A 72,089-nucleotide genomic window follows, 5' to 3' on the forward strand; every position below is an offset into this window, starting at 1 on the left:
AATAATTGCACAGTATTAATATAGGGTTTAAACACACTCACCACTTCAAACTTTTTATTTATTTATTTATTTATTTATTCAGTCATAGGCTTAAGCATTCATACTTTATCCCTTTTTTCCTGGAAAATAGGGCTTATTCTTTACATACATGTCCCCTTTACTAATTGGGGCTCATTAATACACTCACACGTGTCCCTTTTATTGAGTGATGTTTAACTATTTAACTCTTTATTTAGTTATTAACTAATAAGGGCTCATACACACACACACGACTCCGGTCTGGCAACAAGCTGCCCCCCCTCTGAGGGTTGTACACACAATTCCCTCGGGAGGTCCAGGCCTGTTTACTCGACACGAAGCTTATGACTTCACTCAACCAGCCCCCCTCTCTCTCTCTCTCTCTCTCTCTCTCTCTCTCTCTCTCTCAGGCACACTCAGGCACACATAGAGCTCTCACACACTCAAACAGTAATAGACAGACACAACATCAATTAGACACAAACAATTGCAATTGCATTCAACTTAATGGCACAAAACAGTGCTCCTCATAGAAAGTTATGACACAATGCTTATGATGTACACCCGTACATTCCGCATAGGAAAAGATATCAATAAATGCCACAAAACCCCATACAATACAAATTTTAAGGTGGCTACAAAATGCTTACGACACCAAAGTGTTCCTCATACAAAAGGGTATTATTTTATTAATTGTTGCGTATCCTCACACAAACAATATTACTAATTAAGCGCAACTCCGTATTAACCTGCTTTTCCCTATTGCCATCCAATCAAGGCCCACTTGACAATAAGGACAAATTAATATCAAGACTATCTACCTTTTATATTGCCCTTTTAGCAACTTAAATAGATACTCAAATGCGCTCTCTCATACCACCTGTTATTGCTGCCATCAATCAATGCCCTCTTGACAACAAAACAGACAAATGCAATGCTTATTTTATCAATTTACTATCAGTACAACAGTTAGTAAGCTGATGCATGCATTTCTTTCTGGAACCAAAGCCCATGTAGAGACTACTTAATTTGGAGAGGTCTTTATCAGGTGTCCTTACCACCACGGGTTATCCCAGCAAACAACACAAACTAAGTATATAAGCAAAAGTTGCTTACCTTTTTAGGTGGCCACCTGTTTGTGCTGCCCGCCAAGGATGCCCACGGTGATCAGCCACACCTTTGCCCCTTCACCACCCTTGCTCGCAGCGCCAAGATGTTGTGGAAATTGATTGAAGACCCAGGCTTTGGTTTCAGAAGATCACGACCTTTATTTATCATGCAATAACGGCCGGGGGAGACTGCAGAATCGCAACACTGTCCCGTCGGCTCGCCACTTATATAGTCAACCAGGACAAAAGAATTCATTCTACATGCAACGATGTCATCCTAAACATCTGGGGTTCTTCAAGCTTCCCCAGTCTAGGGGCCTCAATGTATATATCAGACTGTTTATGCAAGCAGAATCTCAGGCCTATACGTGCAGCTTCGCACACACATTTCTGAGTACTTTCCTATGGGCTACCATTTATTCCTTAAAAGGAAGTAAAACCAAAGAAAATCAAATAAAATTTACTTCCATAGTACCTGACAGCGATTTCAGTGTGAGTTTGACACCAGTGTTATGAAAGACCTTCCCCCACCTGTGCGTAGATGATGCACAAAAAGTGTACATTGTCTGTAGCAGGTCAAAGAAATGTCTAGCTTCTGAGCTGCTGTCTACAGCATTGACATGAACCAAATTAATGAATGTGCTGCACAAGGGACATAACAAATCAGTGGGTTTCGTCATTTAAGATGAGCTTGGACTGCATTGTAGTTTCCCGACATGTTACTTGCATTATCATATGACTGCCCCTACAGTTAGACAAGTCTAGGCCCAGATTCTCCACCATAGAAATGACACACTCAGCCAAACTGTCCCCCCTATGGTTGTCAATAGGCTCAAATGCCAGAAAACGCTCGATTACATGTCCGTCCTGATTAACAAATCTGAAAAGTTAGTTGGTCGACATGAGCAAGGTCTGGAGTGGAGTCAACTATAACAAAGAAGTATTTTAAATCTTTTATTTCAATAACAATTGCTTGCTTTGTTCTTTCTCCCATTAGATGAATAAATTCTTCACAAACGGTTGATGACAAATAGGACACAGAGCCTTTTCCTTTGCCACCAAACCTTTGGAGGTGTTCAGCTAGGAATGGATCAAACGTGGCCAACAGTTCTATGATACCCAAAAAATGACCATTGTGAGCTGATCCCAGCAGCTCATCATCTCCCCTGAAAGCGAGTCATCTCCCCCCCCAAAAACTGGATGACGGCAACAACTCATTTTAAAACATCCCGCCAGTATTGTGTCTGCATCAATTTGTTTGATAATATCAGAATCAATTGTTGCTGTGCCTTTGGAGCGATTTTGTAATGATAGCATGCAAGCTCTATGCTCTGCACTCCTCTCATGCTCACCAATCCGCTCTGAATGTTTCCAGTCAGAAAATCCATGAACAAAAGTATTGTCCTTAATGCAAAACAGTTTGCTGTCATGCACACTCGGAACACGACCGGCACTAGGACCCGGAAGTGAAGCGGTCGCGAACCAGGAAGTATAAAAGGAGTAAACAAACCATAGCATCTTGCTCAGTCATTGAGTTCAGCCCATGTCGGTTCTGGCTTTCCATCCATCAATTCGTGAGTACTCACTTTATTGGGTTTTGCTTTCTGATTTTGAGTGTGTGTTTATAGGACGCGGGTTAAATTTGTGTTTTTCCCTTGCTCCCCTTTTGTGAGAGTCCTTAAACTAAATCGCGTGGTTATCCTGCCTATTCGCTTTCATCCGCGTTTGGGTTGACCATCCACGCTACATTGGGCTAATCGCTAAAGCTAAGTCATCTGGTCGCCCAGGTTAGTTCACCCTGACAGAATGACTGAGCCTAAAGCGGTGAACCCAGCGGATTACGCGCACCTCTGCGACGTGGTTGACCAGCATGCCGGGCTAATCAATAAGCTAACCGGGGAGATTGCTACTCTGCGCCAGGGCCTCCAAGACGTCGCGGCCTTGCGCCGCGAGGTGGCGGAGCTCAGGCAGGAGAACGCGGATCTCCGGGCGGCTGTTGCTAGCGCGGCGAGCCGGCCTCCCGCCGCGGCGGTCACGGTGCCGCATCACCCCGCCCCCCCCCTTCTTCTGATGTTTTTCTCTCACTACCAGAGAAATGGAATGGCACGGACGGGAAGTGTAGTGTGTTCCTAACAGCGCTCGATATGGTGTTTGAGTTTAATTCCACCAAATACTCCACCGATCGGCTACGCATTGCTCTCCTCGTCTCGTTGCTATCTGGGCAGGCAGCAGAGTGGGCCACGGCAGTACTGAAATCAGACTCGGACACCGCCCATTCATACAACAAGTTTACACGTCAACTCAGTCTCACCTTCGAACACCCTGCGGGCGAGGTGGAGACCGACACCAAGCTGTATCACCTGCGGCAGGGTGGATTGTCCGTGAGTCGCTACACCGCGGAGTTTAGGACCCTCGCCATGCAGACATCTTGGGGAGACGCCGCGCTCCGGACATCCTATTACGAGGGGCTGGCATCATGTATAAAAGACGAGCTTGCCGGACGAGAGCTTCCAGCCACATTGGAGGGACTGATACAACTGGCCCTCCGCATCGATCAACGTCTCCTCTCTCGTCCAAAGCCAGCCCCGAGGACCCTGCCACCTGCTCCCACCTATCACCGTTCTGCACCCTCACCGCCGACCACTTTCACCACCGCCACTACTGGACCTGTCGGATCTCCACCTCCTGCCGTGGTTGACACCAGAGCCGGGGAACCCATGCAATTAGGACGCGCCTCCCTGACCGCCACTGAATGTGAGCGCCGGTATCGAGAAGGGTTGTGTGCTTACTGTGGGTCTGCGGCACACCACCGGGCGATCTGTCCTGTTCGTCCGGGAAACGCCCAGCCCCGGTGAGGCCGAGGAGAGACTCACCGGGCCCCCTCCATATCTCCACCACGACCGACACCACCACCTCTCGACTTACGGTTCAGGTAATCCTCCAATTTGGCCACAAACGAGTCAGAAGTACTGCATTCATCGACTCCGGGGCAGCAGGTAACTTCATTGACTCTTCTTATGCCAAAAAATAGGGGGTAAAATTTGAGGCGTTATCCCAGCCCGTTCGGATCACATCTGTCGACAGTCGCCCCCTATCCACCAGTCCAATCACTTCCCAGACGGAACCTATCATTCTCTCCATTGATCAACACCAAGAACAACTCCGTTTCCACGTCACCTCCCTTTCCTCACCTCCCATCATCCTCGGACACCCCTGGCTGCAAAAACATGACCCTCTCATCTCCTGGAAACAACATCGGGTTCTACAGTGGGGCGCGACCTGCACCGAACTATGCCTAAGGGCGACGGCTGGGACGTGCTCTCGGGAGTCCGAGGCCCCCGATGTCGACACCAACGCCATCCCCAAGGCATATCGGGACTTAGCCGAGGTCTTCTGTAAGAAGAGAGCTACTCACCTTCCTCCACGACACCCGTACGACCTCGCCATTGACCTCCAACCTGGCACGATTCCACCCCGCGGCCATCTCTACTCGCTGACACCCACAGAGACGCAGGCGATGGAGGAGTATGTCACCAACGCTCTTCGCCAAGGTACCATCAGGCCCTCCTCCTCACCTGCCGCCGCGGGGTTTTTCTTCGTGAAGAAGAAGGGAGGCGAACTTCGCCCATGTGTCGACTATCGGGGGCTAAACAACATAACCATTAAAAACCGACATCCACTGCCTCTTACCAACTCAGCCCTGGACGCCCTCTCTGGTGCCACCATCTTTACCAAGTTGGACCTCCGGAGCGCCTACAACTTGGTGCGCATCAGAGAGGGCGATGAGTGGAAGACGGCCTTCATTACTCCAACTGGACACTACGAGAGTCTCGTTATCCCTTTCGGACTATGTAATCCCCCTGCCGCATTTCAACATCTGATTAACGACGTTCTCCGTGACATGCTTGGCCGGTGGGCATTCACCTATCTCGACGACATCCTCATTTACTCACGCACCGCTGAAGAACATATCCAGCACGTCAGGGCGGTTCTAAAGAGACTACTCGCCCACCAACTGTACTGTAAGTTGGAAAAGTGCGCCTTTCACGAGCGCTCCACCACGTTCCTGGGTTTTGTCATCTCTTCCCAGGGTGTGGCCATGGACCCGCAGAAGCTGGAGGTTGTGCGTCATTGGCCCCTACCCAAGACCCTTAAGCAACTCCAACGGTTTCTCGGGTTTGCAAATTTCTATCGTGGCTTTATCCAGGACTACAGTACAGTTGCTGCCCCCCTAACCGCTCTGACTCGGCCCTCATCTCTCCCTTTCCACTTCAACCCTACTGCCATCGCCGCCTTCAAGAATCTCTGCCACCGTTTCACCACCGTTCCTATTCTTCTTCACCCTGATGTCAGTAAACCATTCGTTGTGGAGGTGGACGCTTCAGATGTGGGCGCTGGAGCAGTTCTCTCCCAACGGGGTTAAAGATCAGAAACTACACCCATGTAGTTTCTGACTACATGGGTGTAGTTTCCAAAAAAGTTGACTCCACTCAGCAGCGATACGGGGTAGGGGACCGCGAGCTGCTGGCCATAAAGTGGGCTTTGAGGGAATGGCGTCACTGGCTCCAGGGCGCCAGGGAGCCATTCATTATCTGGACAGACCATCAAAACCTCATCTCCATCAGAAATCTAAAACAGTTGAACCCACGACAGGCGCGGTGGGCATTGTTTTTCGAGAACTATGACTTCCACCTCTCCTACCGCCCGGGGTCCAAGAACACCAAGGCGGACGCTCTCTCCCGGCAATTGGAGCTGGATTTTCCCCGGGCGGACCCCGCGCCTGTCCTCCCACCTTCCAAGATAATTGCTCCACTTCAATTGGACTTGGAAACGAGAGTTCGCCAGGCGCAGACCACAGAGACCGAACCGGCAGGTTCCCCGGAGGCCCTGGACGCACATTGCCGTCGACTTTGTCGTGGGCCTGCCGGTCTCCGAAGGAAAAGACATCATAATGACCATCGTCGATCGGTTCTCTAAGGCCGTGCACCTGGTGGCTCTCGCTGGACTCCCGTCAGCCAAAAGGACAGCTGAGCTGATACTAGAGCATGTAGTCCGCCTGCATGGGTTCCCCAAGGACATCGTCTCGGACAGAGGGCCCCAGTTTACTGCCAAATTCTGGAAAGCCTTCTGCCGTCTGATCAACTCCACCTGCAGCCTTTCATCCGAATATCACCCACAAACTAACGGTCAGACGGAGCGGACCAACCAACAACTGGAGCGCTACCTGAGATGCTTCGTCGCCGATCGTCAGCGCTCCTGGGCTCGCTACCTCATCTGGGAAGAACTATCCCACAATCTTCACACCTCCTCAGCCACGAAGTTCAGCCCATTTGAGGTATGCTACGGCTTTCAACCCTCTATGTTCAACCACCCCGAACCGAAGGTTGATGTGCCGTCAGCCCAACAGTTGGTCCGCCGGTGTCGGCGGCTGTGGAACCAGGCCAACAGATCCATCCGGCAGGCCAACACCCGCTACATCACCCAGCATCGCCGTCGACACCCCCCGGGACGATTGTACCACGTAAGTGACAGGGTATGGCTTTCTACAAAAAATCTTCATCTTCGCCCCGAATCACGCAAACTCTCACCTAGGTTCATTGGTCCATACCGCATCAATCTACGGATAAACCCCGTCACCTACCAGCTCCAGCTGCCTGCGGCGCTCCGGATCCATCCAGTATTCCACATCTCTCAGCTGAAACACTTCACCACATCTCCTATGATTCCACCCACCCCCCCTGCTCCTCCTCCCCGGATCATCAACGGTGGTCCCGCCTACACGGTATGCCGGATCCTTGACTCGCGTCCTCGGGGCAGAGGTATCCAATACCTGGTCGACTGGGAGGGCTACGGCCCCGAGGAGCGGTCTTGGATTCCGTCCCGTTTCATTCTCGACCAGGAACTAATCCGAGACTACCGTCGTCGGGTATCCTCCACCTCAGGACCGTCTAGAGCCGGTCCTGGACAGGGGGGTACTGTCATGCACACTCGGAACGCGACCGGCACTAGGACCCGGAAGTGAAGCGGTCGCGAACCAGGAAGTATAAAAGGAGTAAACAAACCATAGCATCTTGCTCAGTCATTGAGTTCAGCCCATGTCGGTTCTGGCTTTCCATCCATCAATTCGTGAGTACTCACTTTATTGGGTTTTGCTTTCTGATTTTAAGTGTGTGTTTATAGGACGCGGGTTAAATTTGTGTTTTTCCCTTGCTCCCCTTTTGTGAGAGTCCTTAAACTAAATCGCGTGGTTATCCTGCCTATTTGCTTTCATCTGCGTTTGACGATATATGCGCATATATGAAACCTATATGCAGTATATATGCACATATATCCTCACCTATATGAGGATATATGCGCATATATGAAACCTATATGCAGTATATATGCACATATATCCTGACCTATATGAGGATATATGCGCATATATCCTCACCTATATGCAGTATATATGCACATATATCCTGACCTATATGAGGATATATGCGCATATATGAAGGCCTATATGCAGTATATATGCGCATTTATTCTCACCTATATGGGGATATATTTGCATATATGAAGCCTATATGCAGTATATATGCATATATGTGATAATATATATCCTGCATATAGGCAAAATTGAGGTGCATATATGTGCATATACAGGCCATATAGGTCTCCTGTATTGCTTCTTTATATCCACATATAAGCCCTATATGTACATACAAGATATGTCTCCTATATAGCTCATGGCAGGATCTGGTCATTTTAGCTCATATCTCACTTTGGCAACTGTCATACATGATGCGCTCATATTTTCTATTATCAAGGCAATAACTAAGAACTAACTAAATAAAAAACACATTTTAGAATTTCTGTCGCATTATCTGCTAATGACCCGAGGCAGGACACGCCCACACGCCAATCACACGGAAATTAGTCCGGCTAATTTACATACTAGGCCACGCCCCCGGACAAGGAAACTCTTCAGAATGTTCTGGAAAGTGGGAGAAGTTTACATTTACCTCAGAAGAAGACTGTGTGGCCCTGACGACGAACGGGAGCATTTTGAAGAGAGAATCCAGGAGGACACACTGGGTAAGTTATTAAGTCTTATATAACTCTTATTCTGATAATATTAAACTAATATTAGTAAATATTTTCCTCACTTCAGCTAGCTCTTGTCAGCTTGTGTGACACATTGGCTTTCAATGCCATTTACATAGTTTAGGTAAATCATGCTAACATGCTGCCTTTCTGTATGTAGCACAAACATGATATTTCCCGGTGGCTAAGCTAATGCCTTATGGAGTTTACAGATGTTTATAAACGTTTTAATAAATAATCATTTATTATTATTATACTGTCTTATTATTTTTGTCTTTTCTAGATGCTACATTGAAGAAGTGGCCGGCAGCCACCCGAGGGCAGACAGGCACATCTATCAATTCAAAGCTCACGAAGCTGAGAAGGTCCTCAAAATATATATATGTTTTCTTCCTGAGTTTTTTTGTCTTATTTTTGTTCTTTTACTATTTGATTGTTCTTAAAAAAATTAAAAAATTAAATTTCTACATTTTGGGCTTTTATTTATGTTGTCTAACAGCTATGGATTTTAATAATTTTACTAATATCTGGGTAAAAATATAGGTGCATATATATGCACATAGGTACATATATGCACGTATATATGTACACATATATGTACATATAATATAGGAAAACGGCCAATTTTATATATGTCACATATATGTCTATAGGTACATATATGCACGCACGCATATATGTACATATATGTACATATAATATAGGAAAACGGCCAATTTTATATATGTCACATATATTAAAAACCTATATCAAACCTATATTAAAACATATATGTTTTATATAGGTTTTTTCCGTGTGGGCAATGTTTCTATCCCTGACTGAGGCAGGATACTTAGCACTTCTGTTTTAAAATGCAAAATTGACTTGGCTGGGTCGGTAATGGTACTGGGCCATAAAGCAGGGTCATTGACAGTTTCACACCAGGAGTTGGGGTCTGTGCTCTCCTCATTTGAAAACTGTACCTCAGGCAATGCAGCTGACTGGTCTAATTGTGGCTCTGACACACCTGCGACTTTAATTTGATTATCTTTTTGTTGCTGGTGGTCTGTGGTAGCCTGGCAGGGCTGGCATCTGTGTCCTGTACCTGACTGGGTCTGCAAGGGTTCATAGACACTGTCAGATAACAATAATCCAGTGGTGAGCTCATCTTCATTGCTACTGTACATGCTTCATTGCTACATAACTCTGGTGACTTCTAACATTAGCAATACTTATCTCACTTTAATCCAGCGGCTTATCAAAAAAGTTTGATATTAAAGGAACGTCTTTTAGGAAAACTGCCTGCTTTGCCTACTTCATTTTTTTTTTTGCTTTTCTTTTTGAAGCACCACTTTTTTGTTTGGGATCCATGTTATTTATGGAAATTTTATCTTTATAAGGTGATCTAGAATCTCGTTATAGAATACTATAGCTAAAATATAAAAGAACATCAACCTTTTAAAAAGGCAACTGCTACTTAGACTAGCCTTTAAAAAGGCCTGGATCTTTGGTGTACAGTACTGTTATTACAACTATGAAATAAAATACAGTATAAAATAATATGCTAAGACTTTCAGCCTGTTATAATGCTAGAAAATCCTATACTTCTGGTCATGAATACAGTGATATGAATGAGTACAGAATATAATATGCAATATATAATATAGTATAATATAATTACAAATAATATATTATACAATTATATAGAATAAGAGAGAGAGAGAGGTTTAGAGAGAGAGAGGTGGAAAGAGAGAGTGAGAGAAAGTCAAGGAGATAGAGGGAGAGAGATGCAATATAAAAGGTAATGGGCCTTTAAAAAGGCTTTTGGTTGTTAATCTTGTGATAACAAAGAAGTATAGAAGACTGTATAGAGAGTACAAAGCAAGTTCTTAAACTGAACTGTCTGAATGAGGAGTTTTGATACTGGCAGGGGGTTTAATATCTGCAGTGAATTTTCAGTTGGATTTTGAAAAGTGCTCACAACACCTGATTGGCTGACTGAAGGAAATGTAACAATTTTGCAACACTCTGAGTGAGAGAGAGGGGGAGGGGTAGCAACTGTCTACTACAGCTGAAGAGACCAGAGCGACGAACGTCATTATTTCTCTATGAAAAGTCGGCGAATTGGCCGAACAAAGCTAATTCATTGGCAGTGAAGCGAATTAGACGACCAGAGCGAAAAAGAGAGGTTAAAAGTCAGTTAACCTTACTGTATGTAATGAGTTATGATGCGGTTCGGTGAAAACCAACTCTAATATATAGATTTACCAATGCCCCATGGTAACAGGCTAAATCAAACATTCCAATGAGCGAACAAAGTAAATAAAGCAAATTTAACAACGAAGCTTCTTCAACGACCTTGGCGACGTGTTCGCTTTGGTCTCTCCTGGTGTGAATGTACAGTGAGAGCCATGTTGGGGCACAGTTAGTAATCACACTACATGTGTACCGTCTCTAGCTGAACCATGCCAGAATCCACCTGTGTACCATATCCCCGTACAGAACAGAGTGATCAGGGGTGTAGTGGCAAAATAAGAGGTGGGTGAACTACGAATTCTGTGATCACATTTTGTGCATCAACTATACTATGATGTGCATTCAGATCAATTGAGAAGTGGGTAAACTCTAATTCTAAAATTTTAAAGGTGGGTAAACCGTGTTTACTTGCGTTTAGCCTCCACTACAGCCTGGGAGTGATTACACTGGTCAAACTCTTACACTGCTACACTGGTCTGGGGGCCACTCAGCGGGCAGGTTAACCGGCTCCATCCCACCATGCTACCGCTCCCTAGTCAGAGGGCCTTCTGTAAGGCTGTTAACACGCCCCCCGCCCCCAGAAGCCAGGTGCCCTTGTAATCAGATGGCCCTCTGAACGTACACTACACCCTCCTCCCTAGGGCCTCCTAGTAGGGCCCTCATAATCAGAGGGCCCTCTAAAAGCCCCCATCCTTCCTAGGACCCCCTGGTAGCCAGAAGCCAGGACCATAATAGGAGGGCCTAAGAGGGCCTTCTAAAAGTAGAAAGGGCCTGGAGGGCCTTCAGTGCTTTGCCTCTCTGATTGCCCAGGAAAGTTTGGCCCTTGCTGTTCTTAGGGCCACTTTGCCCCCTGCTCTGAAGGCAGACTTTTGGGTCTTCAGAAGTGCACGCACCTCTGCAGTACTCCACGGTTTCTGATTGGGTCATGAGATTCTTAGAGACTCTCCTGCTGGTCAGGTTTTTACCTGCTTCAGAACCGGTTTTAAATGCCTGTCGAGTGGTCTGTATGCTGAAATTAGCATAACAGAGATGTAGTCTGAGTAGCTAAGGTGGGGACGGGGCTCTGCCCGATATGTGCTGAGGATGTTTGTGTAAACAAGATCCAGCATGTTTTTCCCTCTTGGTGCAAAGTCCACACACGTATGGAATTTAGGGAGCACTGACTTGAGATTTCAATGGTTGAAATCTTCAGTGACAATAAACAGTCCATCCAGGTGTGTGTTCTGTAGTTCATTGATTTTTGCATACAGTTCCCATAGTGCTTTTTTAGCATTAGCGCTAGGTGGAATGTACATTCCATTAATGAAAAGGGTGGTGAATTCCCGCGGTAAATAAAAAGGTATACATCTAACAGTTACAAACTCCTGCAGCAAAGCAATAACTAGAAACTAGCACAGAGTTCTTGCAACATTTCATGTTGATGTAAACACAGAAGTCACCACACTGAGTATTACTGCAGAGAGCTGCATCTCTGTTAGCACAAAACGAGTCTAGCTAAATGGCGGCGTCCGGTACTTTGTCGCTGAACCATATCTTTGAGAAAACAAAGACACAGCAGTCTCTAAACTCACGCTGTGTAGTCGGATGTAGTTCAGTTTATTTTCCAGAGTGCAGACATTGGATAACATGATGGATGGGAGAGCTGTCCGGCTAGGTTTTGTTTTTAGCCTAGCACAGACAACTGCCCACTTCCGCTTTCTCGTGCATCGCTTCCAATGTCCCCTTCTCCTGGTCCAGCATGAGGCAATGCAGAGGGCTTGAGGCCTGGTTCTCGCAGCAAGCCGAGGTCGCGTAACTTTTCCTGCGGTTCACTGTGGATGTCGTTAACTGGGTTATTTATTTCCAAAAGTGTCTGGTGGTGGTTTGTATGGACAGCAGTTACACCGATGTCCATATACAGTGTAAAACAAATGCACTACAACACAAAGCAAACAAAGTAGCACCATTTTGGCGGAGCGTCCGCCGCGTGCTACTGCCGTGCCGCCATCTTGGATCCATCCTATAGATGATCCATCATCCCTCCACCACCATGCTTGACCTAAAGATTTTTCCTGTGCAATTTTGCAGGTAGAATGTGTGTGACATTTCTGGATTAAAAGTTAAACAATCTTCATTTTCTTATTGTATTTCAACCAATAATTTCTTATTGTCTTTTCAACTTTTTTTTTTCAAAGTTCCAAAGAAGCACTAATGGTACAGCCATTAGTACAATTGTACAGGGTGAGAAAGGGTTGGGTTTCATCCTACAACCATTATGTAATTTCAGACTCAAGAGGTTCCACCGAATGCTCGACCAGTGTTTGAAAAGTATTTGCACTATCATTATTTTGCTTAACTGTCTTGATTCAAACAATAATAATGTGAAATTCCAAGTATTAAATCTTTTTGAGTGTTGGTACAAAAATTGGTGTATGATTCTAGAAGCATATAACCTGTAAAATTGCTGCTTAAATAATTTCTGATAAAAGCTTCAAAAGCAGAAATAAAATTGTAGTGTCCGTAACTATGCCAAATTCATGTTGATATCTTAACAATTTTGTATTTTAGAATAAAACACAATTTTAGGTTTATGTCTTTTCATGTAATATTTAAATTGGCCAAGTTAAATGTGAATGAAAATTAAAATCATTGAAAGATTTTAATTCCAATAAATTATGGACACCACATAAAAGGGCATGAAATTGTACTTAGCATATATCGTTTTATTTATCTTATAAATATAAATGTGTATATGCATATTTACAAAAATGAAGCCTGGACTGGGAGAAGTGTTATGAAAAGTTAATTATTATGAAAAATGGTTTTATATGATCCTATTTGAAAATTCACTTTTTAAACCTAGATGAGACACTTTTTAGAACCAATACCATGTTTTGGCAGTAAGTGATCAGAATTAGAGAGCGGTAATCTGCTTGCTTTGACCGACTTTAGCAGGCTTTCGGCCACTTCTCTTACAATGGCTGAAAGGGTCAGTCCTTTGGCTTTTATCTGGATAACCTGCTGTTGAAGGGTTGCAAACACTTTACAGTCTGCTAAAGAGCGTATCATCTGGTAAACATTGCGGTCGTTTTTTTATGGTCGTATTTTATGATTGCCCGTTTGAGCTGTTAAATGAAACATCGTCTTTACATCTATACGACGTCTATGCGACGTATGTTTATCATCCGAAATTAGCTGGTATGTGGACGGGATAATCTGGAAATATAGTGGAAAAACACCAAAGGAGAATCAACCAAAAGGTGGCGGTAGTGCAACACTTACGGATGCAAGCCGTCATTAAACTCCAAAGAAGAAGAAGAACAGTTTGTTGAGAAGACAAATGTTTGGCGGGCGTGTGGAAAAGGTAAGCAGGAATTTATTCCCATATTTCCAAATAGAAACGAAATACTGAACATACATGTCACCTGCTGTTTAGTGATGTTCAGTTACGTTATTTTGGTTTAAGCTATTTCTTATATTTTTAATCACACATAAAATACCGACGGTTATATGCGCGTGCCTAATCTGTGGTTCTGGTTTCGGTCTGTTCTCATGAGTTGTGAAGCGAGAGGAACAAAGTATAAATATTGTTCATTTGCTATATTAAGTATCATGAATTTTAATTAAATATCTATCTCTGTATTTTTTTTTACAGCAGTTTGTGACTGAAAAGTTTCCTGTCTGCATCTGACTTCCAGAGTTTCCTGACCAACCGTATCTAAGGGTCATATTTAAAAGTCATAACGAAGTACAAAACGTTCTGTTGGTGTTTAATTTTTTTTCTATGATTAATTATTAATTGTGGTGTTTTAATTGTAATTTTTTTTTATATTTCCAATTTTCTTCCCTAATTTAGTCGTAGCCAATTCCTCCCTGTCACTAGGGGGCTCCCACATTAAGGCTACTACTACCATTCAGCCGGGAGGGCCGAAGACTACAAGCGCTAGCCGCTCCTTCCGCGTGCGTGAGCTCACAGACGCCCTTGATTGGCTGTAGAGCCGTGATTAATGTGGGAGCACAAAATATCTCTCATCCCTCCCCCCTGAGAAAGCTTGGCCAATCAGCTCTCTCTGTGCCTCCGGCTGTGAGAGGAAAACAGCATCACCCGGGGTTCGAACCAGCGATCTCCGGATGATAGGGCGAGCGCTTTATTCAAATTGAGACCTCATTTGTAAGTTGCTGCTGGTGTAAAACATTAAATATAAAATAAAAATCTTAGTTTTATTTTGTTTGTCTTATGCTTCCTTCCTTCACAGAATTCTGTTGACCATAGTTAATTATAATTAACAGAGGGTATTTAATTAAAATAATGGAAGGGGGGTGTTTGAATAAAACAATTTTTATCCGACATGAATCAGACATTTGGCAGAAGTATTAACACTGATTACCATAGTCTAAAGAGCGGATCAGGGTCGTTTTAATTCATTTACGCTAAGCTAAGCGTCGTTCACGGACGTCTTGGCGACATCTGCCAGATGAGCAAGTGCCCTCTGCCAGACATCTGAAACATATTTCATCTGATGCCAGATGAAAAAGATGACGTCGCATAGACGTCTCCGCAACGTGTGTGCGCTATCTGGGAGGTCAATAGGATTTATCATTTTTAAAATATCTTATTTAAGATATTAATTGTGCGTTTATAATATATTTCACTTTGAATGTATGCTTACCTATACTTTCATATAACCTGCCCCACTACTCTCATTAGAAGAAATTCAAATAGGTTAGCAGTGACCTAAAAATCTAGGAAATTGTGGATTGTTCTTTAATTTTGTTCTCTGCTATAAATTAGACTAAATTCTTGTAACCAATTACAATGCTCAATGTAGGATTTGTTGCAAAAGATATGAAACCTATCCTAATCTCAGAGACATTTTTTGGATTAAGAATAAATGATTTGAACACGTAAATGCACATTTTATCAAATTAGCATCCATGTATTGTAGGAAAGGGACAGCTCAGTGGTTATATGGTGTTGGACTATTGTATAGAAGGTCCCAGGTTTAAACCCCACCACCAAGTTGTCCCTGTTGTACCCTTAAGCAGGGCGCTTAACCCTCAACTGCTCTTATGTATAATGAGATAAACAAACAAATGTAAATTGGTCTGGATAAGGGCGTCTGCCAAATGCTGAAATGTAAATGTATTTAGTGAAGCTGGAATCTCTATTTAGAATTAATTCAGTTGGATTAAAGAAATATTTTTATGTAAACTAGCTACTGTTTTGGGATCATCTCTAAGTAAAAAATTTAAATTACCCACAAAAAAACACTGTAAATGGTCGTTTTGGTTTTTAAAGTAAAAAAATATATAAAATAGTGTGTTGATTCGAAAATAGTGTGTTTGATTTTATAAAAATATATACACCAAATAATCCAGTAACATGTAGGACCACTCTTAATGGTCCTGTTTAAACATAAGTTAAATTTAACATTTTCTGTTGGAGTCTTTATAATTATAGGGGACTTTAGCTCTTCTTTTATTGCCTTTAATCTTCTTTTATCGCTTCAATTGATTGAGGTTTAAAGCCATATGTTTACTAATTTAACTAATCAACATTTTTTAAAAGAAGGAAGTGTTCAAGTACACAAGCGCCATCTAGTGAAAATGAAACAAACCTTTGTGTCAGCAAATATATACACAGCTCTCCCAAGATGCCACCACAGCAACTCATCACCTCTCCACAACTATGCTTGAGTGCTTTTTACTGTTTAAATTGAATGTGTGAGATGTTTCTGGGCAGGGACGTGCACAGACATTTTGAGGGGTAGGGGCTCAAGTGAAATAAAGGGCACTTCTCATAATTACGTTTTTTTTTCTTTTTTTAAACAAAAAAATATATATATTAACGCAACACTGACTTCATTTAAAAAAATTTTTAAAAAAAGTTAATTTTATCTTCCTCAAACTCATGCAATTGTTCAATTTTCAAAAGATGTCTACAAAATAATCAGTTCACACAGAAACCATGGTCTCCTTAGTATTCACTAGGTTTATAGAGCAGCAAAGGAAACCATTCCACAATGTGCATGTTTTGAAAACATTTTCTATGCTACTAGTTTCAAGTATATATTTAGATTAGAATAACCAAAATAACTGCATCAAGCAGAGGGGTGTGTTTTACTAATAATTTGTTTATTTTTTGCACAAGGCACTACATCATTTTAATTATTTTGCCATTGTCATGTATGTATTTGTGGTTGTATGGACTACTATTTTATAAAGGTTTAGAGGAAATTTTTTTTTTAAAAGTTACATTACTCATAAATAAAAAGTTAATTTATAAATGTTATTTTTAATGTTTAATGTTAACTTATTTCTACCTAGTTTTATTGATTAATGTACCAGATGCAGTTACTTAGATTTACTACATTTTTTAGAGTGTATCTATCCTCCATCTGTTTGCATCTGTAGATTTCTTCTAAATTCACCAATTTATGCGATGATATATGCTTATTAGTAACTTTATTAAGCTTATTTAGTAAGCTTATTACTAACTTATTTTATTACATGATGGCTTGGTTGAATTCCAATGTAGAATGCGGTCTGTTATTTCTTGATAAAAGACCGCTGTGCGGAGTATAACAGAACATGAAGAACAGAGCGTTGCTATGAACTCACAGGATTCTAACCGTAGAGACGGAGTGGACTATTTTCTTTAGCGGAAGCAATACAATCAGGCTTAAATCAATAAACTTCCTTTTAATATTTTTTCTCAAAATAATTATTTATTTGGTAGGTAGCCATGTAATAAGCGGGATAATATATAGCGATTATCCCTTACACATTAGCTAGTCTAGTAGCTCATGAGGCATGCATGCTAGCAAAACACAGGTTAACTATATATTTGTCTTTGGCTAATCAGCAGTAAATTCGAGCCTTATTCGAGGCACTGGTACACTCAGCAACCCCCCCCCCAAAAAAAGGCTATAAGGACTGTAGCAGTGCGGGAGATGAATCTGTTTAGAGGAGTGATTTCGGTAGTGTGTGTGTGTGTGTGCGTGTTGTGTGTGAAAGTCGTCCTACACAGAAGCCTACCTCCTCCTGATTCTGTTCTTATGTTCTGATTCTGTTCTTACTTAATACCAGTTACGATTTTTTTCTTAAAGGTGCAGGTTAATTTTTAATTTTTTTTCCTTTTTATTTGTTATTAATTATTTTTATATGAATATTTTTGGCCTATAGAAAGAATCATCAAAATTTCTATTATATCCTATGAGAAAATTCACTTTGATATACAAGCATGCTTCCAGAACAAATTATGCTTGCAATACAAGGTTTCACTGTACTTTCCTAATGGGTATCGAGGTGGGGCTGTGCTAGTTTTTGCTACCTGCTTTCTGATTGTTGGTTTACTTTTTTTTTTCAATAACTGTGTATTAAAATCTGTTGTGTTTTATATGTTCTCTCCTGAAGTTATTTGTTTGTAGTTTATATATATGTGGGTGAGGGCAACACCATTGTTATGCAGGCAAGAAAAAAAATACTACATTGTCTTAAATTCCCTTGCCACTGTAGGGAATAACAGGCCACCTCAAAGAGAGCTGTGAATCAGTCACCTTCCATCAAACAGCGCAATGCTGACAATGTTATCTTTCTCAGTGATACAAAGCAGCTAGTCAAAAGAGGAAACCATATGGCTTTTACCAACCCCAACCTCAAATGGTAAAAATCAGCAAACAAATGAACAAGAAAGAGACAGTTTCACAACATCAGCAAAAAAAGAAAGAAGCAGTTTCATGTCTCTAACTTAGATGGTATAAATCTGCAAGATTGGACAAGAAAGTAGCAGTTTTAAGTTTGTATAAAATGCGAACGTGTATGAATCAAAATGATAAGATTGATGAGCAAGCTGACAGTAACAAGGAAAAACTCCCTGAGATGGCCGTAGAAAGAAACCTTGAGAGGAACCAGACTTAACAGGGAACCCATCCTCATTTCGGTGATAACAGATAGCAGGGATTGATCCACTGTACAGTCATACTGTTCAGTATAACAGGAGATGTGTTTATTTAATGTGTTAATATGGAGTAATGTTTATTTGTAGTGTTAATATGGAGTTCAGTTCCTTATTGGAGGCTTTTTATTAAGACAATCACTATGTCATTACTAAGACCAGGCTGCCAGTTACAGTGTAACCTTGAATTGCGAGCATTTTGCAAGATGAACAAAATTTTGAAATAAATTTTGACTTGTTAAAATTTTACGAGCAAGGTCTTTGTAACCAGGTTACCGCAAGTAACGGGGAAAAAAAAAAAGACAAGATGTAACAAAAAATAAATAAACTAATTCTTTGGAAGGAGTTAAATTATAAATGAACAGTAATTGAATATATAATAACTGTATTGTATATATTCTTAAGTCGCAAATTAATGTGATTAATAATAATTAATTTTGAAATTGAGGCGGACCTGACCGAGTGCGGAAATGCAGCGGGTTCCGGTTTTTCCCACAAGGTGTGCGCGTGCAGCAAAAAAAAAAAAACATAAAATAAAATCTTGTGCGCGCATGCACACTCCTAATGAGTGAGGTCTTTCGTGACATGTTGCTTACGGTGAGAGAAAAGCGTTGCCGGAGAAGCAAAGCATCCAAACCTCTCTGAAGTGTTTTAAAAGTTAGCGGCTGCCTTGGTCAGGTTTTTTTCTTGTTTGGAAATTTCAATTTGAGGTTGATTGGCGTTTCCCTTGGGACGGGACGTTCTGTTGCCGGTGTTCTGGATCTGTCCCGACCTTCCGGCGGTTCTGAGGAGGGTTTGGACTGGCGAGCCTCCCTTGAGTCTTTCTTGGATGATTCTTTTTTTTTTTTTCTTCACCTGAAAGATAAACAAGTAATTCTGAACTCTGCGAACGGTAGGGAATCGAACAACTCTTCTTGTTCTCAAATTTTTTCTGCTGGAGAGACAGTTTATGTTCTTTTATTCATCGACAGCTCAGAGACAATAAAATCTCTCATCCATAATTGAGCTAAAGACTGTTGCCAAGAGAGATTCAGATCATTCAATTAAGAGGTGTCTTTTTGTCGTTAAACCTAATGTGTGTGTAAATGCTAGTGGTTTCAAAGAAAAGTAAGGGTGAACCAAGGATGATAAGAATGTTTGTTTATTGATATGATTTGATTTACATGTTGGAAAAACAGTATATTAACTCACCTTGTTGAGAAACCAGTCTGACGAAGAATTTGTGAAACCTGCTAAAAACCAAACATGTTACAGCAAAATTGAGAACGGGCATATATAAATGTGAATTTATTTTATTTGAAATTTTTTTTTGTTTGTTTTGTTACCCTATATCAAGAAACCCTACTCACTTGAGTTGTTGCAAATACATGTGTGGTCAGACAAACGACTCTTGAGTCATTTCACAGTTGTTGTTGCATCCTTCTCTGCAGCGAATCTATTCTTCTGAGATGCTGGTCCACAAATTGCCATTATATTTATATTATACTAAATTATTAGCTGAGACTAAACGCTACAAAAAGTTGGCGAGCCAGCCAGGGGATTGATTGCTTAACAACAACAGTGAATTCTCAGTTTGACAAAAGAGTATCTTTATTGTGAAACAAGCTATCCTAGTTTTAACAGTATGGATATAGTGGAACGAGAAAACGTGAATGTTTTTAATGCTGTCATAGTAAGTGGCATAACACTGAGTGAATCTGATCAAAACTTAGAAACATGGCTTGTGCGGTATGGCAGTATCAATCGTACTCTGCTTATTGATGACCCAAGATCTCAATTTCATCGGCAGGCTATAATAGAGTTTGTGCATGCCTCTGCCATGAAAAACCTGAAGCCTTTGTTGCCCTTAAGTATTGTTAGCACCACAGATGCAGATGTTGTGTTCACAGTACGTGCTCTAAGCAGTGTATACTCGCCGGTAGCTAAAGATGATGCTACTAAGGGCTATTTGGCAGAATTGAAAGCCATTGCTAAGGCTACAGGCAAATCATTTCAAGAAGTGCTTCAAACGGAGTTGGTAAAGATGAGGTCAGTTGGCTCTACCACTGAACAGTCACTCACCTTGGGTGAGAAGCGAGAACATCATGTAGCAGACTCCCAAGCTCGGGGTCTTAGCACTGACAGTCCATTAAATGACTGTGGGTCATTCACCACATCACAAGAAATGGGAGAAAATAGAGAAATACCACGATCATCAACTGCTTCTCCATTTCTTGGTGTTGAATGTCAGAGAACTCAAAACCTGTCCAAGGAAAATGAGATGAGCAATGTATCCAATACAAGTGGAAATAATGCTCCTTCAGCCAGGAAGATGCCATGCCCTGCTCTAACCATGGATATTATTGATCCTCCTGATGTACAAAGAGTCGTTGTCGAGCATGTTGTAAGAACAACTGATGTAATGGCTCAGAATACTTCCCTACGTCTCAGACCTTTCTCCGGGAAATTTCCACGTCCACCAAATGAGCCAGACTTTGAAACATGGCGAGCGAATGTGGAATTCTTACTTAACGACCCATCTGTTTCAGACTTGTCTCGTACAAGAAAAATCCTAGACAGATTGCTTCCACCTGCTGCTGACGTGATCAAACATGTTAGTCCACAGTCATTGCCCTCAGTATATTTAGAGTTACTGGAATCAGTGTATGGATCAGTAGAGGATGGGGATGAATTGCTAGCAAGGTTCATGACGATGCTGCAGAATCAAGGAGAAAAGCCCTCCAGCTACCTTCATCGATTACAAGTGATGTTGAGTTCAGCAGTGAGAAGGGGTGGTATTGCAGAGAGTGAACATGATCGCTGTTTATTAAAGCAATTCTGTCGCGGGTGCTGGGATAACGGCTTAATTGCCAATCTTCAGTTGGAAAGGAGAAAGATTAACCCACCATCCTTTGCAGAACTAGTAGTGTCCGTTAGAACGGAAGAAGACAGGCAAGCCTCAAAAGAGGATAAAATGAAAAGTCACTTTGGGATGACTAAACAAGGTCTAGGCCCTTCCAAGTCAAGAGCTGCGGCTCATCAGTTGTCTGCTCACTCACCTGAGGTAGCTAATGTGGCGGCCCCTGAAACAGACTCAATGCAAAAGCAGTTATCACACATCCATGCATCCATGCAGCCACCAACTTACCAGAAATGTCAGCCCGCTTGTTCCAAAGCAGTGGATGTAACGTCACTGAAGAGGGAGCTAACAGAATTACGGGCTCAAGTTCAAGTCATGGAAGCTGAAGTTTCTCGAAGAGTTCCGAACAGAAGCTCGGGAGCTGAGGAAATTGTGGAACTAACAAGACAAGTTGCAGAGTTAAGAGCTCAATTAGCCATCTCAGATTCTCAGAAACCTCCGTCGGGAAAAACATCCGGGTTCAGAAGTTCTTCTGTGGCATTGCAGCCCAGGCAGACTAGACAGGAAGAGAGTAGGCCAGTCAGTGGTAGTGCATTGATATCAACCCGACCTCGTCCAGGTTACTGTTTCCACTGTGGAGAAGATGGGCATATTGCTGTGACTTGTGGAAATGATCCAAACCCTGCGAAAGTAGAAAGCAAACGACAGCAGTTGAAGGAGAAACAGGCTCAGTGGGACCTGAAAAACAGAGGTGCATCCCCACAGTTAAACTCCAAGCAGCCTCTGTAACAGGGCGTACAGAGACTGAAGAAAGACTCACATGCCCTAACAAACCCAAACGAGTGTTCAATAAACATTGTGATGCAGTGATACAGAAAAAATTACCGAAGGGATTAGTTGGGATGAAATGTACTGCTCAGCTGGTTGTTGACGGAACCCCTGTAAATTGTCTTTTAGATACAGGCTCCCAAGTGACCACTATTCCCTTCTCCTTTTATCACAATCATCTATCGAATCGCCCTATGAAATCACTTGAGTCTTTATTGGAAGTAGAGGGAGCTAATGGGCAATTAGTTCCCTATTTGGGCTATGTAGAACTCGCCCTAACATTTCCAAAGGAGTTCTTGGGAGTAAAAGCAAAGGTTACCACATTAGCCCTAGTGGTTCCTGATGTGATGCATGCGCCACAAGTTCTTGTGGGAACCAATTCCCTTGATGCTCTTTATGCTAATCATGCTCAAGAGAATCCAGTAAAGCTAAATCCAGCCTATAATGGATATCGAGCAGTACTTAAAATTCTGGATGTCAGACATAAGCAAATGAGCACTGAACTTCTGGGAAGTGTCATGTTGGAAGGAAATACTCCTGCAGTTGTGTCAGCAGGAAGTGTAGATGTCCTTGATGGAGTTGTTCATCTAAGTCATTGTCCTCCAGGAACATTGACAACTTTAGGACAGCCAGAGATGTCATATGTGCCAGGTGGATTATTGGTGGCTAGTGGATTGTACACTTTGCCAGCTAAACGCTCCTTTAGTTTACCTGTAGTGGTGAGAAATGACACTCAGAATGATATTACGGTTCCCCCAAAAGCAGTGATTGCTGAAATGCATGCTGTTCAGCGCATAATTGAAACTCCTCCAAGACATGATTTTCTTCAGACTCAAATGAACTCTAACTGCCCGCAAATTAAAGTTCATTTTGGTGATTCCCCTTTATCAACAGAATGGAGGAACCGGATATTGACCTTGTTGAACACGATGCCTGAGGTGTTTGCATTACATGAAAAGGACTATGGGCATACAGATAAAGTAAAACATCGCATCAAGCTTAGTGATGAAACTCCCTTTAAGCATCGCGCACGGCCCATTCACCCACAGGATGTCGATGCTGTTCGCAAACACCTGCAAGAACTGCTGGCTGCTGGAATTATTAGAGAATCTGAGTCTCCTTTCGCCTCCCCGATAGTGGTGGTGAAAAAGAAAGATAATTCTGTACGCCTTTGCATAGACTTTAGGAAGCTTAACTCCCAAACGATAAAGGACGCGTATGCGCTCCCCAACTTGGAGGAGGTTTTTTCCGTATTAAATGGCTCAAAATGGTTCTCAGTTTTGGATTTGAAATCAGGGTACTACCAAATTGAGATGGAGGAAGCGGATAAACACAAGACGGCATTTGTGTGCCCTCAAGGATTCTGGGAATTTAACAGAATGCCACAAGGAATCACAAATGCTCCCAGTACTTTTCAGTGGCTCATGGAGAGCTGTATGGGTGATCTAAATCGAAAGGAGGTGCTGGTTTTCATCGATGACCTTATAGTTTTTTCTGAGACACTCGAAGAGCATGAACGCCGATTGGTTCAGGTCCTTTCCCGTCTGAAAGAATACGGCTTGAAACCATCACCTGAGAAATGTAAATTTTTTTAGTCATCAGTTCGATATTTGGGGCATATTGTTTCAGAACACGGCGTAGAAACTGACCCAGAAAAGATTAAGGCTATTAAAACCTGGCCAAGGCCACAGACTCTCAAGGAGCTGAAATCGTTCCTGGGATTTGCTGGGTATTATAGGAGGTTTGTTCAAGACTTCTCTAAGATACTGTAGTCAAGCCACTGAACAACCTTACAGCAGGATATCCCCCAATTCGAAAAAGGAGGAAGTGTAAGAACATAGGCCAGCAGTACTATGATCCAAAAGAAAAGCTGGGAGACAGATGGGATGCTTCCTGTCAACAGGCCTTTGAGATGATTGTGGAGAAACTAACAACTGCTCCAGTTTTGGGATACGCTGACCCTAGATTGCCCTATATATTACATACTGATGCCAGTACTACAGGCTAAGGTGCCGCGTTGTATTAAGAGCAAGACGGCCAGTTGAGGGTCCTCGCTTATGCTAGTAGAGGGTTAACTAAAAGTGAAGCCAGATACCCTGCTCATAAACTTGAGTTTCTTGCACTAAAGTGGGCGGTTACCTCAAAGTTTAGTGACTATTTGTATGGGGCTGAATTTACAGTTGTAACTGACAGTAACCCTTTAACTTATATTTTGACTTCTGCCAAACTGGACTCCACCAGTTACAGATGGCTATCTGGGTTGTCAGCGTATAATTTTAAAATCCAATATAGAGCAGGAGCCCAAAACCAAGATGCCGATGGGTTGTCTAGACGCCCGAATGGACAACTAATGAATGATCTAGAGTCTCAAAAAGAGCAGGAGAGAATTAGACAGTTTACTTTGAACCATCTAGCTGAAGCCAATGATCACCTGTCGGTGGTTCTGCCAGAAGCAGTGAAAGCAGTGTGTGAGAAACATCAGGTTAGCCGGTCCCAGGAAGACCACCATGTTTTCATAACTTTAGCAGAGTCCTTGACAATGAATGCGGGTGCATTGCCTCAAGAATTCCAAGAGGAAGGTGATCATGGCTTACCTGTGATCCCGCACCTAACTGAAAAAGAATTAGCAGACGAACAACTAGCCGACCCCGAGTTAAGAGAAGTCATTGAGTGCCTAGAGTCTGGTGAGAAGCCTCATGCTAGGATGTCGCAGTCACCTACCATGTGTGTATGGATAAGGGAGTGGAATAAACTCGAAGTTAAGAATGGAGTGTTGTATCGGAAAAAAAATGATGAAGGTAGAGCGATAGGTCAACTAGTATTACCCAAGGATCTTAGAGATACGGTGCTCACCAGCTTACATGACAATATGGGTCATCTCGGGCTAAGCCGAACTCTTGATCTCCTCCGTTCAAGGTTTTATTGGCCTAAAATGGCTGATGCTGTGGAGAGGAAAGTTAAAAACTGTGAGCGTTGCATTCGAAGGAAAGCTCTTCCACAAAAAGCAGCTCCCTTAATGAACATAAGGACCAGTCCGCCCTTAGAGCTGGTGTGTATGGACTTCTTAACAGTAGAACCAGACAATAGCAACACAAAAGATATACTCGTCATCACCGACCATTTTACAAGGTATGCTATTGCAGTGCCTACCAAAGATCAAAAGGCTCGAACTGTAGCCAGATGTCTCTGGGATCATTTTCTATTACATTATGGTTTCCCAGAAAAGTTGCACAGTGATCAGGGCCCAGACTTCGAATCCCGAACTATTCAAGAGTTGTGCAAAGTCGCAGGTATTAGAAAGGTGAGAACGACTCCCTATCACCCAAGAGGAAACCCAGTGGAGCGCTTTAACAGGACCTTGCTGCAAATGTTAGGAACATTGGAAAATGATAAGAAAGCCCACTGGAAAGAATTTGTTAAGCCACTTGTGCATGCATACAACTGTACAAAAAACGATGCTACTGGGTACTCGCCTTATGAAATGATGTTCGGACGACAGCCTCGTTTGCCCGTAGACCTTGCTTTTGGACTTCCAGTACATGGTTCTTCTTCATCTCACTCGCAGTATGTAAAAACTCTCAAGGACAGACTAGAAGAGAGTTACCAGCTAGCAACTCGTAACGCTTTGAAAGTGGCAGGAAGAAACAAGAGAAGGTTTGATAGCAAAGTAGTTGCCTCTGCTCTGGATATAGGTGATCGAGTCCTTGTAAGGAATGTTCGGTTAAGGGGGAAACACAAAATAGCCGACAGATGGGAGCCAGATGTCTATATTGTGCTAAAGAAAAGCAAAGATATCCCTGTGTATACAGTCCATCCAGAAGGAAAGGAAAGCCCAGTGCGTACTTTGCATCACGATTTACTTCTGCCTTGCGGGTTTTTGCCCAACACTGAGGTTAAAAGACCTGCTCAGCAGAAACAACACAGTAGGCCTAAGACAAGAGCTCAGTGCAGAGACAGGGATGCTGTTGAGTCAGGAGCAGAGCATAGCCACTCTGAATCTGAAAGTGAACACGGTTACTTCGGTATACCAGGAGGGTTTTTGGAGTTCGCTACTAAAGTCATTCCTGAGGGAACCCCACTGCATTACTCAGAGAGTTCATTGGTTACAAAGAACTTACCTGCAGTTGAGTCCGCGAATCCAACATCTATTGCCTTAGATCAGTCAGGAGGTGATTCACTTGCTGAACCGAACCCAATCAGTTATGAAGTCGAACGACACTCACCTGTTATGTTCGTTCAGAACCGAACATTTCTAGAGCAGAACTTGAAAGGAATATCGAAGAGGGATTAGGAAAAGAAACCTCAGAGAAAAAAAGTAGTGAATCAAGTGAGCTACTGGATGAGTCATATGAAGTGGTGAATGAAATCGAACCCGATGCACATGGAGAGAATGTCACTTCTTACCCTGAGTCACCCCCTGTCAGACATCTTCCAGATGCTTCAACTGTGTCAGAGGATACAGGAAAGATGGGTCTAAGACGTTCAAAAAGGCAGAGCAGACCCCCAGACAAGCTGCAGTATGCGCGACTGGGAAACCCCTTGGTCTCAGTTATTTAGTCCCTATTGCAAGGATTGAGCACTGCACTTTCGGAAGCAGCAGATGAGTCTGACTACATTACATGTCGTCACAATGCTGCATTTAATGCAATTTCACCTATCTGTCTTAACTACCCACAAGCACAGGGACGTGCTTTAATTCAGGGAGGGAAAGTGTAACCAGGTTACCGCAAGTAACGGGAAAAAAAAAAAAGACAAGATGTAACAAAAAATAAATAAACTAATTCTTTGGAAGGAGTTAAATTATAAATGAACAGTAATTGAATATATAATAACTGTATTGTATATATTCTTAAGTCGCAAATTAATGTGATTAATAATAATTAATTTTGAAATTGAGGCGGACCTGACCGAGTGCGGAAATGCAGCGGGTTCCGGTTTTTCCCACAAGGTGTGCGCGTGCAGCAAAAAAAAAAAAAAACATAAAATAAAATCTTGTGCGCGCATGCATACTCCTAATGAGTGAGGTCTTTCGTGACATGTTGCTTACGGTGAGAGAAAAGCGTTGCCGGAGAAGCAAAGCATCCAAACCTCTCTGAAGTGTTTTAAAAGTTAGCGGCTGCCTTGGTCAGGTTTTTTTCTTGTTTGGAAATTTCAATTTGAGGTTGATTGGCGATTCTCTTGGGACGGGACGTTCTGTTGCCTGTGTTCTGGATCTGTCCCGACCTTCCGGCGGTTCTGAGGAGGGTTTGGGCTGGCGAGCCTCCCTTGAGTCTTTCTTGGATAATTCTTTTTTTTTTTTCTTCACCTGAAAGATAAACAAGTAATTCTGAACTCTGCGAACGGTAGGGAATCGAACAACTCTTCTTGTTCTCAAATTTTTCTGCTGGAGAGACAGTTTATGTTCTTTTATTCATCGACAGCTCAGAGACAATAAAATCTCTCATCCATAATTGAGCTAAAGACTGTTGCCAAGAGAGATTCAGATCATTCAATTAAGAGGTGTCTTTTTGTCGTTAAACCTAATGTGTGTGTAAATGCTAGTGGTTTCAAAGAAAAGTAAGGGTGAACCAAGGATGATAAGAATGTTTGTTTATTGATATGATTTGATTTACATGTTGGAAAAACAGTATATTAACTCAACTTGTTGAGAAACCAGTCTGACGAAGAATTTGTGAAACCTGCTAAAAACCAAACATGTTACAGCAAAATTGAGAACGGGCATATATAAATGTGAATTTATTTTATTTGAATTTTTATTTTTTTTTGTTTTGTTACCCTATATCAAGAAACCCTACTCACCTGAGTTGTTGCAAATACATGTGTGGTCAGACAAACGACTCTTGAGTCATTTCACAGTTGTTGTTGCATCCTTCTCTGCAGCGAATCTATTCTTCTGAGACGCTGGTCCACAAATTGCCATTATATTTATATTATACTAAATTATTAGCTGAGACTAAACGCTACATCTTGCTTTCTCTCACGCTGTGGGATTGTGGGTAATCATGATTTAGATGATACTTCTTTGACTTCTTTGACTTCTCCATTCAGTATTATGTATGTGTAATAAGTGTATTACACATTACAATCACTCAGAAAAATGAATGGATGCGGGATTTGAAACTCCCAAGTTTATTTTCTCATTTAACTAAATAAAATTTCATAAAATAAAACGTGTCTAAAGAAAAGCCCATCCAGTTAGGGATAATAGCTAATGATCAATGAAACATATTTTTAAAAAAAGCAGCGAGGACATCGCTGGACGTGGAGTGTAAGTCTGACGCGTTGGCCTGGCAAGTGCAGGTCTGAGCAGGTCAAGAAGCTCCATAATCTGTTGCCTTGGAAGGCAAAACCTTATTTTTTAAATAGCGACCTCAGGGAAAATATGAAATAAGCTGAAGTTTTGTCTAAAGGCAAAATTTACATGAACCACACGGCTCTGCGAACGGCGCCGTCTTCAGTTTAACACAACAACACGCTGCATCGCTGCCAAATTGTTTGCCACCTGTTTAATATTAAAAGTGCTTGCCAATTTTAATGCATTAGTCACATTATAAAATAGGGTCATTAAAAGGGTAATCACTCTATTAGTTCTGATATCAAAAAAATTAAATTCATAAACAAGCTTACAGTATATTCCATTATTAATACTTTGACTTTGATAACGTGCCATAATGTGCTTCCGTACACCGATTTATAAAGACTGCTGCTCAGTGGTGGCGACAAGCATCCTGAGCTGAAACTACGCTAAGAATGAGTTAAGGTTGGTCCAGACCAACCTTACGAACGTGTGACTTAGCTAAGAGATACTTAGCGTAAGAACGTTTCGGGAAATGCGCCATAACGTTAAGAGAAAGGTTAAGGTACAACTTAAGAACTACTTAGCGATAAGAAGCTTTCGAAAAAACGGGCCCTGGCCATTAAGAACGCCCATTTCGAGAAAAGGAATCTTGCGAGCTGTGAAAATGCCATTTATTACCTGTAGGGGGCAGTCGTGTTTCAATCTGAAGTATTGTGTGTCTACCTAAGCTGAAAATGTGGCTTCAGTAGACACACAATCTTAGGCGCCCATTGACAGCAAGCGACAGAACTCATAAATGTGTCGAGCTCAAACTGCAAATACCAATATATTTATTCTTAATTTTCTTCTCTCCTTTAATGACGATACTTCTTTACTGCGCTTTCTCCATTCAGTATTATTATTATTGTTATTATTAGTAGTGCTCCAAATGTATTATTATTGTTATTATTCTTATTATTATTGTAACGCACCTGCACGTGTGTGCAAAAAGACAAAGTACAACAAAGAATACAAAAATGTATGATAAGTTGGCCTAAAACAATATTGTTTTATTGTGTACATGCGCTTTAAATATACACTAAACAATAAACACTGCCTTTTGCAAAGTGAAAGTAAGCTGAGCATGTGCGCTTTTTGACCGAAAGGCTGATAAACACATGCGCAGATATGAGCAGATTTATCAGTAAAACTACAGGGATACTTCCCCATACAGTAAATAAAAGAAAAGTATCAAATTCAACTATTAAGTCTGATTTAACTGCTATCATTTATTAATCATTCATCTATTTAATGTTTTGCTGGGGAAATAAAATTTAGACAGAGACGACCGCCCTGTCTTGTTTATTCATCTAAAATCCCCCTACAGTATTTGCCAACAGCACAAACAGTTTGATAAATTCACACCTATCGTGAATGAAAGGTGAGAAGAGGTTCTGCAGAATCTTCTGACACAAAAAGGACTATATTTGACAAGAATATAGAGAATAAGAATCATATTATAATAAGCTAATTAATTAAATAATAAAATTATATCAAATAAGGACTTAAGGATCTAAAAGCCAGACCAAATTTCTCATTCACTGCTAAAGTAGTTAAATATGCTTATACTGTTGGTACGTAGGTTACATTTTAAAAGTACAATTGCAAGTAAATTACAAACTGCATGTAATGTAAAATATGAATAAAACAGTATTAGACACAAATATATGATATGGTAGTATATACAATGAAAAAGATATTTACACGAGTGCTCAAATGTAAAGCAAACGCAATTATTAATTTATAGTGTATATTTAACTTCATTCAGCCATTTAAGTTATAGCAGCCACTTACGGGAATAAGCTGGACCTAGATGAATACACTTCTTCCGTCCTCGGCTTTATATCTAAATGTGCTGATGATGTAACCACCACCAAGACAATTACCTGTTTTTCTAATCAGAAGCCCTGGCTGAATGCTGAAGTAAAGGCTCTGCTGAAAGCTAGGGATGCTGCATTTAGGGCAGGTGATGCATCAGCGCTAAAGTTGGCGAGAAAACAACTGACAGCAGGCATTGTGAGGGCTAAATCCACATACGCCCAAAAAATCCAGGGTCACCTTTCTTCCAATGATCCGCGAAGCATGTGGAAGGGCATTAAGTGCATCACAGACTACAACAACAAAGATGCACAATGCCTTAGGGACCACTCCCTGCCTGATATACGAAACTCATTCTATGCCCGTTTCGAGGAACATGACCACCCTCCTCCCTGTACCAAGCTCCCATCACTTCCTTAACTGACATATTTAACACCTTTTTGTCAACTGCGACTGTTCCTACCTGCCTAAAGACTGCCACCATTGTTCCAGTCCCAAAGTGTTCAACAGTGACTTGTCTGAATGATTACCGCCCCATAGCTCTAACCCCGGTAGTCATGAAGTGCTTTGAGAGGCTGGTCATGACTCACATCAAAGCCTCCATCGATGCCACTGTGGACCCCCATCAGTATGCGTAAAAGACAAATCGCTCTGCAGATGATGCCATCTCATCAGTGATCCACACAGCCCTTACACACCTGGAGAATAAGAATTCCTACGTCCGCCTGCTTTTCCTGGACTTTTCCTCTGCCTTCAACACCATCTCTCCACAGACATTAATTCTAAAGCTTTCCTCTCTTGGCTTAAGCCCTTCAGTAGGGAACTGGGTCCTAGACCTCCTGACCAACAGATCTCAAACTGTCAGGATCCATGACACCATCTCCTCCACCATCACCATCAGCACAGGCTCGCCTCAAGGTTGTGTGCGGGCCCCCTTCTGTTCACTCTGTTGACGTATGACTGCATAGCGAGACACTCCAGCTGTCATATAGTCAAATTTGCAGATGACACAGCAGTGGTGGGACGCATCACTGACAACGATGAATTCTATTACAGAGAGGAGGTAGAGCAACTGGTACAGTGGTGTAAGGGAAATAACTTCTGCATCAATGTAAAAAAAAAAGACCAAAGAGATGGTGGTGGACTTCAGAAAGGACAAGCAAACTCCTCTCCCCCTACACATTGATGGAGCAGCTGTGGAAGTGGTCTCCAGCTTTAAGTATCTAGGCATCCATATAGCTAAGGACTGAAACTGGAGCGTCAACACCTCGGGCCTGATTAAAAAGGCCCACCAGCGCCTCTACTTCCTCAGGAAGCTAAAACGAGCTGGGCTTGGAAGCCTGGTTCTGAAGAGTTTCTATCGAGGAGCAGTTGAAAGCATCATCAGCTCCTACATCACTGTGTGGCATGGCAATAGCACTGTAGCTGAGAGGAAAGCCCTGCAGAGAGTAGTTAAGGCTGCACAGAGTACAGTGGGGAGCAGGCTCCCCTCTATCACCGAACTGTACACTGCAAGATGCAGAGGAAGAGCCCTCCGCATTATTAAGGACTCCACCCACCCTGCACATGCTCTATTTCAACCTCTTCCCTCGGGCAGAAGGCTGAGGAGCCTTCAGTGCAAGACCACCAGGCTCAAAAACAGCTTTTACCCTGAAGCAATTAGGCTGCTAAACTCTAGATGTGCTTTGTAGGTCCTCTCCAATTAAACACAATCAAACTTTTAGTGTAATATATAACTCTTGGGTGCAATTATGGTGCAATACATATATATAACCCTATAAGTCAAATATACAATGTGTGCAATACAGCCTCTGAAAATGTGCAATACACTATGTATAGTTTATGTCTAAATTCCTGCATAATATATCTCTTACTGCTCTTATTTATATTCATGTATATACATATTTACACCCTCATATTTACAGTATACTACTATGCTATCTCTGTGGCTTAAACGGGACCTGGGTCCTAATTTCGTACCAGAACATGGAAGTGTGCTGGTATGACAATAAAGCTCCTTGAATCCTTAAAGTTATATGGAAAAATAACGTGCCTACCAGCACTCTATTTTTTTGTTCAAATTACATTTTGTGTGTGCAAAAAGAAAAAGTACAACAAAGATGACAAAAGTTTATAATCTTTAATAAAGTTAGCCTAAAACAATATTGTTTCCAATGCTGAAGCAAACATGATTTTGTTTTTGTTTTAGTCCATTTGCTGAATACAACACGACAGCGCGCTCCTAGGTAAACACCCACAGAACCCCCAGTTACTGTAATCCCTCTTTTCATTTATGATAGGTGTAAAGTTATCAAACCTGCTTTGCAGACGTCTCTGTCTAAAATGTATTTTGCCAGCAAAACATTAACATACAGTGGTGTGAAAAACTATTTGCCCCTTTCCTGATTTCTTATTCTTTTGCATGTTTGTCACACAAAATGTTTCTGATCATCAAACACATTTAACTATTAGTCAAAGATAACACAAGTAAACACAAAATGCAGTTTTTAAATGATGGTTTTTATTATTTAGGGAGAAAATCCAAACCTATATGGCCCTGTGTGAAAAAGTAATTGCCCCCTGAACCTAATAACTGGTTGGGCCACCCTTAGCAGCAATAACTCAAATTCAAATTTTATTTGTCACATACACAGTCATACACAGTACTATATGCAGTGAAATGCTTAGACAACTGCTCGTGACCTAAGAATATGAATAGGAAATAAATATGAAAATTAAAATAAAGGGTAAGTTTAACTAGGGAAGAATAAAATAAAAATATACAAATAAAAGTTAAAAATAAAATATCTGTACACAAAATACACAATATAGAAAATATATGGAAAATATATGAAAAAATGTAAAACAATAAGAGCAGCTGAATAAATGGTAATAAAAGAATGGTTATGTCCATGGTTGTGCAATCCACATATTAAAAGTGACTTGTGCAGTGCAAATATGCTTAAAGTGATTTGTGCTGGAGTGATTTGATGTGATTTGATTTGATGACCACCAAGTTTAGTTGTGCAGTGGCCAATAGTGTAAACAACATACAGCTGCAATCAAGCGTTTGCGATAACTTGCAACGGGTCTTTTACAGCACTCTGGAGCAATTTTGGCCCACTCATCTTTGCAGAATTGTTGTAATTCAGCTTTATTTGAGGGTTTTCTAGCATGAACCGACTTTTTAAGGTCATGCCACAACATCTCAATAGGATTCAGGTAAGGACTTTGACTAGGCCACTCCAAAGTCTTCATTTTGTTTTTCTTCAGCCATTCAGAGGTGGATTTGCTGGTGTGTTTTGGGTCATTGTCCTGCTGCAGCACCCAAGATCGCTTCAGCTTGAGTTGACGAACAGATGGCCGGACATTCTCCTTCAGGATTTTTTGGTAGACAGTAGAATTCATGGTTCCATCTATCACAGCAAGCCTTCCAGGTCCTGAAGCAGCAAAACAACCCCAGACCATCACACTACCACCACCATATTTTACTGTTGGTATGATGTTCTTTTTCTGAAATGCTGTGTTACTTTTACGCCAGATGTAACGGGACACGCACCTTCCAAAAAGTTAAACTTTTACCACAAGGTATTTTCCCAAAAGTCTTGGCAATAATTGAGATGTTTTTTAGCAAAATTGAGATGAGCCTTAATGTTCTTTTTGCTTAAAAGTGGTTTGCGCCTTGGAAATCTGCCATGCAGGCCGTTTTTGCCCAGTCTTTTTCTTATGATGGAGTCGTGAACACTGACCTTAATTGAGGCAAGTGAGGCCTGCAGTTCTTTAGATGTTGTCCTGGGGTCTTTTGTGGCCTCTCGGATGAGTTGTCACTGCGCTCTTGGGGTAATTTTGGTTGGCCGGCCACTCCTGGGAAGGTTCACCACTGTTCCATGTTTTTGCCATTTGTCAATAATGGCTCTCACTGTGGTTCGTTGGAGTCCCAAAGCTTTAGAAATGGCTTTATAACATTTACCAGACAGATAGATCTCAATTACTTTTGTTCTCATTTGTTCCTGAATTTCTTTGGATCTTGGCATGATGTCTAGCTTTTGAGGTGCTTTTGGTCTACTTCTCTGTGTCAGGTAGCTCCTATTTAAGTGATTTCCTGATTGAAACAGGTGTGGCAGTAATCAGGCCTGGGGGTGACTACAGAAATTGGACTCAGGTGTGATAAACCACAGTTAAGTTATCTTTAACAAGGGGGCAATCACTTTTTCACACAGCGCCATGTGGATTTGGATTTATTTTTCTCCTTTAATAACGTAAACCTTCATTTAAAAACTGCATTTTGTGTTCAATTATGTTATCTTTGACTAATAGTTAACGGTTTTTGATGAGCAGAAACATTTAAGTGTGACAAACATGCAAAAGAATAAGAAATCAGGAAGGGGGCAAATAGTTTTTCACACCACTGTAAATAGAAACATAAACATAAATAGAAAAAAAATGTTTAACACAATTATCAAATAATTGTATCAAATCCAACTATGAAGTCTGACTTAATTGGTACTATTAAACATTTTATTTCTATTTATCCTATGTTTTGCTGGCGAAATACATTTTAGGCAGAGACGTCTGTTCAGTCTTGTTAATTTATTTTAAACCTCTCAATTCTTCCAATTTGCCCATCCGCAAAACCGGTTTGATAACTTCACACTTACATAAAAGATATATATAAGCGTTTATCTAGCGAGTAGCCTATATTTTTTATTTTTATCGATAAATCATATGCGTTTATCAGCCTTTTAAGCAAAACGCTGCCTTTTGTAAAGTGTAAGTAAGAGCCACGGGTTTCCGCATGGCGGAGAACAGCTTTATTTCAGTCATAAATTCACAATCACATTCCAGGTATTATTTTCAGCTGTGGTCAAATAATGGATTAAATAATTATTTAATGCTGGACACAAACAGCAAAAAACCTGATTATTATTATAAAAAGCCTGAAGCACCTTATGTTCATATAAAAATATTTACTTTTATATATATTTATTTATTCATGTCTTCCAATGGTGCTTAATGTCAATACATTTTTATGTTGTAAATAAGATATATTGTCATGTTCACAAATCAGGACATTCTCATAGTAGCACTATCAGATGGCCTACTATTGGGAAATAAATTTTTAATACCCTTTAAACCGAGGCATTGCCATGTCTTTCATTGTTTTGTCCCTGTTAAGACATTACATAAATGATATAAGAAACTTATTATGAATTTTAAAGAATGATTTTGGGCATCTTATTTCATCATTATGGAAATAATATGAAGCACATATACACACATTTATCATGAAAGATCTGTTGTAAAACAGAATAAAATTCATGTTTGCTTCAGCATTGAAAACAATATTGTTTTAGGCTAACTAACTGTACACAATTTTTCGTTGTACTTGGTCTGGCTTTTAGATAAATTCATTCCATGCGCTATCTGGTGGATACAGTAGTCAGTGAAGCACAAATTCCCGAATGTTGCTTGTGGGATTTCACGGCACAGCACATGCTGAATTGCAGCATTTCATGGGAAAATTAGGACATGAATGAATAATAATGACAACAACAATAAAAATAATAATAATAACAATAATAATAATTATAATAATAATTATTATTATACTTTTTGTGCCAGTCCCAAGTCTGGATAAATGCAGAGGGTTGTGTCAGGAAGGGCATCCGACGTAAAACATTTGCCAAATCAATGATGCGAATCACAAATATAATTCCCATACCATTAACAACGATCGCAACTGGTGCTGTTGACCTACAGGGTGCTGGTGGAAATTGGGCTACTGTTGGTCGAAGAAGGAGAGGAGGAAGGCGTGTTAGAAAGCAGAGAGAGAGAGAAGAGACAAGTCAAGAGTTTAGGAGTGATAGTAGGGACTTTGAATGTTGGGACCATGACAAGGAAGGAAAGAGAGTTGGTTGATATGATGCAGAAGGTAGATATACTGTGTGTCCATGAGACCAGGTGGAAAGGTAGCAAGGCCAGAAGCTTAGGAGCAGGGTTTAAATTGTTTTACCATAGTGTGGATAGGAAAGGAAATGGAGTAGGAGTTATTCTGAAAGAGGAGTTTGTAAGGAATGTTCTAGAGGTGAAAAGAGTATCAGATAGGGTGATAAGTCTGGAAATTTAAGGGGGTGATGTTCAATGTTGTTAATGGTTATGCCCCACAGGTAGGATGTGAGTTAGAAGAAAAGTATACATTCTGGAGTGAAGTGATGCAGAGCATCCCCAGGGGTAAGAAAGTGGTGATTGGTGCAGACTTCAATGGACATGTTGGGGAAGGGAACAGAGGTGATGAAAATGTGATGGGCAGGTTTGGTCTTCAGGACAGGAATGTAGAAGGACAGATGGTGGTGGACTTTGCAAAGAGGATGTAAATGGCAGTAGTAAATACTTTCTTCCAGAAGAGGCAGGAACATAGGGTGACATATAAGAGTGGAGGCAGAAGCACTCAGGTGGACTACATCTTGTGTTGACATTGTAATTTAAAAGAGATCAGTGACTGCAAAGTGTTGGTAGCGGAGAGTGTAGCCAGACAACACAGAATGGTGGTGTGTAAAATAACCCTGGTGGTGAGGAAGGTGAAGAGGACAAAGGCAGAGCAGAGGACAAAGTAGTGGAAGCTGAGAAAGGAAGAATGTTGTGTAGTCTTTAGAGAGGAGTTGAGACAGGCTATGGGTGGTCAGGAGGTGCTTTCAGTTGACTGGACAACTACAGCCAATGTGATCAGGGAGACAGGTAGGAGGGTACTTGGTGTATCATCAGGTAAGGGAAAAGTGGACAAGGAGATTCAGTGGTAAAATGAGGTCCAGGAGTGTATACAGGAAAGGAGGCTAGCTAAGAAGAAGTGGGACTGAAGAGAGTAGGAGTACAAGGAGATGCAAAGTAAGGTAAAGGAAGAGGTGGCAAAGGCCAAACAAAGAGCATATGAAGACTTGTATGCTAGGCAGGACAGTAAGGAGGGAGAGGTGGATCTGTACAGGTTGGCTAGGTAGAGAGAAAGAGATGGGAAGGATGTGCAGCAGCTTATAGTGATTAAAGATAGAGATGTAAATGTACTGACAGATTCCAGGAGGGTGACAAATATTAGTAAAAGTGAGGTGAGAAGGACGTTGAAGAGGATGAAGAGTGGAAAGGCTGTTGGTCCTGATGACATACCTGTGGAGGTATGGAAATGCTTAGGAGAGGTGGCAGTAGAGTTTCTGACTAGTTTGTTTAACAAGATCTTGGAGAGTGAGAGGATTCCAGAGGAATGGAGGAGAAGTGTATTGGTGCCGATTTTTAAGAACAAGGGAGATGTGCAGAGCTGTGGCAATTACAGAGGTATAAAGCTAATGAGCCATACAAAGAAGCTGTGGGAAAGAGTAGTGGAAGCTAGGTTAAGGGCAGAGGTGAGAGCACTTGTGAGCAGCAATATGGTTTTATGCCTTGAAAGAGTACATCAGATGCAGTATTTGCTTTGAGGATGCTGGTGGAGAAGTACAGGGAAGGTAATAAAGAGTTGCATTGTGTCTTTGTAGATGAAATAGAGAAAAGTGTACGACAGGGTGCCAAGAGAGGAGCTGTGGTGTTGTATGAGGAAGTCTGGAGTGGCAGAGAAGTATGTTAGAGTAGTGCAGGAGATGTATGAGAGCACTAAGACAGTGGTAAGATGTGCTGTAGGTGTGACAGAAGAGTTCAAGGTGGAGGTGGGTCTGCATCAGCGATCGGCTCTGAGCCCCTTTTTGTTTGCTCTGGTGATGGACAGGATGACAAATGAGGTAAGACAGGAGTCTCCATGGACTATGATGTTTGCAGATGACATTGTGCTTTGTAGCGAGAGCAGGGAACAGGTGGAGGAAAATTTGGAGAGGTGGAGGTATGCTCTGGAAAGCAGAGGAATGAAAGTTAGCCGCAGCCAGGCGGAATACATGTGTGTAAATGAGAGGGACTCAAGAGGAACGGTGAGGCTACAGGGAGCAAAGGTAAAGAAGGTGCAGGATTTTAAGTACTTAGGGTCAACTGTCCAGAGGAACAGAGAGTGTTCAAAGGAGGTGAAGAGGCGGGTACAGGCAGGTTGGAATGGGTGGAGAAAAGTGTCAGCGAGAATGAAAGTAAAGGTGTACAGGACAGTGGTGAGACCAGCAATGCTCTACGGCTTAGAGACAGTGGCACTGAAGAAAAGACAGGAGGCAGAGTTGGAGGTAGCAGAGCTGAAGATGTTGAGGTTCTCTTTGGGAGATACAAGGATGGATAGGATCAAGAATGAGTTTATCAGAGGGACAACCCACATTAGATGTTGTGACGACCCTGAGATTTCTTCATATCCTACTGGGAAGAGAGTAGCTGATCCTGATTGGCCTATCCTATAATTAGTCGCTAATTGGCATCCTATATAAGACTCTGTGGGGGTTAATTGAGGCGAGGCTCTGTGGGGAGGGAGTCTCAGGAGTGGGTCTGTTGTGTAATGTCACCTTTTTGCTGACTCTTTAATTTTGTGTTTTCTCTTGTGCATTTCTTTTTTTTTGTAACATGTAGATTAAGTTCTGTTTATGATTGTTTGCTTATTTATCCCTAGACTTTATGTTGATTATTTTTACTTGGATTCATATCAATAAATAAATAGTCTTTATTGATTATATATTTTGGTGTGATCCCCTTTTATGTTGCAACCTTAAACGAGCGGGTCGTGACATAAAATTGGGGGCTCGTCCGCGATACTACATGTGTACGCAAATGCATAGAGATTTTGTGTGTTTACCTGTGTAAATGAGACTTCAGTAGTTAGAGTGTCTTCAGCTGGATTTATAATCCTTCCATCGAGACACTGTTTGTTATTTTTGTTTGTTATTTTTCTTTTGTTATTTTTGAAGGTTATTCTGGATGGAGGTTTTAAATCTCTGTCGGGGGTACGCTTCGGGCTTTTGGTTTGAAATGCCAATTGTCTTCGAGTTCAGCGTTTAAATGCCGCCTCGAGTCCGGTACGCCTTTGAAGACTAGGTAGATTTTAGTTTTGTTTGTAGTCATTGGAGTCTTTCATTTTTCATAAGGTAACACTTTGTTGTTTTTCCGTATATGTGTAGGTTGTGATGCCTACTGAGATCAAGATAATTTGACAAATGACTTGTGATAAGTCTTTATTTATCTTGTAATAGTAAGGTTTCTTTTGAGCGTGTTTGTGGTGATGGTCCCGGGTGAAGTGTCTGATGGGATTTGTATTTTTTACGCTCTAGTTACACATGTGATTACGCTGATGTGTTTGTTCTGCTGTCCCTTCTAGTAGGTATGTCGTCGTCCTCAGTAGTCGAGGATTTCTTTGCATTTCCTTCAGAAATATTATTGGAGAGGTGCACGAAGGAAGAGCTTTTGCAGATTGCCGAACAATTCAATGTGGAGGTAACCAGCAGTGATAAGAAGCTCAAGGAAACGCTGTTTAAAGTTGTGAAGAGCGCACTTTCTGAGCGAGGCGTTTTAGAGGTAAGAGCTCGACCTATTAATCCTGAGGAGTGTTTATCCTCCCCTCCTGGTGATGACGATCAAAATGCAAAGTTTAACGAGATGTCTTTACAAGAGAAGCAGTTGTGTATTGATGCGGAGAAACTTCGTGCCGAACGTGATGTTTGTGCTTTAAAAGAAAAAGAGTTAGAGAATGATTTTGAAATAAAGAGGTTACAACAGCAGTTAGAGTTACGTAAACTAGAATTACAGTTTGAAAAGGAAAGAGAGGAGAGAGAGTTTCAGCTGCGAAAACTTGAGCTAGAGCTGAAGGTAAAGACCGATCCAACTGCTGTTCAACTGCCATCTGGTGAGTCTGTGTTTGCTGCGCCTGTGTTTGATGTTTATAAAAACATTAGGCTTGTACCGCCGTTTTTGGAGAAAGAGGTAGAGAAGTATTTCCAACACTTTGAACGAGTAGCAGAGTCCTTAAAATGGCCAAAAGAATTTTGGACTTTATTATTACAATGCGTGTTAGTAGGGAGAGCACAAGAGGTGTACTCCGCGTTGACAACTGAGCAAAGCGCTGATTATGAGGTCGTAAAGCCTGCTATTTTACATGCTTATGAATTAGCACCGGAGGCATACCGCCAGAAGTTTAGGACTTATATTAAGTCTGAGAAGAGTTCTTATCTTGAGTTTGCTAGAGAGAAAGAGAATTTGTTTGATCGTTGGTGTTCTTCTGTAAAAATTACCACTAAGGAACAGCTTAGGGAGCTTATTCTTTTAGAGGAGTTTAAAGGTTGTGTTCCAAATGCTGTTGCTATGTATCTTAATGAACATAAGGTGACTAAATTGTCTGATGCTGCTCTTATGGCGGATGAATTTGTTCTTACTCATCAAGGAACTGCTCATTTAAATGAACTGAGCAGATCGAAGCCGAGTGTTAAAAATAAAAAGATGGTTGCACGTCAGAGTGTTTTGTCTACTTTTGCTGATAATGCTTCGTTTACACGTACAAAAGGAGAGTTGGTTTGCTTTTATTGTAGGAAGCCAGGACATAAAATATCAGATTGTAGTGTTCTTAAAAAAAAAGACAAAGCTGTTAAACCTGTTGGGTTAATTTCTATTTCGAATGTGAATTTTATTCCTGATAAGAAAATTGAGCAAAGGAACCTCCCTGAAATGGAGAATGTTAAAAATGGTGTTGATTTTGGGCCATTTCTTACTGATGGAAGTGTTTCTTTACCAGGCAGTGATGAAAGAGTACCAGTTCGTATCCTTAGAGATACTGGGGCTGGGCAGTCATTTTTGATGGAAGGACTCTTGCCTTTATCTGAATATACTGCCATTGGATCTCATGTGCTGGTTAGAGGGCTTGAAATGGGCTACATAAAGGTTCCTTTACACCGTATTCACCTTAACTCCAAACTTGTGACCGGTGATGTGGTAGTAGGAATTCGTGAAATGTTTCCTATTCCTGGGGTTACTTTTATACTTGGCAATGACTTGGCTGGAGGTGATGTTTGGGAGAAGCCGGATGGTGAAGTTTCACCTATAGTTACTCCTATTATAGAGCAATCGATTAGATATGACTGTTCTAACTTGTTTCCAGCTTGTGCAATAACTCGAGCGATGGCCAAGAGGAAGGTGCAAGATGAAATGGATGTTCTAAGTGACACTTTTATTTCATCTATAAATTCTCAATCAGAGCCTGATACTGTGCGCACTGCAGGAAAAGATGAGATTTCTGTACACAAGTTATGTGCTGGTGACCAGGTTGACAAGTCTGCTTTTATGTCTGAAAGACCATTCATATGTGATCAAGCTAATATTTGTTCTTTGTCTCCACTTTATAGTGTGACTCGAGCTGAATTGATTAACGCACAGCATGCAGATAAAGCTCTTCAAGAATTGTATTCCTTAGCTGCTGCTGGACAAGAAAATAAAACTTTGTCTTCTTTCTACTATCTCCAAGATGGAATGCTTTGCAGACAACCACCTATGAGCTCTGATTTTCCACATCCTAGGAGTCAAATTGTTGTTCCTCTAGTTTTTCGTCAGGCTGTCTTACAACTAGCACACCAGGGCCTTGTTGGTCATATGGGGGTACGGAAGACATATGATAGAATTCTGAGGAAATTTTATTGGCCTAGAATTAAGAAAGATGTAATTAATTTTATACGATCTTGCCACATTTGTCAAACGACTGGGAAACCAAATCAAAGGGTCCCACCGGCCCCTTTACAACCTATTCCGGTGGTCGGCACTCCATTTGAACATTTGATTTTAGATTGTGTTGGTCCTTTACCTCGATCAAAGGCAGGACATGTGTTCTTGCTTACTGTAATGTGTCAGTCTACACGTTATCCTGCAGCTTATCCACTGAGATCGATAACCACTAAATCAATATTAAAGGCTTTAACGAGTTTCATCTCTGTTTTTGGCATTCCAAAAACCATTCAGTCTGATCAGGGCTCAAATTTTATGTCTCGACAGTTTTCAAAGATCATGCAACAACTCAAGGTTAAACATAACATCTCAAGTGCTTACCATCCTCAGAGCCAAGGAGCATTGGAAAGATTCCACCAGACTCTTAAGTCACTTTTGAGGTCATATTGTGTTGAACTTGATTGTGACTGGGAAGAGGGACTTCCTTGGATGCTGTTAGCTATTCGTGAGGTTGTGCAAGAGAGCACAGGTTTTAGCCCTAATGAGTTAGTCTTTGGGCATACTGTCAGAGGCCCTATTGCCATTTTGGCAGATGAATGGAAGATGTCTGATCCACCTGAGAATGTCTTGGACTATGTGAGTAGTTTTCGGTATCGGCTATATGAAGCCAGAGCTATTGCTCTACGAAAACTGGGTAAGTCTCAGGAAAAGATGCGGAGGTTATATGATCGTAAGGTTGAGTCCAGAAGTTTTCAGGTAGGTGATCAAGTCCTTGCTTTATTACCTGTAGTAAGTAGCCCATTCCAGGCTAGGTTTACGGGACCTTATACGATAGCAAAATGCTATCCTAATAACAATTACCTTTTAAATACGCCTGATCGTCGAAAGAAAGTACAGGTTTGTCATATTAATTTATTGAAGGCTTATGTAACTCCTGTACTATCTCTGCCTGTTAAGGTTGTAGCTGATATGGTAAATTCAAGTGTCTCAGCAACATCTGTAGAGATGTCTGGTGTTCTGGAGGTGGAAAATGGACCTTCTCGTAATATGGTGGAAGGGCGACTTAACAACTCTGACGTTCTTGAAAATTTGCCTGATTATTTGCCTCATTTGTGTGAGCCAGAGAAGACTGATATAATTAACTTGATAAGTTCTTTCTCCTGTCTTTTTTCTGATGTTCCTACTCGAACTCATGTCATCGAACATGACATCGATGTTGGTATAGCTCAACCAGTAAAGCAACATCCATATCGAGTAAACCCTATAAAAAGGAAGTTGCTTCAAAAAGATTACAGATTATAGGAAACTTAACTCTCTCACAAAACCTGATTGTTTCCCTTTACCCAGAATTGATGATTGCGTCGATCATGTGGGTTCTGCACAGTTTGTCAGCAAGTTCGATCTCCTGAAAGGATATTGGCAAGTGCCTTTAACATCTCGTGCTAAGGAACTATCTGCTTTTGTTACACCTGATAGTTTCTTACAGTATACTGTTATGCCCTTTGGAGTTCGAAACGCTCCAGCTACATTTCAGCGGTTAGTAAATCGAGTGTTGTCTGGGTTGACGGGATGTGAAGCTTACCTGGATGATATTGTTTTGTACAGTTCTTCTTGGTCTGAACATCTTGCACAAATTAATGAACTTTTTAAGCGTCTGGTTAAGGCAAATTTAACCATAAATCTGGCCAAGTGTGAATTTGGTAAGGCTACAGTGATGTATTTAGGGAAGGTGGTTGGTGGAGGATGTGTAAAACCGAACAACGCAAAAGTGGAAGCCGTTTGTAATTTTCCTGCTCCCACTACTCGACGTGAGTTACGACGTTTTCTTGGGATGGTAGGATACTATAGGGGGTTTTGTAAAAACTTTGCAGGTGTAGTTGCCCCTTTAACAGATTTATTAAGTCCAAAGAAGCCATTTGAATGGTCACAGCAGTGTCGGTGTGCCTTTGATAATGCTAAAGCTCTTTTAGCAAATGCTCCTGTGTTGATGGCACCAAATTTTGAAAAACCATTTTTGCTTGCCATTGATGCTAGTGCCTATGGTGCTGGTGCAGTTCTTTTGCAAGAAGATGCTAAGGGAATTGAACATCCGGTGAGCTATTTTTCCAAAAAATGTAATCGTTACCAACAAGTGTATTCTACGGTTGAAAAAGAGGCATTAGCCCTGGTTTTAGCCATTCAACATTTTGAGGTTTACTTAACTTCAATCTGTGGTCCTATCATTGTTTATACCGACCATAATCCCTTGACTTTTCTAAATCGAATGCGTGGTAAGAATCAACGACTCATGAGATGGAGTCTTATTTTACAGCCATTCAACTTACTCCTTAAACATATTCGTGGCAAAGACAACATGGTTGCTGATGCTCTTTCCCGGCGGTAAAGGTATCCCAGTAGTGTTGGGTATATATATATTTTTTTCTCTCTCTCCTTTAGTTTTTTTGTTTTGTTTTTCTCTCTCTCCTTTAGTTTTTTTTCTTTCGTTTTTGTTTTCAATCTCCCTCTTTTTCTCTCTAGTTTCCTCTCTGATATCCTAGGGCCCAGGGGTCTGAGAGTGAAGTGGAGTGGAATTTATGGAGATGAGTATTAGTTTTCTAAATTATAAAATGTTATCTATTAAATTAGTGTTTTGGTTGGTGTATATTTTTATTGTTTTTGTCGGTTCTTTAGATAACCTCCTTTTGGATTGGGAGGTGTGACGACCCTGAGATTTCTTCATATCCTACTGGGAAGAGAGTAGCTGATCCTGATTGGCCTATCCTATAATTAGTCGCTAATTGGCATCCTATATAAGACTCTGTGGGGGTTAATTGAGGCGAGGCTCTGTGGGGAGGGAGTCTCAGGAGTGGGTCTGTTGTGTAATGTCACCTTTTTGCTGACTCTTTAATTTTGTGTTTTCTCTTGTGCATTTCTTTTTTTTTGTAACATGTAGATTAAGTTCTGTTTATGATTGTTTGCTTATTTATCCCTAGACTTTATGTTGATTATTTTTACTTGGATTCATATCAATAAATAAATAGTCTTTATTAATTATATATTTTGGTGTGATCCCCTTTTATGTTGCAACCTTAAACGAGCGGGTCGTGACAGATGTTTTGGAGATAAAGTCAGAGAGGCCAGACTGAGGTGGTTTGGACATGTTCAGAGGAGAGATTGTGAATATATCGGTAGAAGGATGCTGAGGTTGGAACTGCCAGGCAGGAGGTCTAGAGGAAGACCAAAGAGGAGATTTATGGATGCAGTAAGAGAGGACATGAAGTTAGTTGGTGTAAGAGAAGAGGATGCAGAGGATAGGGTTAAATGGAGGCAGATGATTCGCTGTGGCGACCCCTGAAAGGGAACAGCCGAAAGACAAAGAAGATTCTCTCTCTATGTTTGTCTGTTCTCTTCTCGGGCATGTGTGAATGGTTTTCTCTCTTAATCATGTTTGTTAACTTTTGAGCCTTCTTATGCATATAAACAGTGCTACAGTACTTGATTATTCTTGTAGCAAATATTTACTGCCACTGTAAATCTTCACATATATTTTGCTCTTTGGATAATAATATGTCATTACCCTCACTCAAACTTTTAATGGTCCAGCTGGTGTGTAAGTTTGCTTCAGTCAGTAAAAACATTTAAATTTCAATTTATTTTATTATATTGTGGATCGGTTTAGCACTATTATGACTGTTTTTTATAATTAAAATTATAATTAATTATAATTAATTCTCTTGTATTTAATTGCTACCTTAACACATTTGTGAATAGATGGATGAAATATGTTTAAAGCCATATGTTTCTGCTAGCAAGTTTCATAATAAAAAGCATACAAAAAAATTATTGATTGACAGCACTAGGTAAACGACTCTCTTAAGATGCCACCATGCTTACATAAAGATTTATTCTCTAATGTTTAAACAGTCACTTTTTTTTGCTTGTTTTTTTTTTTCTCCTGTGCAGTTTTGCAGATAGAATGTTTGGGACATTTCTCGGTTAAACTTGAGCAATCTTCATTTTCTTATTGTATTCCCCTTAATTTCTATTTTTTCCCGAAGTTCCAAAGAAGCACCGATGAAATAGCTGTAGGTGAAAAAAGGCTTGGGAACATCCTACAACCATTTGAAACTCAGGAGGTTCAACTTAAGATCCACCAATTGCTCAACCCGTGACTGGGGACTGGCTGGTATAAACAATTCTTAGATATATACAATTCTGTGCCGATCAGCCCCTTCTTATGGTACAAAATAAATGTGTTTGCCCTACCATCCTGCAATTTGAAATTTGACTAAGCCCAGAAGCTAGAGAGCAGATTCTCACAATAATCAAAGTGACTTGCAGTCTGGGATCTCATAAAACATTTCTAACTGTCATTGAGTAAGCTCTGTTTGTTAACTTGGAGCATTTTTTTTTATTTTCAGACAAAGTCTTATAACCTTGTGCAGTTTAAGATAAAATATAGAAGTTATATAATAGTCAAGGCTTTATTATGAACACATACAAACATATTTTTTTAACATTATAGAGAAGTTAAAAAAATCGTAGTTTTTACTTCTCATATATTGTATACGTTTTCATACAAAACTTACAGCAAATTATCACCACAACCACGCTTGACTGTGCTGTCATAAAGAATAGTGGTACTTTTTATTCTGCTCTTAGTTCTTTTTGCTTGTTTGTACCTGTTAAGTTTCTGCAGAACTGACATTTCGGACAGCAAAATCTTTTTTGTTTTACTCTGTAAGATCTCAGTCTTGAGGCACACCTCTATTAAGCATTAAAATACCATAAAAACAATTTGTTAGGGTTTTCGCAAATGTTCCTTAGATTGTGCTTTCACACAATCCTTTCTCCACCATCTCTTCTCCTCTTCTCCTTTTGTTCCTTTTTTTTGAACAAACACCTCCACACCAGATGTCCTTCACTTTACAAACAGTGGTCTTTAAAGTGGTTCTAAAATAAACATGTAAATTTGTGATACTATCAACTGTATTTACTGTATGCCATGGATGCTAATGTGACATGTAAAGCATGTGTATGGAGCTCCAAACCCTATGGGATTCATATGACCACATAGCAGATCTAAGTTTTAAGTAAAAGAACAACTTACCAATCAGACAGTGCTTGTAAAAAATGTATTGTCATGAGGCTGCATGGTGAAACCTCCAGACTAAAAAAAAACCTATTGACAACAGGATTTGAACACAACTGTCTGATCAGCGTCTTAACAGCCAGCCAGAAAGATCTGTTTACACACTTTTTGCCTCATGCTGGGGGACTTAATATACTGTATATTAGTGAAACCGAATAATCTGGAACTTTAACTCTAACTCGTGCTAATCTGAGAAGAAACATTGTATAAACAAAGTTATAATCTAAAGTAAGTTTAACAGATGCACATGAAACTGGCATTTTGAATTCTGCTCTTAGTTTAATTTTTCTTGTTGGCACCTGTCCAGTTTTTCTAGACAGGTCTTATGGTATGTGTAGGACATTTGGGATGTTAAACCTTTTTGTTTTACCCTGTGGGATCCCAGTCCTGAGGATCTCTGATCATGATCATTCCAAACATTTGTCCAAACACCTTTCTATGTCTAATATGATGATTCACCACTATCCTTACAGTTTATAGCAATGCAAATACAGTTCTTAACCCAATTTTAATACTTTCAGCAATCTTCTTATTTGTTTTCTTTAATTGATGCAGGACAACAATTTGACGTTTATGAAACAGAGTAACATATTTGCCACAATTACAGGATATCTCTGACATGGTTGTTTAAGAAATGAGAAGCTACTTACTGCATTGGTTAAGATTAAATAACTTGTTTCCAGCTGAACCATATTAATCAATGCAATAATTATGGAAGGCTCTTAAATATTTACTTAGTAAACTCCAGGAGATGACTTCTTTTTGGCTGTGCAATGTGCTTTACATTGACCTTTCCATTAGATGAAATGTAGTCATTCACATTACCAGAACATGAAAACCCATCTTAAAAGTGTACAGATATTTTAGCATGTTATTTTATAAAGAAATGTTTGTTCATTCTTGCTACTTTCCTTTTTAAATTGGGCTCTAAATGTCTTTCTTACATCAATTGTGAGTTATCATATTTCCCATTTGAAATGTATAAAATTTTTAAATATACAAAACAGTTTTTTGATGTAATTTCAACAGAGTCCATTAGAATCACCTAATTCTTTCCCTGAAACTATGGAGCCCAAAGCTGTTCCAGCAACTCCATTAAATCTAACTTTGGAATTAACCCAAATGCAAAAAATATGTAATTATGTAAAATATTTAATTTACATAGAGGAAAATGTGTGTGGTGTGGTGTGGGGTTGGGTATTTTATGATACCTTATCTGGGCAAATCATTTATTGATTTAGTGATGGGTGTAGCCATGCATCAGAAAGAAGACAGCTAGAAGGAGGACCTACTTAATAAAAGAGAGTGAGAAAGTGGGGAAAAACCCAAAGTTTGCAAAAGTCAGCTATTGGATTTCAGTTCATCAAATATCAAAAGCCAGCGCAAGGAAAAGGTGAATATATAGTAAATCACAAGACTTCACTAACAAGGCTTATTAGGTAAATATTGATTGTAAAAAGTTTTCCGTTGCTTTTATTTATTACGTTTTTTTGCTTTTGCTCTATAAGTTGCAAATAACCTTTTACTCAAATAGGCTCTTATTGTAGAAAGCATGTTGATGTTTGCATTATCAATCATTTTAAATTTAAATCAGGAGCTGTGAGAAATGTGTATCATAATTAAGGAAGCATTTTTCATGTGCAAGATTTTATGTGAATTCTGTGCACAGATGGAGTACAACGTGACCGTGGCTACAGGAACCTTGAAGTACTCAGGTACTGTTAACTATGTGTATGTTACCCTGGTGGGAGAGAATGGAGAGAGTGAAAGGAAGCTGCTGGACAAACATGTCTGGGGTCTGTGTCAGGGAAAAGTAAGTAAGAGTGCAAAGGACTAATTGTACTGAATATGTAGCAAGGCTACTTTTATTCATTATACTTTAATACAACTAGGTATATAAGTCAAACATCAAACTGAGCAATTAAAATTAGCTAAAATTTTAATACCTTTTCAATAGACATTGCTTATTCATTTATATTCATAATAGGCATGATTTAATAGACAAGGCATAGCTTTCATATATTTTACATGAATTGTATTTCCCTTTTTCTATTTCGTTCCTTTACAGGTTCATGAATATAAAGTTTGGAGCTCTATTCATCTCGGTCGTGTGCTCCTTGTACGATTGGAGATGAAAAAATGTGAGATACTAAATTTTGAAGATGACTGGTTTTGCAGGTATGTGAAAGTCACACAATCAGAAGGAGAAAGAACACAAACATTCCCTTGTTACCGCTGGTTAAGGGAAAATGATAAAGTAGAAATCCGTGATGGCACAGGTCAGTTCTAACAACTACTTAAAAACTCTCAAAAATATTTTCAAGATTTTATCTCACTCTAATTCAGGGTGATAATTCCTAATAGTGGCTTCTTTCTCTCTTTTTCTTTCACAGCTAAAAGGCTGTTTGATGAGATCCTGCCCCAAGAGCTGGCTCATAGAAATGCACAACTGCAGGAGAGAGAGAAAACTTTTAGGTGTGTATATTTTAGCACCAGAAATCTTCTTAAATTGAACATAGTTTTACCACTTTTCCTTTTGCATTAACATTTTTGAAGGGATTGCACAATAGGCAAAAGTTTTAATAATAAACACTTTAGAGATAGACTAAGTGCTATAGCATAGCATTTTTATAGTGTAAAAAACACTATGATAACTTATGGATGGAAATGCTAATGAATAATTTTATTTTTTAACTTATTTGATATGAAATAAATGTGTTAGTTGTTTTGTGTTAGATGGCAAGTCTGGGCTCCAGGAATTCCCAAATGCGTAGACTTCAAATCAGAAAATGATCTCCCCCCAGATGTACGTGTCAACTTTGAGAAGGCAAAGGACTTTAAGGATATGTGAGCAGCATTAAATTTTATATACATTTAATAGTTTACATAAATAATATTAATTCAATCTTACAAAGTGTTTTATCAATTTAAATTAAATATAACATTTAATTTAATGACCCTCAGACTTGTGGAGCTATCTCTATTGAAGCTGGTCTCCTTAAAAAATATGTCGTGGAATAACCTGGAAGCTTTTGACTACATATTTTGTGCACTGCCTAAGAGTCCCACTGCAGGTGGTAACTGTGATCATTTCTTTCCTATTCAAAACAAGTGATTTCTAACAAACACAACCACACAGAAACGTGCACACATGCACACAGTGATTTTATTGTTTTTCTATTCATTATAACATATTATAAGCAGTAAATGTTGGTCCCCTAAAAAAGCCCCCTACTTGCGAACGAGTTCCGTTCCGGGAGCATGAATAAGTCGGATTTGTTCTTAAGTCCGACAAAGTGGGCCTTTGACACGAATATACAATGTAATGCGTACCAATCCACTTGAGTACTGCACATAACGAAATTAATCTCACAGTGAAATGTAAATGTTTACTCTGCACCTTTAAATCGCAAGGAAAATCCCAGACACCATTTTGTCTCAGAGAACTGACAATAAACTCTGTTTTGTTTTTGATTTTCTGAAATTAGAATTATTCACCATTAGGACAGCCATTTTCTATCACCAATGCTCCTGGACTGATTTAAACTGGTGGGACCAACTAATTTCTCCCGCACCACTACACCCACATGCAAACATATACAATATACCAGACTTCTGAGATTTTGTACATTCACTTACACGCTGAAAGTATTGTATATAATTGTAAATATTGATATCTGGTGCACTGCAGTATCCATTTTTTTTTACAATACATGTGAGCTACAGTACTTCTGTGATTTGTTCGCATCTACGAATGTTTATAGATCCGCGGTCCATTCCTATATATGCAGAAATTCGTAACTTGTTTGTAAGTCACGGGCTTCCTATATTTAAGACCTCCTGCTTAAACTGTACACAACACATAAAAATACTAACTGAACCTAAATGTCTTATTGATGTTATTAGAATACATTAAGGAACACTGGAAAGAGGACAGTTTTTTTGTCCATCAGTTCATGAATGGAGCGAATCCCAGAATGATCCAGAGGTGCAGAAAACTGCCGTCCAACTTGGCCGTTCAAGGAAACATGGTGCAGGACTTCTTACACCCCAACACCACCCTGGATAAAGAGCTAGAGGTAAGTTGTAGTGCATAATTTCTCCATGGATGCCATACACCCTTTAAAATGTTCATATTGTCTTTAGTGGCCACTTTATCCTGGTTACCCATAATACACTGGTCACTGGATACCACATATATAGTATATATTCACACCTAGGGTCACAGCATCATAAAAATGTAAAAATAAAAAATAAAATGGGAGGTACATCAGATGTTTTCATATCTTGGAAACACCCCTTTTTACATTCCATTACGTAATGGGTACAGTTTGACCATCTCACTGTAATACAAGGAAATTAATCAAACATAAAAATAAATCTTTGTACCAATACAACAGCATTCATCCATGTCCAGGTACTGAAGGCAACAAGAATCTTTCTTTCTTTCCACAAAGGCTGGGAATATATACCTTGTGGACTATGCTATACTGGATGGGATCCCTGGGAATGTGATCCATGGGAAGCAACAGTATATAGCAGCACCTTTGTGTTTACTGTATGAACATCCAGACAAAGGCCTAATTCCCATTGCTATACAGGTAATGCTTTCACCAAGTCTGTTAACTAAAGGCAACACTTAACTAATGAAATTAAAGTCTCATTACTCCCACTTTTTCTTTTTCTTAGCTTGTACAGAATCCTACCAAGAACACACCTATCTTTCTCCCCAATGATCGAGATGATGCTTGGCTATTGGCTAAAATGTGGGTCCGTCATGCCGAATTTCAGATCTTGGAGGTTCTGTCACACCTGCTGCGGACTCATCTTATAGCAGAGGTGTTCTGTGTGGCCACATTGCGTCAACTCCCTGCAGTCCACCCTATATACAAGGTTAGTTGTAAAGTATGAACAAGCTTTCTTTAATACTAAAATTATCAGGAATAAAAGTAAGTTTATCTCTCCCTCTCTGTCTAAGCTGCTCATTCCTCATCTGAAGCACACCCTGGTGATAAACTGCCGTGCACGCACAAGTCTCATCTCTAGTGATGGTATCTTTAAACAGGTATGCCTCAGCAATAGAAAATACACTGATTGAAGTGACCTGCAAATGTCAAAAAACTCAATAAGTTTGACTATTACAGGGATAATATACAATAGAGACATTAGCCCAACTGTTATCCAGAACATTGTGCAATAAGATATGTTTCCCACTCACAGGGAAAGGAGGGACCAGCAGGTTGATCAGGCCTTTGCAATGCCTTGCAAAAGGTGCCTTAATTCATTAATTGTATAATTTATTGTATAGACCCAAAAGAATTTATGCCTTGCCAGGTGCGTTGTCTGACCATGGCCCTGGTGTCCTGCTCCATCGTGCACACCTGTTGTGACCTGCATAATGAAAGAAAATAGTTAAAGATAGTTAAAGGATTGTTGTCTGTCCAAACAACAAATTTGTGACCTTCAGCCAGTGGTCGAATTTGTCACAAGCGGACCACTTCAAAGCCAAAAAATCGGTGAGCAGGATATCTTGCCTGAACTTTGCTGGCGGAACCAATTAGCTGGGCTTTCAACCTTTGCAACCTGTGACAGCACAACGCCTAACCCGTCCATGGGCGCATCAGTGGACAAAATAAACGGGCGATAGAAATCAGGATGTGTCAGCACCACGGACTTCATCAAAGCAGCTTTTAAATGCTGGAAGGACCTACTGTGCTCTTCCTTCCAGTCATCAGGACTACTGTACGTTGCACTTTTCTCTGGGGCCCTCTTGTTCCCTGGCGCGGCAGTTAAACTCTGGTAATACAAAACCATCCTACTGTAGGAAACAATTTAATTTTCCTCTGGTATGGAGTTACCCTATCCTCTATCATTAAATCAGACTGTCACTACTCCAATAATGCCGGTCTAGGTCGGTCGCTGCCCCTGAACTGTCAATTATGTGCCCTAAAAAATGCACGCTTCTCCATATAAAATGACACTTTTTTGGTGTTCTCTGAGCCTACTGAATACCATCTCAAGCCTCTTGATGGCCTCACTTTCATTTGGGGCATACACGAGTAGGTCATCCAGATAGCAGAGTAACGTCAAGAAATTTTGATCGTCAAAAATGTTTATCATTAGGCACATAAAGCTAGCAGGACTATTGCAGAATGGTGGTAAGCGATAAAACTCAAAGAGCCCCACAGGCATTGTAAAGGCTGTAAACTTTTGTCTTCCTCCACTGTGATATCATAGAAGCCGAAGATAAGATCCATTGTGCTAAAAATTACACATTCCCACCTAAGGCCGCCAAGCAGTCTGCATGATGAGTTAAGTGGTGAGCATCCTTAATCATCCTGTCATTAAGCCAGCGGTCCTGTCATCAACACAAACACGAAGATCACCATACTTCTTCCATTCGAGGACCAACAGATTTCATTAACTCACTGCAAGACTTGCAGATAATCTTACATTTCGAAGAGCACTTTTCTTTGTTTTTCTCTTTGTTCTTTGTTTCATATTGAGCACAGAGAAAATGCCAATACGAATATGCCTGATAAATGCCTGAATGAGTGACAATCTGACAAGTAAATCCTGTGAACAAAATCTTTGGCTTCACCATAATCTAACTTGTGACTTGTAACCCTGATGTGTCCCAGTGATATCATCCACCCCACAAACAAAGTCTTGAAGAAAGTTCCGGTACCTTAACATTATATTCTTTTAACTTGCAAACAATAATAGAAGAACAATTTTTTTGTGTTCAAGTTCATTAACCCAATTCTATTCAAAATGAAAGAAAAGTAAAACATTATAGACAATTAAATAGAAATAATAATGATAATGATACAAATAAAAGAGGAAAAGACAAAACAAGTCAGACTTAGTCAATTTCTCATACCTAACTATTCATGTTCCCTAGAGCTACACAATTGGCAGCACATTTTGTCAAATGTGTTTTTTTTTCTTCTCAACATATTTGTTCAACACATTCTCATTAGTTCCTTACTTCTTAGACACAATGTAGATCAGTAGTAAATACATAGGCATGCTTTCCTTTCAGGCAGTGTCCACAGGTGGTGATGGGCTGCTGATGTTGGCTCAGAAGGAGTATAACCTCATGACCTACCGCTCTCTCCAACCATACTGTGACCTCAGAGACCGTGATGTTTCTAAACTCAATAAGTACTTCTACAGGGATTACAGCTTGAAGCTCTGGGATGCCATTGAAAAGTAAGAGTCCAGTCTCAATGCAGTCCTTTAGAGCTATTATTTTTTGTCATAATTATGCAGTAAAATTAATTTACGCCATAATAAATGTTATGCTTGCTTGATTCTGGAGACACAGAAAGTATTGTAAGTTACTCTTTTCCTTCTTCCCTATAGGTTTGTCTCCAGCATAGTGTCTCTATACTACAGAAGTGACAGTGAAGTGATGCAGGATTTAGAACTTCAGGCATGGATTAAAGATATAGTTAAGGAAGGCTTTGCAAATGCTTCTAACTTTGGTTAGTTTCCTAAACAAACAATATATAATCCTTGTGTCATGTAAATAACTGTGGAGCAGTGGTGGTTCAGTGGTTATGGGTCTGTGCTAAAACCTGAATAAAATAATAAAATTATGAAAAACAAATATTGCTTATTATCATTTATTTATTAGAACAGACGTGAGGTAATCTAAATAATCTGAACTGTAACACTGTATTGCATTCAACAGCATTTGTCCTTTCACATAATAAATAATATTATTAAGTCTTATAATTTATGTGTGACAGGGCTGCCTAATGAACTACAAAATAAGCAGGAACTGATCACACTGTTGGGCGTGATAATCTTCACCAGCTCTGCACAACATGCAGCAATCAACAATGCGCAGGTAAGTGACATATCACTATTGTATTGTTTTATAAAAATCAAGTTGCCATGTGTAGTAAACCATTAAGAAAAAATCCACCATAAAAACAGTTACTGAAATATACTAGCCATCGTTAATATATTCCCTTCAGAATTGTCAATTTGCGGGCCAGCATTAGGCAAAGCAAAAAAACAAACAAAGATTAATTAAACTTTTGATAAAGTTGAACTGAAAATTAAAACATCAGTACAAATTCCAGCGATGTTTAATAGTGAAATTACATGCACTATGCAAGATGAACAGGTTTGGGGATAAACAGCCGTACAGCCAAAAGAAAAACATTTGTTTGTGAGGTTAATTGGGGAAAAAAAGCTTCAGTTTGTTAGGAAGAATTAAGATTAGATTAAGGAGCAATGAAAAAAGCTCATGTGGTCTGATGAATCCAAATTGACCTTATTCCAGAGTGATGGGTGCACCAGTGTAAGAAGGTACATTAAGTGATGCACCCACAACACATAGTGCCCAATGTACAAGGCTCTCGTGATCTTAGGTCAGGTTTAAATTCAGCTACATGATTTTCTTCTTCCCTGATGGGCGTACTCTTGGACTCAAATTGGGAAGAGTGACTCTGGGACTCATGGGCTCATTCACACATCAGCTCACCACCAAATTACTTATCAAAGGTAAAGGTTGTCTTAAAGGGGTCATACAGGCCTACATGCACTTTTTTAAGCTGTTTGGACTGAACTGTGTGTTAGGAGAGTGCATACACAACCACTCTACGATGATAAAGAGCCGTCCAGTGGTTTTCTTTTCATTTATTACAATAACATGCCCCTTCTGAAATCAGGCCAATCACAAATGCCTGTCAATGTGACGCCACACCGACAGAGGCCGCTCCTACACTAGTTGATTGACACTGGTGTTTTAGCAAAGACCCACCCCGAGTGAGAAGAAGCTGTTGGCCATTGTTTTTTCGCCGCTGGAGCAAAATGGCGCCTAAGCGAGTGTTGTGTACAGTTGTTGGGTGTAATAGCAAACACAGCAGTCGTCATTCACTACCTAGGGTTAGTGACCTAGGGTACCTACCTAGGGTTAGGTATCTGAGCCGCTGAGGACGCAGTGGCTGAATTTAGTTTTTAAAGCCCCGCCGATTTACCTAAATGCGTTCATGTTTGCGATAATCATTTTTCACCAGACTGCTTTATAAACGCGGGTCAATATAAAGCAGGTTTTACTAGGAAGCTGCTCCTAAAAATGACTCTTTGCAGATCCCCTTTTCTAATAATCACGATGAATGCGGAGTGTAAGTTAACTTACACTCTCATAGAACATGGTTATGGCTTCTTCTCTGTGTACATCCGTCTCTATATAATCCCTAATCGCCCGTTTATAATAAACAATGCATTGAGGTGATTGTAACACATCGCGTCTGTATCTCTCTCAGTAAGCTTCTCTGCTCTATGTTGTTGTTGCTCGCGGCAGCGCAGCCCGTTAATTCATGCCCATGCAGTGATGAGAGACAAATCGAGTCGATGCATGTCCATTCTTTCAATTTCTGCGTTGTCAGGCGATATTACAAACTTCCGCGTAGGTTCCATACTTAAATCAAACCAAAAACGACTGAAGAAAACAGGCTCAGGCTCTATATTCCATAGTTTTCCAGTTTGGACTGCATTACCCACAAAGCACTGCGTTGTGGGCAATGCTTTGTGGGTAATGCAGTCCAAAGCATTGGACTGCAGGACTACACTTCCGTGGCTATACCCCACGTGTGTTGTGAAGACACGCCCCACAGAACTGGGGGGGGGGGGGTCTCAGCAGAGGTCATGAGCATTTAAATTAGCATGTACTGAAACAGGTTGCTGAGAACAGAGCTAGTTTTTACCAGGTAAAAGTAGTGTTTTTTTTACACAATAATTTTGAATTTTTAATTAACGTATAATACAAACTTTTCATTAGGACCCCAAAGATCATATTAACATTTAATGAAAAATGGGATGTGTAGGACCTTTAAGGAATAGTAAAGTATGAAACTTTCTTTGAACAAATAGTGTATGTAATACTGCATTTTTCAGCATGCCTTGGCACAGCATTCACATGCCCTTCCTTGCATAATGCTTCCATTCTGTCCAGGCTTGTGACCCACTATAAGGTTATAGAGACATGCAGTGGTTGGGAATTAAATTTCCTGGTAGGTGGGAAGCCTACCACTGATTTACCTATACACATGTCAGCCTGAGTAATTTGCCAAAATCAAACATTTGCAATTTCAAACAGAAGTGTGTCACAGAATTTAGTAGCAAGCAAATAAATGTAATTTTACAATTAGGCCAGTCATGACGGGATGGAAGAGGCAATTTTGGGGAAATCAAACAATCATGCAAAAAAAAAAAAAAAAAAAAAAAAGTTTTAGTTTTTCAGAATTTACACTAAAATGTGTAGCTCTTGCTGCAATATGCTCTTCCATGTTTAAATATTGACTTTGGTTTTTTTCTTTGATATTCTAGTTTGACTTTTGTTCGTGGGTATTCAACACACCTTGCACCATGCGCCAGCCTCCACCCACGGACAAGGACAGTGTCACCATGGAGTTGATCATGAGCACACTCCCGGATATAAACCAGTCATGTATTGCAGTGGCAGTCACATATCTTTTAGGAAAATTTCCGGCAAACCCAGTGAGTCAACACTTGAAACACTCAAATGGCCTGCTCCATTTATTTAAACATGTTTTTGCAAAACAGGCTCAAAATAAAATGCAGTAATAAAGCACAGGATTTTGCCTGTAGGTTCAAGGTAAACTTGATGGAATGATTTAATCCAACACAAAATCTTCCCATTGATTACTTTCTTATTATGTTTTTATTCCATTCATTACATGTATAGCTATGTGCTTTTTAGTTTTTTTTTTTTTTACAATTTCCTAATTTTTATTTTAACTCCTTTCTGCCCTCTGCCTTTCCATCATGTTCAGGTCTCTCTGGGGCAGTACGTGGAACAGTATTTCACTGAGTCACCAGCCCAAGAGATGATAGAAAACTTCAAACAGAATTTGAAGGATATTCAAGAGGAAATCCTAAAAGAGATTGAGAATGTCAAACCGCAGTATCTTTATCTGTGTCCTAGATATGTAGAGAACAGTATTGCCATATAGAGAGACTTGAAAAACATAGGAATATTCTGCACTTCTTGAAAACAGTGCCATGTTTATTATTTCTGAAAATGTAAAAGAAAACCACATGCTAATTGAGTGTAAGTGTTTTGCTTTTTTGCGTGTGTGGGATTTATTTCCTTTTTCTATTTTTTTTGCATTAATTATATGATGCATGATTTAATTCTTAAGTTTGGTGTAGCATGATTCTTGATAGTACTGCTGAGTTTTATGGTCTTTTTATCCTCCTCGTTTCTTATTTTGTAATCAGCAGTTGCTGCATTTTTTAAAAACATGACACATACCCATATAGCAGAAACTGCATTATATTGACCCCTACAGTTAGGTTTCATGTTTAGATATAACACGACTATTATTTTATGCTTGGCATGCAGATAGAAGAGTAAGACCTACAGTACCCTTACGTAGGATATGTACTGTAGAAGAGTAACTTTGGGATGTAGGGCAGTTCAGGAAGTTTAAGCCTTGCTGGATGCCTTTAGTGTCATCCAAAGTGGGGATTGTGAGATGTATTCCTTTATATATTTTTTTCTATTGTGGTATTGTCTTTTGTGCCTGTAATTCTCATTTAAACATTGGGCCTTTTTTTCTTAATTGGAAGGTTTCTTACTGGAACCTCTGTGTCTGATGTGTATACACCTCAGCCTAGAAACTGGTATAAAGTACAGCGTTGTTAAACCTATGTTTAGAATTGAGTATGCACAGGTTGCCTTAATGCATGAATGCAATAAACCATATTCTTTCCTTGTGATTTCTGAGTCATCTTAGTCATAATGAACATTTTGGTATTTTTATTTTAATCAAAATATAAGTCATGAAGATTTAAAATTGATGGAATGTTGATTAAAAAAAAGTTGTAAAACCTATTCATGGAATTAATAAATTAATATAATGAAACATATTTGTCAAATAAGGTAAATATTAAAAGTCTTAGGCATTTTTTTAGTACAAACTTTGTTATACAGTGGAACCTTGGATTACGAACATAATTCATTCCAGAAGCTGGCTCATATCAAAACAATCATAACCCAAATTGAATTTTCCCATAAGAAATAATAGAAACTCAAATTATCCACAGTCCAAAAAAATAAATACATAAAAATAATTAATACAAAATATAAAGTAAAAATAACAAAATTAACCTACACTTTACCTTTAAAAAAAAGTTTTTAAAAATCCCAACAGATAAGTGTTTCCGTTTGTGTGCGCAGGCGCTGTGTATATGTGTGTGTTTTGTATATCTGTGTAAAGCTAAAGTAAGAGAAGAAGAAGAATAAGCTCCTCCCCTCTCCTGCTTCTTGTCTAACACAGTAACCCTTCCTCCTACTCTTATTTGAGTTTAACACACACACGCGCACACACAACGCAAACACTGTTTAATTGGGAAAATAAACAAGAAATCTCTCTAATGACACTCGCGTTAGCCACACTAATAAAATTACCTACAATTTAGCTTTGAAAAGAATCACGACAGAAGAATCAGAACTCTCTCTCTGTGTAGAGCAGAGATTGTGTGTGAAGGCGAGAGGAGGAGGGGTGTGTGTGTGTGTAAAGGGACATGGTGTCTAACGATGCGCGCACACACAAAGTGCAGGCTGATACAGAGAGAGAGAAAATAGATTTTTAACCTCTCTAATGAGACTTGCTTTTGCTTTACACGTGTGCACACGTGGTATAATAGTACACACACGCTGTACAATCACGCATACAAACACAAAATAAAAGATGTTTTACGCGTACACATGTGGTCACAGTGTTATAGTAAACGGTACACGCGCATATGAATGTTGATTATACTATTAAAAGATGCGCTCTAAGACCGAGCAGGGGAGATGATTACCCACAATTCTGCAGGGCAAGAGAGAAAAACTATTGGCTCAGTTGTGATTACGTAATTTCTTTTTCCCGTTTAGACAAAATTGAAACATTTTTATAGCAACAAGTTTTTATTCAGTTCATTTAATTCAAGATGCCACTGTATTTTGCTTTAAGGAATTTTGGCACTTGTGATACCTTATACAGCAACAGCAAACATGATGTTCACATCTTGTTGAAATTATATTGTTTAAAAATACAGATACCATTATCAACTTTATAATAAAAGAAAACAAGACAGTATAGTACAGTGGTAGACAAAATTGAAGTAAAATGTCGCCAGCTTTCACTTTCTCTACACACTGTACAGACATTGAACTTCCAAATGCACTGCTTGTCACGGGGCGCTAGAGGGCGTGATGGATCCAAGCGCAGAGTTAGACCTGTGATTAGTGGTAGTGCTTGTGTAGCAGACTGAGCCGGCTGAGTGCCGGTTAAGTTCTGTGCTGTGGCGTGAGCAGAGTCTCGCTGGAATGCGGAAGCGCGCGTGAGCGCTCTGTGTGCAGCGTGGACCTGTGAGGAATGCGAAAGCGCCGCGAGTCGGCGAGAGCGCCTTGTGGGTCCTGTGCAGGAATGCGGAAGTGCAAAGAGCCGGTGAGGAAACTTGGTGTGCAGCGCGATTCGCGCAGTGTTGCAGAGACGTGGAGAACCGGCGAGCAAATGGAGACGCCGCACAGGTTGGTGGCTGGTCTTGCTAAGCTTTTTCGTGGTCGAAGGCGAGCGAGGTTCCAGGCGGCGAATCTGGGACACATGGAAGGTGGGGTTAATTCGACGCATGGAGAGGGGTAGAGAGAGTCGGACAGAGCATGGGTTAATGATGCGGTTGATTGTGAAGGGGCCGACAAACCTTGGAGAGAGCTTTCTTGAAGTGGTCTTGAGGGGAAGATCACGTGTGGACAGCATGACCCTTTGACCGATGCGATACCGGGGCGCTGACGACCTGTGACGGTTAGCCTGACGCTGGAACATGCTTACAGTGCGTAGCAGCTGGTTGCGGGCACGTTGCCATGTCTTTTTGCAGCGACGGACGAATGTTAGTGCTGATGGGACAGCTACCTCCTCTTCTTGGGCCGGAAAGAGGGGTGGTTGATAACCCAGACAGCAGTGGAAAGGGGACATGCCTGTGGAAGAAGTAGGGAGTGTGTTGTGGGCATACTCCACCCAGGGGAGGAAGCGGCTCCAGGAGGATGGGTCCCGGGAGGACATGCACCTTAGCGATTTCTCTAGTTCCTGGTTCATCCGTTCTGTTTGGCCATTAGTTTGGGGGTGAAAACCGGATGAGAGACTTGGGGTGGCACCAATGAGGTTGCAAAAAGCCTTCCAGAACCGGGCGGAGAACTGGGGACCCCTGTCAGAGACAATGTCGATGGGGAGTCCGTGGAGTCGAAAGACGTGGTTAACCAGGAGTTCAGCCGTTTCCTTGGCGCATGGAAGCTTGGGTAGTGGAATAAAATGAGCTGCCTTAGAAAAACGATCCACGATAGTTAGGATGCAGGTGTTATTCTGTGACGGTGGTAGTCCCGTGACAAAATCAATGGATATGTGGGACCAGGGACGGTGGGGAATGGGGAGAGGTCTAAGTAGACCCTCGGGGGGTCGGTTAGAACTCTTATTCCTGGAACAGCTGTCACAGGACGCCACAAAGCTCTTGACGTCTTCCTTGATGGTGGGCCACCAGAAGCGTTGGTGTAGGAGGAAGAGGGTGCGTGTCACCCCGGGGTGGCACGCCAATCTGGAACTATGGGCCCAGTCCAAGACCTGGGGGCGCACAGAAGTGGGAACAAAGAGTTTGTTGGGGGGAACAGTGCTTGGGCCTGGTTCTTGTTCAAGGGTATGTTGGACGAGGTGCTCCACCTCAAGTCGGGTCGCTGCCACGAGGCAATGAGGGGGAAGGATTGTCTCCGGCATAGTCATGTCCTGGGGAGTGGAAAACTGTCGGGAGAGGGCATCGGGCTTGACGTTCTTGGAACCCGGGCGATACGACAACGTAAACTAGAAGCGGGAGAAAAACAGCGACCATCGCACCTGGCGTGAATTCAGTCTCTTCGCCGTCTTTAAATATTCAAGGTTCCGATGGTCGGTCCAGACAAGAAAGGGGTGTTTTGCTCCCTCCAACCAATGTCTCCACTCCTCGAGGGCCAGTTTGACCGCCAAAAGCTCACGATCCCCAATGCCATAGTTCCGTTCAGGTGGTGTAAGGCGGCGGGAGAAAAAGCAGCAGGGATGAAGCTTGTTATCCTCCAAAGCTGGCCCCTCCTGCATCCCCAGAATTACGGGGGGGCCTGACCTTTTAGTGGGCAGGATCGTACAGCGTGACCGGTCTGGCCGCAATAGAAGCAGGCGCCGTCGTCTCGGCGGCGCTGGCGTTCCTTGGGTGAGATGCGGGCGCGGCCTATCTGCATGGGTTCGGGGGGTGCCTCGGGGGTGATCAAGGCCGGTGCAGGGGTGCATGGTGTGTGACAGGGCTGCCGCTCAGATCGGCGAACCCGCTTGCGGGCGTCAATGCGTGTTGCTAGATCAATGAGTCCCTGCAGATCCGAGGGGAGTTCACGAGCCGCGAGCTCGTCTTCCTCCCATGGAGGAAGCAGTCAAAAAGGGCTTTTTCGTCCCAGTCACAAGAGGGAGCCAAAGTCCGGAAATCAATGGCATAGTCAGAGACAGAACGTGCTCCCTGGCGTAACTGAAGTATTTGGTTCGCCGCATGATGTCCTGTGAAGGAACGATCAAAAACCCTCCTCATTTCCTCAGTAAAAGTTCTGTAAGTAAAGCAACACGGAACTTGAGCATCCCACAGTGCCGTTCCCCACTCTCTCACCTTTCCAGAGAGGAGGGTGATGATGTAGGCGACTTAAGAGCGCTCTGTGGGAAATGATGTGGCTTGCAGTTCCAGAACGAGAGAGCATTGGGACAGAAAAGAGCGACATGTGGCTGGATTCCCGTCATAGGTAGGCGGAGCAGGGAGGCGTGGCTCATGGACAGGAGAGACCACCGGGGGTGGGGGTGGCTAAGTGGGTGTAGGAGGTGGCTGATTCTGAATTTGAGCAGAAAGAGCTTGCAAGGTTTCGGTGATAGTTTGAAGCGTATTAGAGATCTGTATGATTTCCTGCTGATGTGTCCCCAAGAGGGTTCCTTGGCTCTCTAATACCCCCCTCAGGCGGGCAGCCTCTGCTGGATCCATTCCTTTTTGGCCAGATTATTCTGTCACGGGGCGCTAGAGGGCGTGATGGATCCAAGCGCAGAGTTAGACCTGTGATTAGTGGTAGTGCTTGTGTAGCAGACTGAGCCGGCCGAGTGCCGGTTAAGTTCTGTGCTGTGTCGTGAGCAGAGTCTTGCTGGAATGCGGAAGCGCGCGTGAGCGCTCTGTGTGCAGCGTGGACCTGTGAGGAATGCGAAAGCGCCGCGAGTCGGCGAGAGCGCCTTGTGGGTCCTGTGCAGGAATGCGGAAGTGCAAAGAGCCGGTGAGGAAACTTGGTGTGCAGCGCGATTCGCGCAGTGTTGCAGAGACGTGGAGAACCGGCGAGCGAATGGAGACGCTGCACAGGTTGGTGGCTGGTCTTGCTAAGCTTTTTCGTGGTCGAAGGCGAGCGAGGTTCAGAGCCAGAGAGACAAGAGAAAGTCCGTGATCCAAATTCGTAGTCGTTATAGAAAATCCAAAGGTCGATAACAAAAGTCTGTGAGCGTGGAATCCAAAACATGAGACAATGGCGAGGTCGGGAACAAACAAAGCGTGGTCGGTAGCAAAGAGTCAAGGCATGAAATAAACGCTGGAGAATTGGGCTATGGAAGGCACACAATAATCTGGCGACATGGTGGTGTCATGGCATGGTTTAAATAGGTATGATGGGTGATGACTGATAGTGAACAGGTGTGTGGAGAGCGGAGAGTGAGGCGGTAAGAGATAAGAGGTGGTTGGAGAAATGGAATGGAAGTTCTCAGGTGATCATGACGGGGCTGTGGCTTGACGTGTCGTGACACTGCTATTACCTTTATTTAAAATATAATATTTTCTTACCAACACAATGACTAATAAACCGCTTACCTATTTTAGTTTTTAAAATATTTATTAAACAGCTTATATTAAAATGTGTAATGTTTTGACATGTTGCTAATTTAACATGTTGCTTCTCAGAGAAAATCATATATAAGTAACTTCTTGTTATAACAAAGCAAGAGAAATATTACTGTGTTCTCACATAATGAAAATAAGGAAGCTGTAACATGCATAAATTATAATGATCAGTTCAGTCTAATTATCAGTCCACAAATTACAAAGCTGAGGGCAACAGTGGCAAGGAAAAACTCCTTTGGGAGGAAACAGACTGAACAGGGAATGCATTATCATTTGAGATTCAGTTGTAGTCATACTGTAAATCCCTCCTCTGTTTGTTGTTTGCGCCTTTAATCTTTCCAAGTAAGTAACGTCCCAAGTAACTTCCCACCACCAAACAAGTGTCAACTTTTTAAATTTATTCTTACTTTACAAATTAACACCATGCCCACTTGCCAGCCAACATGGCAACCTAAGCACTGTATCAAATGATTGTAGGTTTGTTTTATTTTCAATTAATGCCATTGTTAATTTAAATGTTTTATTTACTGACTTAAACTCATATTTTGCATGTGTACATAATCGGTGTGATATGCAATGTGATGTCTGTGTGTGTGTGTGTGTGTGTAAGCAGTTCCTAATTGTTCCCAGACAGCAGCTGACTCCGAGCCGGTATTAATCCGCATTACAGTCACAGGTGTTTAAAGTTAAGTAACAGAGCTTTTCCACAATAGTTTTCTGCCCTAAGTTTTTATTTTCCTCAATGTTAAGGCTCATTCATGACAATTTATGCAGAAACTCAAATGTTTTGGTCAAAGTAAGCAAAGGGAAAACAGTTTAAACTCACTGTTAACCGAAGTCTCAGCACCAAAATAGCATGGATTTATGGGCGTGGAAACAGAGTGCAAACTTGTGGGACTGCGCATGCGCAGATACGGTATGTAGCACAACTCGATGGGTAGCATTTTTTGATTGAACACCGGGTTTCAGTGGGCAGGAACATTTGGATCTGTGCCGCATCTGTGAAAACAAGCGCACAAAATTCTTTGGTGTGGTAGTTATCAGCGGTACAATACTACGTCCTCAGAGCTACAAATTTTATAAAGGTAAGTCACAGTTTACTCAAACTCTATTAATTAATGACATTCTTAATGATTATGTTGTGAACTCTAACTTAAAAAGTTTGGAGTATTGCTCCTTCGATAATCTCGGTATTAAATTTTAATGCTAGTCAGTTCCTCAGTTATCCAAGATCATGTTAACACGAAGCGCACGAGGTCTGTAACTTGTATGGATTTTTTTACTGCTTTTTAGTGTCAAGAGAGTATAGAGATTATTAGTGTTGTGGAAATTATGTGGTTTAATGTGATGAGCTTTTTTATTTGCCTGATAAACCTAAAATATAAGTTTATACTTATATGTGTGAATGGTGGTGTATCATGGTTTCTGCATGATAAACCTTAAGCATCAAATCAGCATATTAGAATAATTTCTGAAGGATAATGTGACACTGAAGAGTGGAGTAATAATGCAGAAATAAACTGCATGATGTATTAAAATATAAAAGTATGTTGAGTGCATAAAGTAAGCCTTGGTAAGCATACAGTATGTGACTTAATTTAAGATTTAGGAATCATGTTTAAAAAAAACTTGTCAAGTACTCTATATATTATGCATTGAGCGTGAAATTCAGCCTGTTCAGGTCGACAGAATACAACAATAGCCCTATTCGGACGGGACTAGTTTTTCAAACGATGTTTGAGTTAGAATTTTTTTCAGACGACGTCTGTCATTTCATGTATGCATTCGGACAGGACTAACATCTCCGTGTTTATTATGGAGGTAGGAGTGTCTGTGTTTTACATGTGGGCGTTGCACAAGACCACATGTCCAGGATGCGTGCATTGCGTATGGTCATGTGAACGAATTGGCAGTGAAAAAGAAAGCAAAGTGACACTGGAGTCAGGAGCAAACATTAGTTTTCATTTCTGTTTGGAGCGAACATATGTTTCAGTTTGAAAATTTTGTACTGTACATAATCCCAAGGTTTGGCAGGCAGTTTGTAAAAAACTTTGTGATGTTTGTCCATCCAAACAAAATACCTTCGATCGGGTAAAATGTAAAGACCGCATAGAATATCTGAAACAACGTTACCGCGAATGTGTGAAGCATAACAAGAAGACTGGGTCGGATCCACAACGCTGCCCTTTCTTCGAGGAACTGGACTCTATTCTTGGTTAGTTGCTATTTTTGAGTATTAATTTTGTATTGAAAAGGAATTAATAGTGTACAAAGCTTGTATGGCTATGTTCATAAGCATATATATGAAATAGACATAAAAAATACAATGCAGTGATCAAGCTAGTGATAGAGACACAATCATCCTTTTTCTGACTAAGTACTGTAATTAAACAAGTACAGTCGATATTGAGTAGATATTTCTGTTTCTTTAGCTTTTCGTCCAATGACTAACCCAGGTGATGAAAATATGGATGCTTCAAGTTCAGAGGAAGGTAAGTTTGTAAATTTTTCCCTGTACAAAATGTCAGTTTTTGTTATTTATTTAATATATTTGTCAAGAACTAACCTGAGGTGACCAGAAGACTTAGCTGTAGCGGTTAGCCCTTTGTAGCATGAATGGTAAACCCAAACGCGGAAGAACACGAGTAGGCAGGATAATCACACTATTTAATCCAAGGACTCTCACAAATGGGGAGCAAGGGAAAGACACAATCTAACCCGCGTCCTATAAATGCACACTCAATCAGAAAGCAAGACCAATAAAGTGAGTACTCACGATTTGACGAAGATTCCGACAAGACATGGGCCAAACTCAATGACTGAGCAAGATGCTATGGTTTGTTTACTCCTTTTATACTTCCTGGTTCGCGACCGCTTCACTTCCGGGTCCTAGTGCCGGTCGCGTTCCGAGTGTGCATGACAATATTGAAGCTCTGAAATTTCCCAAATTCTTACTCGAGCAGGCCAGGTTGGATCTGGACAAAGCATGTCTCGAATTTGAGATAAAACGTCAGGAAGCTGAAGGCAGGCGTGCTCGAGAGACCCAGCAATTCATGGTTTAATAAAGTGCTAAGACCTGCATTGCCACAGTATGGCCCCTCAACTTCGTTTGCACAAAATAAACATTCTGCTCAGCATTATTATTCACCTGATCCATTTGCTTTTTCACCTGGCGAAGCCTCGCACCAAAATCCGGCAACATCAGTTTTCCAAGATCAACGCTTACAGTCTGACCAAAGAAATGACCACTAGTTTTCTGGGCATTGTTTTTTGCAAACATTATTGTGCAGTTGCACTTGTTTAAACTAATTAAAAGAACAGTTCTAGGAACAGTAATGCTGTGAAACTGTAGGAAGTTTAGGAAGTTATGTTTTTGCATTATGCAACGTTAACATTTTTGCACTTTAATGCCTAACGTTAACTTGAATATGTCAAAATCCAGTTAACTTAAGTAAAGAGACAAATGTTCGATCCATGTCACAAACTTAATTAGGAACATAAGGATTGTTTTGTTTTGTTTTTTTTGTTCGTACAAACAGTAATTTTGTTCTTACAAAAAGAGCCTTTTACAAAAGTGCGTGAGATATACTGAAAAAAAAACAACAACAACAAACTTCATGTTTTTAGTTTGACTGTCATTGCGCTTCATTGGACAGCGCCATCTGCCCTTTAAATGGCCAGAAGCATGTTCCACATAAATTCTTGCCCTACTCAGACATGCATTAAATTGCAGTTGGGGCCCTCTTGCAACTCCTTCTGGGAACGGTCAGCCACAATGAGCAAAGGAATGTTAACACCATGTATTATGTACCTTACATGTCTTGGTAAGTGGTGGAAAGCATGTGCCATGTTCCAGCTTTGCATGTAGTCTTGAATTTTGAAAAACAAAAGAGTCATGGCATTTACCTGGCCAGCCAACATCAAAATCTTTAAAGATGTACCGGTGATCAACCAAGCCCTGTAGTATTATGCTGTACCACCCTTTTCTGTTGTAGTAATCAGTGTGAAAGCTGGAGGGTGCTAGGATGGGAAGGTGTGTTCCATCCAGGGCCCCAGCACACATGGGAAACCCTGACTTCTCTTCAAATCCTGTAATTATGGTCTTTACATCTTCTTCACTTTTTGGCATTGCAATAAACTCCCTTTTCAGTTTACACACCTTTACACACCTTTCAGAACACATCAGAGGCAGTGCTCACCCCAATTCCAAAGAGGTTTGCAACATCATGGAATTCAATGTTACTTGCTAACTTGTAAAGTTTCAAAGCAATCCTTTTTTCCAAAGTCACTGTGGTCTTCATTGTGGTTTGCTTTGCTATGTAAGGACGAGGTCACAGAGATTTAAGAAAGCCTCCTCTGGCATTCCAAAGTTAAGGTACCACTCAATTTCGCAAAATTCTGCAGCACATTTGTCTCCCAAAAGATGCTGGTGTGCTCCTTCCTAGCACTTGGTGCAGTTGACATGCTGTGAACTATAAAAGAGCATTTCAGTGATATAATTGAAAAACTTTGAAAACAATTTATGAAATTTGATCAAATGTAATTTGAAATTAAGTAAATTTACATTTAAACACTTTATAATGTAAAAATCCTAAGTTGTTAAGTGTTTAATTTTTTTTTACAAGTTATAATAATAAAAAAAATAATAATAAACTAATGTAAAAAAATAAACATATGGTTTTATATCGAACTTCTTATAAACCCACTGGAATAAATACGTTTCAATTTATTATATAATTTACATGTTATGTAATTGACTGGAGAAATGAAAGTACTTACCTGAAACTGATATTACAGTAGCCAGTCTTAACAATTTACGTTATTTGGCTCTTCTTGATTTCATTTTTTTATTTCTTCGCAGGGTAGAAAACACATCTACATCCATTATTGGTGCGCAAACTTGAATACCGGCGCGCTAGTGATAGTACGGTAGTTCACGTTGACCAAAACACAAAAGAAAACGCGTTTTGGAAAAAACATTTTTGGCAATCACAGTCATTCGCATTCGGACGAGATTAGATTTCTCAGAGGACCACTGAGTTTGCTAAAAAACAGTAGGTAATTTGCTCTGGAATTTCGTGTGTGAGAGAAAGACAGACATGGCAGATTCGTACGGGATTAAAATCACAAAGTACGTCTGTGAAACAGAAATTTCCCTAACAATCCCCTGTAAAACTAGTTCCGTCCGAATCGGGCTAATAACTCTGTGTCTGCATTTCAGTTTTCCATCAGATATTAAGGACTGCACATAGTAGTGTAAGTCTCTTCTTTGTTGCTGTTTTTAGTATTGAAATAAGTAATTTAAACTAGGTAACTATTAATAATATTGAGTGTCTGATAATATTACAGCTGTGTCATTTAGGCACAAATAATTTTTCTCCTCACACCACTGATTAAAGGTAGTATGTATGACTGATATGTCATGGAAAGTATACATGATCACTGTGGTGGAGAGGATGCCAGCGATAACAAAAGCTTTCTGAGGACATCTATATAAGGAGAACTACAGTATAATCATTTTTAAAACTATATTTGTACTGTTGCTTATTCTAAGCTATCACTCACCTACATATTTCAGTTTTTGCTCTTGCATTTACATTGTGTTTGCATACATGGAGGGACATATGTGGTCAGTATTTTTGTTGATGTTTCCGTTTTTGTGTCAAATTCACATTCATGAAGTTTTTTTTGGCCAAGAGACATCATAATAGACAGCACAGAATGAATGCATCTGCATCAGAATGTTATGATGTCTCTCGTCAGCGCATTCTAAACTTGTGCATGTTCATACTGTTAATCTCATTCTGCTTTTACAGAGAACTTTACTTGTAATGTAAAATTTTTTCATATTGGTACTTTACCGGTATTTTTTAAAAGATCCTGTTCACACGTGATCTAATTACAGTAATTAACTGGTGATTTACCAGTAAATATGTTAATAATAGGCTAATAATAACAAATAATAAACACTGATTCTTTTTGTTCACACTTAATATTTGTTTTGAGACTATGAAAAGGGGGGAACCACCTTTAACAAGCTCTGGAGTCGGACGGAGGGCTCGCATTGCACTTGAAAAACGCCTGCATGACATTGCACACTTACAACCAGAACCAGCTTACAAAGCTGATGCATATTTCACAACCAATGACAGTGACTCAAGACTCTCTCGGACAGACGAGCATTTAGATTCTATTTGCACAGACGATTTTGGAGGATTGACTGAAAGACAGAGCCTGACTCTAAATCCGAGGTTGCAGATGAGCCAGATGTTGCCAGCCAGGTGTTTATGTTAACCACAGAATGACATACTGTACCCCCAGAATGATTTTGTGTTACAGACTGATTCATCATTTTCAGACAAGGTTGACGAGGACCATCATCATGATGGACCACATGGATTTTTTGGTCTAGATGTGGGCATGTTGACTAGATTTCCTATAAATTCCAGGCACCTTGCATGTTTAGGTGTTACACATAAATTCCTAAATTGTCCTCCTGTTGTGTGGATCGCATTTTTCAAACTCTGACTCAGATGCGTGCGTACATACCAGTTGAGTTTGTAAGAAAGCCAAGATCTCTGAGAGAACTAGATTGTTTGAAAGCTCATGAACTTAGACAGTTTCTGTTGCATACTGGTTCTGTTGCTCTGGCACCGCATTTAGATCATAATTTATATAACAAATTTATGTTATTTTATACAGGTATTTCCATCCTTGTTGGTCCTTAGCTTTATTCTTTGTTTAACAATTATGCAAACACGCTACTTACAACATTTATAAAACATGTTGGGGAGCTTTATGGAAAAGATGCCTTAGTGTATAATGTGCATGCCTTGGTCCACCTGTCAGCTGATGCCAAACTACATGGTTCTTTAGACACTATCTCGGCATTTCCATATGAAAATTATCTCCGTACACTGAAGAAGTTTGTGAGAAAGCCAGAATTTCCTCTTGCGCAGATAATAAGAAAGTTATCAGAGCTTGAAAAAATCTGTAGTTCTGAGTTGCCCTGTAAAGCTTTAAGAATGCAACATTATGTTGGACCTGTTCCTAATGGTCTTCAAGCAACAGCACAGTACAAGAAGCTGAGGACTAAACACTGGTCAGTGAAAGCTTCAACAGGAGATAATGTTTTTGCTATAGGCAAAGACATTTGTGTTATTCATAACATTGTTCTGTCTGTAAAGGAAATATACATTGTGTTCAGAGTTGTTACACAAATTGCAAATTTTTTCAACTATCCAATGAGCTCGGATTTTCTTAGAGTATTTATTGTGTCACAGCCAACAGGACTGTTTAGGGTAGCCAAAGCATCACAGATCTCTCACAAGTGTGTACCTTCTTTACAAAGAAAATTTTGTTGTCATGCCTCTCTTGCATACCCAGTTATAGAACACAGCAGTTCCTGGGGTAAGGAACAATATGGTTGACAAAAAAGACTGACATGACACAAAACTGACGAAAGACTGCTTTACTCCACAAAGGTTTCTGAATACTGGATTTTGAAAATGTGAGTATTCCAAAAAAAACACTTTAGATCAGTGGTTCTCAATTCTAGTCCTCACTAACACACCCGATTCAGATCGCCAGAAGAGCGCTCCATGCATAAACTGCATTCCGATTGAGATGATTGGATGATCCCTGTAAAATTTTCTTTTGCTTTTACTCTTCTCTGGTTAATTTCCAACTTGAACAATTTATTTATTGAGAAATAACAAAATATATTATTAAGTGTAATAGAGCAAAATTGAGTCAGTTATCTTATTTACATATTAATAAAACTAAAAAGAAAAACAGCAACTAACAAGAAAAAAAGGGGGAGCAGGTATTTTGGGGTAAGTGGTAAATGACTGATGGCTTAATAATACATTTTATGAAGAATTGACAGTAACACTTGATTAAATGTACAGTATAAAAAAAAGTACACCTCTTAAATGTTTGATGATATCTTTTCATGTGACAACACTGAAGAAATGCCACTCTATTCCAATGTACAGTAGTGCATGTACAGCCTGTATAACAGTGTACATTTGCTGTCCCCTCAATATAACTCAACACACAGCCATTAATGTCTAAACTGCTGGCAACAAAAGTGAGTACACCCCTAAGTGGAATTGTCCAAAACTGGACATTTAGAATAAAGTATTTACAAAAATGTGAGGGGTGTACTCACTTTTGTGGAGTACTGTATATGTTGTTGCCTGTGCTTGTAT

At 40.5% G+C, this 72,089-nt stretch overlaps 1 protein-coding gene across 1 annotated transcript; it reads left to right on the forward strand.

Annotated features, from left to right (window-relative positions):
- The first annotated feature begins 48,589 nt into the window (after positions 1–48,589).
- On the forward strand, positions 48,590–57,914 carry LOC128528886 (polyunsaturated fatty acid 5-lipoxygenase-like). The gene is made up of 14 exons (XM_053502054.1): positions 48,590–48,733; positions 48,989–49,199; positions 49,314–49,395; positions 49,657–49,767; positions 49,885–49,994; positions 50,827–50,999; positions 51,378–51,521; positions 51,610–51,813; positions 51,899–51,985; positions 53,966–54,135; positions 54,289–54,410; positions 54,678–54,778; positions 57,268–57,438; positions 57,735–57,914. The coding sequence occupies exons 1-14, from the start codon at positions 48,590–48,592 to the stop codon at positions 57,912–57,914; spliced, it is 2,010 nt and encodes a 669-aa protein (XP_053358029.1).
- Positions 57,915–72,089: the final 14,175 nt, after the last annotated feature.

Source organism: Clarias gariepinus, chromosome 1, assembly GCF_024256425.1.
Source record: "Clarias gariepinus isolate MV-2021 ecotype Netherlands chromosome 1, CGAR_prim_01v2, whole genome shotgun sequence".
Taxonomy (NCBI): domain Eukaryota; kingdom Metazoa; phylum Chordata; class Actinopteri; order Siluriformes; family Clariidae; genus Clarias; species Clarias gariepinus.

Excerpts from the sequence above, each read along its gene's own strand:
- LOC128528886 (XM_053502054.1), top strand. The coding sequence starts at position 48,590 with ATGGAGTACAACGTGACCGTGGCTACAGGAACCTTGAAGTACTCAGGT. Across the intron at positions 49,200-49,313 it reads AGAAATCCGTGATGGCACAG|CTAAAAGGCTGTTTGATGAG; the intron begins GTCAGTTCTAAC and ends TTTCTTTCACAG. Across the intron at positions 49,768-49,884 it reads GCAAAGGACTTTAAGGATAT|ACTTGTGGAGCTATCTCTAT; the intron begins GTGAGCAGCATT and ends AATGACCCTCAG.